General features: G+C 47.8%; 1 protein-coding gene across 1 annotated transcript; it reads right to left on the reverse strand.

Moving 5' to 3' along the window:
- Positions 1-4,139: 4,139 nt before the first annotated feature.
- On the reverse strand, positions 4,140-46,116 carry LOC119436828 (proline-rich protein 36-like). The gene is made up of 3 exons (XM_049659928.1): positions 46,004-46,116; positions 20,297-22,658; positions 4,140-8,561 (listed from the first exon to the last, which is right to left on the reverse strand). The coding sequence occupies exons 1-3, from the start codon at positions 46,004-46,006 to the stop codon at positions 4,666-4,668; spliced, it is 6,261 nt and encodes a 2,086-aa protein (XP_049515885.1). The 5' UTR covers positions 46,007-46,116; the 3' UTR covers positions 4,140-4,665.
- Between the last annotated feature and the right edge of the window lie 25,973 nt (positions 46,117-72,089).

The following is a 72,089-nucleotide window of genomic DNA, read 5'->3' on the forward strand; positions in this document are numbered from 1 at the left end:
CCTAATGCTGTCACTTATAGAACTGAAACTAGAAAAAAAATACAGACAGTAATTGGAGAGCGCCGTGCTACGCGAGACGCAGTTAGAGCGCGAGAAAACGCGCGAAAATGAAGTTATTTTAGCCGGAGCGTAGCAGACGACAAAGGCGGGTCCCCCGACTGTCGTCACCGGAGCGCCGTTCGCAGCGCCGCCATGGGTCGCGCACGAGGCTAATAGGTCGTGCGCACTAGCGGCTCTGAGTGTTCATGCAAGTGCTGCGAAATGTATGCATGCAGGTGCACAGAATTTGGAATGGGAATAATAATTTTGTTTGCCAAGGATGATTTCAAACTTCTTTATTGCTTTGGAAAATAATGCTCATTTCGAAACTCCGTGCTTTGAATTTATTCGAAAATAAATGGAAAATATCACTTTCCGAGGACTATGGCTGGCACCGTGGCAAATCCACTTGGGCGACAATCGGAGGAGCCATCCGACTATGCGAACAGCTGTGGGGAAAACAGCTGGGTCGGTATTCTTGGGTGATCACTTTCGGCAATATTTTCACTTTAGTGCGACTTTGCGTGACTCGGCACCAGACGCGTCCACGTTTAGGCCGACACTGTTTCCGGCGCTGTGCCGTGCCAAGTTCGCTATCTTCACACAGCACCAAGCGCGCCGTCGGCCGGATGTACTTCGACGCGTCCAGTATTGTGTCTCGAGGAATTTCCGAAGCCCCTGAGAGTGATCACTCGAGAATACCGCCCCGTAGGACGACGCATCCAGCTTGTGTGGGTTGAGCCTGTGATGTGATTAGCGCTGGGTTGTATTGCTCTCAACCACAATCGTGCCATAATCCAGCGTGGCAGGAAGCAGTGAGGCATTCCAGAAGCGACACATGCAGCTTGCGTGTTCCGGGCGAACGGCAGCAACTAGTCTCTAATACTTATGGTGGCATCACCATCGGGAATAGTCGCGCAGCGTACGTCCTCAGACACTCTAGCCATTGCGCAGCGACTTGCTGCAAAGAAATGAAGTGGCACAAAAACGCGGCAGTTCTTTATAAAGGGTCACGGAGAACAGGACCATATCAAAAGTTGAGATCATTATAATTGCGCCAGTGTGTCTTTTAGTGTTTGCCATTAACCCACTGACGTTGCGAAGGGTTGGTGTGCTCTAGCGGTTCTGTATTCTAGGCAATGCACATGTAGCTGCGTGTTTTATCACCTTTGCATCAAGAAGAATGCAGCCACATACAGGACCTGGCTTTTAGGCTTGATTTACATGACGGGACGGAGTGGTGATTTAGTCCCGAGGATGGCCGTGAAGCGGTTGGGCTGCAACAACTGACGCCGGTAGCACCTCGTCTCCTGTGTTTTTGAGTGGGGCGTGATTCGGTGGCGCTGAGCTATATACGTCATGCTCATCCGTTGGCTCAATCGGCAAACCATCCTGTCGTGTGAATATCACTTTAGTAACAAAACTTCGTTGCCCTTGACAACATTACAATGCGAACATCGAAGCAGTGTGAACTGTAGCAGACGATGTGTGCCGGGAGCTCCGCCTATCGTTTTGATTGCGCCTGCGCAGTAGCATTTCACGAGGCGTTGGGTGGCGCACCGCAGAGCACTGCCGCTAAAGCTTACGCGACCACGAGCTCCCGAGTTCCCGCTAGCAGTGCCCGCACCTTTACATGAAAATTCCCCCGTATCTGGGTCATTCAGTCGTAAATTTCGGTCTCCTCTTGATGAAACTTGCGCATGAGCCGTGCTGACAAGTCGATAGTACTATGCAGCATATCGCCATGGGGCAGGATAAAATGGGCTGCGTAGAACCGGTTTGTAGACCGGTTAAGTGTTGCGAGTAGGTTCGCCGAACCGCTATAAAGTTTTATTTCTCCGAACGAGAACGAAATCGCAGCGCTTTGAGCACGATCCGAATCGGTATTTTGTTTTTTCGAAATCCTGCGAGAAAGGTAAAAATTTTTTTTTCCGCAATTGATATCAAAACGCCCCACTTCAAGCATCCCGTCAAACTCGGAAGTGCCTTCACCAAAGCGGTCGACTGTAGCGATACATGTCACTCAAAAGTAAAATGGAGGTATTTTAGTAAGCAGAATGTTCGATTTACCCTAAACCTAATGTTCGTGGTGTATAGTCCTTGCCACCACTGCTCATATATGGCGAAAATAGGTCGCGTATACAAATGTGTACGGTCAGACTGAAGGGGTTAACGTGCACCCAAATCTAAGTAACGTTTTTGCATTTCGTCCCAATCGAAATGTGGCCGCCACGGCCAGGATTGAACCCGTGGCCTCGAGATCTCTGCCCTTATTCGCAAAAACTTTCTCAAGTAAGCGACGCTTGTGATTGGACATCGCCTCAGCACTCGTCTCATTATCACTCCTGTTTCTACACAGCAGGCTAATGAACACCGACAAATAGGAGACATCCCTATGTATGAGAACTTTAAGAATATGGCGCCGCTTCCTTTTTGTTCTTTCTTTTTTTGCGCGTGACTGATGTAAGATGAGCCATAAAGGCCACTGGGAAAGTATAATTGGCTGGTGCTTCTTGATGTTGCTGACGATGATGTTCCTGAAAATAGAATTCCCAAGCGCAGTCCTGCCATAGTCATATCACACGAGATGCACTACATCAACAAGGTTCCTGCAAGGAGGAATAAAGTAATAACGAGGGGGGTGTTGGGCGCTGTGGTGCTTAACTCTTTCTGTACCGCGCCCATTGGGCATGGTTAGCCCTCTATCGATGGTTTGAAACGCCGCTTTCGAGACCTTCCGCGCCGCTCACGGACATACTGTGCTATCGGACGTGAAGGAGGAGAACTATATTTTAGTTTTCTAAGCAGTTCGCTTTTTTTCCCGCGAGGCGTTGATTTTTAAACGCGCTCCGAAATTTCGCGATCGTCAAAGCAGAACGCAAAAATGACCGGCTCCGGAAACGGCGCGCGCGCTTCGGGAGATCGCAGATATCGCGATTCTGCTGCCTCTGCGGCTAATCTTATCGATAGATCGAATAGCAGCGAGTCAGAGGACGCTGACTTTTCGTGGGACTTTGAGTCTGAAAGCTACGACGACGCAAACCAGCCTGGAACACCGGCGGCCGCAGCCCGGCATGCCCAACTGTAGTGCTTGCAGTTAAAGTTTTGTAGCGAAATACCTGTTCAATGAAAAATTTAGATTTTTTCAGGAGATAGTGCCTAATAGACGGTAATACATTTTTTATATCTCATAATTTTTTTAACATGTTTTCCTTAGTAGATACAAACGTGTCTTTACAAACTTTGTTCAGTTTTATCACACAATCTTGATTTTAACAAGTTATATATTTGTTATGACATACATCTCGTTAATAAAACATTTATGCTTGAAAAGTGCATTCATTTTGCTTTCTGTTTATGTATTACATTAAATATTGAGTGCCGTAGTTCCTTCAGAAAAACACATCTGCCGTAACATAAAAAAAGGCGAAAGCTTGCACTAGGCCGCTTTCACATAACAGCCTTCACATAGAACCTAAGCAGACGACGCGTGCACCTGGGGGTTAACGGATATGACGTAATTCCTGCACGTCGCCTCTGGGATTCATCAGAGCGCCGCGGGTAGCCGCGGACGCCGCCTAATCTCAGAGGTCATGCGGAGGCGCTGCGCGTTCTGGGTCGTGGGTCACTTCCGGCGAGCAGTAATAGAGGCATTTTTCTTTAATTTTGATATAAAAAACAGCTATTTTTAGAGCTTTTTGAGACGCATCCACTTGTATTTCAAATCTAAAATTTAGCATGCATACCTGCTCTATATCTACACTATCTGCAACTAGGCTTTTTACGCGGTCCAAAATTTTGTTGAAGTTGGCCTTTAAGGTCCCGAAACTGCAGAGTGGGTTATGAGGGACGCCACCGTAGAGGACTCCGGATTAATTATGACCTCCTGGGGTTCTTTAACGGGCACTCAAAGCAAAGTACACTCCCATAGAAATGCGACTATTGTGGCCTGGAATCGAACCCGCGATCTCGTGCTCAGCAGCGCAACGCCACGCTACTAAGCCCCCGCGGAGGATTGATTCCAGTAAGAGTGATTCTTGAAGGTTTCTTGAAAAAAAAAAGGGGTAGTGGGGCACATGGTGTGGGTGAATACTCATAGACATGTGAGTGATATTACTGAAGCGTAATTTGGGAGCTATTGTTCAGAATAACTAGACTTAGCAACATAAAAACGTTGCCATCGTGTCCATTTCTTTACAATAAATGCAGAACAGAAACCGCCTGCTGTTGTATGGCTTTATTAAAGAAACTTAAATATAGCAACAAGGAAAAAAAATACAACCGCAAATATGTCTCACTCACAAACAATGACAGAGTTATTAACAAAAATATACAATGGCATGTAAACATCAGGCTCCTCCAGCAGCAGGAATGATACAGGCTATTTCCTTCAGTGCTCTTACATGTTTCATTTGGTCTCGCCGATGGCGCGGCATTCTTTCCATAAGTGATAGATGTGATTTTCCATCATGCTCTTGTTTTATAATGCAGAGCTACGTACAGCAACCGTTGGTAGCTCTAATTTTCTTTGCCTGTAAATCCGTTCTCCAAAAATCGTGGAGGCACTATGCATACATAGTGCAGTCAGGACCAGTGCCGACAAGGAGTGTTGAACTCTGTGTCATCTCAGCCTATGTTATTTCGAATTCTGATGGGGGCGTTGTGGAATTCGTGAAACGCTTTATGAGAAGGGAAGCGTATAGGTTGCTTTCCCTCTCCTGTGTCGCCAGGCCGGCCTCCAGGGACCGAAGGCCTCGCAGTAGTCTGGGTGTCAGGAAAAAGAACACCTCCTCCAGGTCGTTGGCCTGGACCAGACGGCGTAGTTCCAGGCCTAGGGCGTTTCGAACCATAGCCTGGCTGGTCTGGGAAAGGTTCTGGTGCAGGGGGCTGTGGACCAGGACCGGGCCCTGGTCTCGGTCTTGGTGGCCTAGGTGATGGCTCTCCAGGTTCACCGAATAAGGCTGTCCCAGTTGGCCTCCTTGGTGGTACTTGTGGCCTGACTTCTGTTGGTCCCTGTGGTCTAACAGGTGGTGCCGGACCAGGAACTTGAGGTCGAGGTTGAGGCCTGGGCGGCGGCCTTGGTCTGCCCTGTCCATATCCTGGTGCTTCAGGGAATGGTTGGGGTACAGGTTGTGGTATTTCTGGCCTTGTTGGTTCAGGGACATTCGGAAGGGGAGGTGGAACAGGAGGAAGTGGTCCAGGTGGTAGTGGCCTTCCTCCTGTTGCTGGTGGCCTGGGTCTCGTAGGGCGCTTGCTACCATATCCTGGACTGTCGGGGAATCCCGATGGTGGAGCCGGAGGTGATGGACCTGGAATGCTCGGCGTTACTGGCGGTCGAGGTGGCGGTGATGGTTGCGGAGGTCTTGGACTGGGTCGCGGTATGGCAGGTGGTGGTGCAGGAAAACTCGGTGTGACACCTGTGCCTCCGGGACCTTGTGGTATTTGCGGTGACACTGGACGGGATGGCCTGTATGGGGGCGGTGTAACAAATCCTGGAGATGGTGGAACTGAGGGAACTTGAGGCCTTGGAGGTGATGGCGCAGGAGGAGGACCTGGAAATCGAGGAGGTCCGGGAGGTGGCCTTGGAGATGGCGGCTGTGGCCTTGGGCTGGTTGGTCCAGGTGGTACATAAGCTGGTGGCCTAGGTGTTGGCACTGGTCGTGGTGGTGGAGGTGGCCGTGGTGCAGGGGGAAAAGGTGATGGAGGTCTTGGTGCTGGCGTTGGTCGAGGTGGCTGAGGTGGACGTGGTGTAGGGGGCACAGGTGATGGGGGTCTCGGTGCTGGCACTGGTCGAGGAGGTGGAGGTGGCCGTGGTGCAGGAGGTAGCGGTGATGGAGGTCTCGGTGATGGTACTGGTCGAGGCGGTGGAGGTGGCCGTGGTGCAGGGGACACTGGTGATGGAGGTTGTTGAGGTGGTAAATAGGCTGGTGGCCTGGGTGAAGGAGGCCTCGTTGGTGGAGATGGGCGTGGTAGTGGTGGTGGTCTCGGTACTGGACCAGGGGGTGTGGGAACAGGGCCAGGAGGTCGTGGGAACTGCGGAGGACGTGGTTGAGCTGGAGGTACATATGCTGGTGGTCTGGGTGTAGGTCTTGGTTGTGGTGATGGTCCTGGAGGTCTTGGAGATGGGAAGGGTTGTGCAGGCGTTGGTGGCGATGGGATTCGCGGTGGTCCTGTTGGCCTTGCTGGACCAGGTTCAGGATATAAAGCAACACCTGGAGTTGGGCGGGGCCTGCCTCCTACTTGTGGTCTCACAGGTTGCTGGTGAAATTCATGAAATTTTGAATGGGGTATATCAGATACAGAAGGCCTCTGCCCTGCTGGTCTCCCTGGTTGAGCTGGACGCGATGGACCTGGTGGTGAGGGTGGTCTGGGTTGCGGGAATTGCCCTGGAGTTGGTGGTGGGAAAGCTGGTGGAGCTGGCGTACCGGGTCTCGGAGGTGGTGGAGGAGCTGGAGGTCGTGGAGGAGCAGGAGGTGCTGGTGGTCTTGGAGGAGGCCCTGGTATCGGATACGGTGTTGGACCCGTGGGCCCTGGTGGTCGAGGCTGTGGGCCAAGTGATGGAGGTGCTGGGCGGCGACCTGGACCTGGAGGTGGTCGAGAGGGAGTTACACCTTCAGGATACAAAACTCTCCCTGGAGGTGGCCTTGGACGTGGGCGTCTTGCTCCATAACCAGGCGCTTCAGGGAAGTCTCCGGTACCCGGCCCAGGAGGTGGTGGTGCCACCGGTGGAGGAACTCGTCCGGGTCCAGTCGGAACTTGAGGCCTTGGGAAAGTCGGAGTGGGAGGTGGCCTTGGTGATGGCAGAGGAGTTGGTGCCGGAATAGGCCTTGGACCTGGCGGTGGCCTTGGCGCGAAGGGTGGTCCTGGAGTTGGTCCTACTGGGGGCGGTGGTCCTGGAAACGGTTGCACAGGAGAAGGACCAGGATAAGGCCTGGGTGGTTGTGGTGTAGGGGTTGGTCGTATAGGAGGAGGACCAGGATACGGTCTCGGTCCTGGTGGAGCGGGGCCAGGTCGTGGACCAGGAGTGGGTCGAGGTTGCGGAGGGGGTCGCGGTGCAGGAGGCGGCGGTGGTGGTACCAGAGGTCTTGATGGAGGAGGAGGCCTTGGGCTTGGAAAAGGTTGCGGCTGCTGGCCAGGAGGGAATCTTGGTGGTTGTTGTGGTCCAGGTATCTGTGGCCTTGGAACTGGTGGCGGTGCTGGAGAAACCGGTGGAGGAGGCCGTGGTGGTGCTGGAGGTCTTGGTGCTGGTCCACCTGCGGGGGGCGATGGCCTAGGTCTTGGCCTTGCAGGTCTACCACCGTATGACGGTGCTTCAGGAAACAGGGCTACTCCAGGTGGTGGTCTTTGTGGGGCTGGCGGTGCAGGAAACGCAGGTTGCGGTCTTTGGGGAGGCGGCGGTAGTGGTGTTGGTGGCCTCGAAGGTGGGAATGGTGCTCCAGGTCCAGGAGGTCGGCCTTGTGGACCAGGAGGGAACTGTGGCTGTGAAGGTCTTTGTGGGGGAGGTGATGGTCGCGGAGGAGGGGGTCCTGGAAACCTCGGAGGCGATGGAGCTTGTGGCGGCGGAGGGCCTGGAGGCCGAAACGGTGGCGAGGGTGGTGGTGAAGGCAAAGGTCTAGGTGGCGGCCCTTGTGGAAACACAGCGGCTCCTGCCGATGGAGGTGGGGGTCGAGGCCTCGGTGGTCGTGAAGGGTAACCACCAATACCAGGAACCTGTCCTGCTCCTGTACCAGGTTTCACAGGCTGAGCCAAAAATTCATGAAATTTGTGATGTGGAATGTCATGAACAGATGGCTTTGGCCTTCCACCAGGCTGTCCAGGTCCTGGTGGGCGTGACACTGGTGGTCTAGGTACCTGCGGCGGTGAAGGCGGCCTCGGTATCTGGGGAGGAATTCCAGGAATACCAGGTGCGCCTGGCGGTGGTTGTGGTCGCGGTGGGAAAGGTCCTGGCGCTGGTCGTGGCGTTGGCTGTGGTAGCGCTGGACCTAGAGGCGTTGGTCTTGGTGTTATTGGTCCCAGTGGAGGTGAGGGTGGCCTCGGAGAAGGCGGAGGTGGTGGTCTCCGTGGGGGAGTTGGTACACCAGGCTCGCCAAATATGGCTGTCCCCCTTGACGGTGGAGGAGGTGGTCGTTTCCTGGATGGTTTTGAGGGATATCCAGGAGTTTCTGGAAACTGATCCTCGTCTCCTGGTGGTCCTGGAAACGGGCCCGGTTGGAATGTCGGGGGTCGTGGTGGCCGAGGGGGTTGCGTTGGTGGTACTGCGGGCCTTGTAGGTGGTCTTGGAGGGCCACTTGGAATAGCTGGAAATGGTCCTGGGCCTGGTTGTGGGAAGGAAGGAGGCCTTGGGGGAGCTGGTGATGGCCCTGGCCTTGGTGTAGGCCTCGGCACGCCTCCAGGAATAGGAGATACACCGGGCGGTGGTGGTGGTGGTAGCGCTGGCACGCGAGGTGGTGTGGGAAATGTTCCTGGTCCCGCTGGCGATGGCCTCCTACCAGGTGGTGGTGGAGAAGGAAACCTTCCGGGACCTGAAACAGCACAGTTGTTAAATAATATGTAATAACTATGTACATATGTAATGCCTCCTGTACTCCTGTAAGAGCATAGGAGGCATACGTCAATATCTTGGCAAATATCTACGAAAATTCCACAGCTACCTTGATTCTCCACAAGAAAAGTAGAAACTTATCAGGAAAGGGGTCAGGCAAGAAGACACAATCTCTCCAATGTTATTCACTGACTGCTTAGAAGAAGCATTCAAGCCGTTAGACTGCGAAGGCTTAGGAGTGAGGATCAGAGGTCTATCTCAGATATTATCTCAGTAACCTTCGGTTTGCAGATGACATTGTCTTGTTCAGCAACACTATAGGTGAATTACAACAAATGATTGAGGACCTTAAGCGAGAAAGTGTAAGAGTGGGGCTGAAGATTATAATGCAGAATACAAAGATAATGTTCAACACCCTGGCAAGAGAACAAGAATTCAGGATCGCCAGTCAGCCTCTAGAGTCTGTAAATGGGTTCGTTTATTTAGGTCCATTAATCACAGGGGACCCTGATCATGAGGAGGGAATTTACAGAAGAATTAAATTGGGTTGGAGTGCATATAGCAGGCATTGCCAGATCCTGACTGGGAGCTTACCACTGTCGTTGAAAAAAAAGTGTACAATCATTGCATTCTACCGGTGCTAACATATGGGGCAGAAACTTGGAGGTTAACAAAGCTCGAGAACAAGTTAAGGACCGCACAAAGAGCGATGGAACGAAAAATGTTAGGCCTAACTTTAAGAGACAGGAAGATAGCGGTGTGGATTAGCGAGCAAACGGGGACAGCCGATATTCTAATGGACATTAACAGAAAAAAGTTGGAGCTGGGCAGGCCATGTTGTGCATAGGATAGATAAACGATGGACCGTTACAGTTACAGAATGGGTGCCAAGAGAAGGGAAGCGCAATCGAGGACGGCAGAAAACCTTGTGGGGTGCTAAAATTAGGGAATTTACAGGCCCAATATCGGGGTAATTGGAGGCCGCAGTGGACAGAAAAATAGGCGGATGATGCTGGTGATGATGTAATAATTTTATTACTATTAGCATTCTTAGGGTACTTAACGCACTTTACGCGGTCTGTCTGTATGTGTCGCTAACCGTTTACCGCTAACTTGGGTCACTGGATAGTCTATGGTCGAATGCTAAGGGCGTCGGCCTGCTGTGATGAGGGAACCGTGTTCGAAACAAATCATCGGACACACTTGGGACATGGGTATGTCAAATGGCGTATGTACAGCTCATCAGTTAGTCCGTTCGTGCCAACTTATGTTACAGATATGTGCCACTGCCGTTTGTGACGCAGTTCGATGAACCTCTTTCACCCCAATTTGAATCAGTGGCTATGTCAAACTAGTTGCACCACACTTCACTGAACCTCTTTGATATCAATTTTGGCCCCTGGCTATGCGCAACTGGGTATGTGCCGCTCTTCAATGACAAAAAAAAAAATCATTAAAATTTCTCCGGTGCTAGGCGGAGTCGACCCCGCGTCATTTATATTCTGGCAATCTTGTCTGAATAATATTCACACATGCGCCACGCGCGGTCTTCGCTGCGGCGGCATTAGATGGTGCAGCGTGTTCAGCGGGAACCGCAAGAGAGCAGCTTGGCTGTGTTGCGCGCCTCAAACATGACGCGTGTCGGCGGTTGCAATAAGTGTGCCGCTACACTGCCTCAATGCTAATAGTATTAACGTCGACGTTCGTTGTGAAATGGGTTCTGCTGGATTTCTCACTTTGTTCAAGCATTGACCTCTTGGTTTGACGCCTATAAAAAGCTAAAAGGGAATGGAACCTGTTGTAGCCAATCATCTATGCGACTTTAAGGCAACGGATCCACTGATAGTTTGATTTTTATTATTACCAATAATAAATTACGAATACCTGTCAAAACAGAGGAAAAATGAAAAGGAAGATGGAACTCAAATGAATTTTTGTTACTTGCTTTGAGCAGAGGGAAGAGAAAGCAGATATCCAGGAAATCCAGGATGCTACACCTGAAGTCGGAATTTGTCGCGCTTGCTAGCACGCCTAACTTAAAGGCGAACGGACACAAAATTTTTGTTTTGCCTTTTTTGTTCCCCTAAATGGCCGCCGATTCTGCAATCACAGTATGATGCCTCAATCCTCCGAACGTGCAATAAATCATGAATTATAACACATTTTAATGTGGCGAATTCAAAAAGCACTCCATATTTTTTGGCGTAGGATTTGTTTACAAGGGCAACCTCTGTACTACACAAAAATTGGGTAGTGAGGGGTCACGTGGTATCACTTATGCGTTGGCCGGTGCAGTAGTCCAAGCTACGTCGCGATCACCTTGTGGAAAGCTTTAAATCACGGAATACTAGGGGAGATAAGGTAATGACAGAGGGCGCGGTGTGCTAATTGAAGCTAGGGTGCCTATTAGAGCCTGCAGGTACCCTTGTAGGAGCGACAGCAGAGGACCAAGCTTGTCGTCCAGTGTGGAATGGGGAGCAGCGCAGAGGGGAAAGGGAAAGAATGGCTTATGTGACGTGCGGCAAGAGATATCCATTGTGTGAGCAAGAGATATCCACGCGACCAGGATCACCGGCGCCTGCGTCAGCGGTTCGTGACCACAACCTCCAATTTTCGTGAGGTGCAGAGATAACTTGTAAACGAATTCTACCCTATACTACAAGAAGCCGGGCTCTATTTGGCAAGAATTTCGAAATGGTTGCCTTAAAAGAGGATATAAATGGTGATTTTTTGCTCCTTCAAGGGATTCGGACACTACACTGTATAGTTATGTGGCCAACAGCTATCTGATAAAGCAAAAAGAAAAAAAAAAGGGGGCGATACAAAATTTTTGTGTCAGTACCATTCCGGCGTACCGCAAGGTACAGTTCTCGGACCCCTACTCTAATTTACATGAATGACCTTCGTACTGACATCTATTCTACTATTCGATTATTCACAGATGACTGCGTAATTTATCTTCTCATAACAAACACTTCCGACATTGACATGCTTCAAAATGACCTCAAACGTATTGAATCATGCTGTAACGAATGGCTAATGTCTTTGTATACCAAAAAACATCACTGGTTTTCTTCCATCGTAGACAACATCACCAATGAGAGAAATACACCATATACGGCCATATATGCCAGTGTGATGCTAACGATGTAAACGTGACATGCACGGTTGAAAGTGTTCTAAGTCGAGGCAATAATCCTATCGTCTTTTGTTTTCTTACTATCATGGAGCGGTGTAACTTATGTCGACGTGTGCTGAGTGATGATGATCTTGCAGTGACCTGTACAGAGTGTGAATGTTTATTTCACGTAGGAACATGCTCTGACGTCACTGAGCAACAGTTTAAGGCATAAAAAGTTTGCAAAGAAGCACTGGAAGTGTGAAAAGTGTAGGGCAGGAAACGGCATGACCACAGTTACAAGAACATCTGATAGTGAAGTGGTCACTAGGCTTGTAGATATGGACCGCAAGTTAAACATGCTGCTCGAATTGCCGACTAAATTAAACGGCATTGAAGAATCTATCCTGCTACTCTCAGATCGCTTTGATGTCATACAGCAGCGCCAGGACCGCCAAGAAAAAGAACTCAAAGATCTTAGGCGGAAAGTGAAGAATATTGAAAAATCCGGCGCCACAAAAGAGCCAGAACAGCTTCAGGCTGATATCGAGGCACTTGAGTGGCGTAGTAGAAGCCTCAACGTCGAAATCCGCGGTATTGCTGAAACGAAGCGGGAAGATCTTCTTGAGAAGGTGAATGATTTGGCGAAAGAGCTAGAGCTGAAAGTGGTAACTGGAGAAGACGTAGTGGCACTTCACAGACTGCCATCAAAGCCTGGAAAGACACCAGGGATTATCATGCGCTGTGCTCGCCATGAACTTAAGAAGGCCTTCACGACTAAAAGAAAGGCTCTAAACGGCCCCAACGACAAGCGGTACATCTGTGAAAATATGACGTCTCGGTCTAGGAAACTGCTTACATTCACCAAAGAATGGGCGAAGGGATCAGGCTACCAGTTCGTATGGCACACAGGCGGCAAGATTCTCGTGCGTAGGGCACCAGGTGAAACCGCTGCAGTGATTAAATGTGAAGATGACTTGAAGGCTCTACATTTGTAGTCGTGCTGTTCGTTTGGTTGCTTTCGGAAACTGCTTTTCCTCATGGACAGTTTGCAATATATACCAAAAGAAAAATGGTTCACTCCTCGAGGCCTCGGTGAAAAACGACTGAGCTGTATAGATATGAATGCCCAATCGCTGAATAATAAAATTCTGGAATTCAGAAGCATACTTTGCTGATATAAACAGACACTGCGACGTTGTTATGTTTAGTGAAACATGGTATAATGAAGATTCTGAGGTATTTAAATTGCCTAACAAAAACACATTTTACTTGAACAGGACATCAAGACGTGGCGCAGGTGTCTCTTTTTTTGATAGATGGCTCTATGAAAACTGACTTGTTAACTGATTTCTGTTGTATAACCAATGACTACGAAATGCTTTGTGTTGAAAGCAAGTGTTTGCTTCTTGCCACGTGTTATCGTCCCCCTGATCCTGATGGAGACTATTACGTTTTTCACTTTTCTTGAGACATTTTTTATTTTTGCAAGTGAGAATAGGCAGAGAGTTATTATTGGCGGTGATTTTAACATTGACATGAAAGGTGCTACTCGAAAAACAATAGATTTTGAAAGACTACTTATATCTTATGGGTACGCGAATGTTATAAAGTCCGAAACAAGATTAACCTCCACATCAGCAACACTGCTCGACCTCTTCATCACCAACTATGACCCAACCAATGTCTCAAGTGCCGTTCTAAGCTGCTGCATAGGTGACCATATGCCAATATGTATGTCTGCTAAAGCTCCCGAAAGCACCAAGAAAATGATGAAAACGTGTATAACCTTGCAAGGCATTACGGAAAACTCTCTGGAAGCATTTCAGATCGAGATACGAGGGACCTGCTGGGATAAAGTTTTTCTAGAAAACACAGCAGAAAAGGCTTACGATATCTTCATTAGTACCTTTGTGGCAGTATACAGGAAACACTTTGTCACGAAAGAGCGAAAAATCGGTACAAAGATTCGAAAGCCTTGGGTAACCAAAGAGCTTTTAACGAGAATGAGAAAACGAGATAGGTTGTATGCGAAGTTTCTAAAAACTCGGGAACCTTTACATCTTAAATTGTTTAAGACCTTTAGAAAGAAGTTAACAAAAGAATTAAGAACGGCAAGAGACGCGTATTATATTCGGGAGTTTGAATCTTGCACAGGACAAACTGATAAACTATGGAACAAGATTAACGCTCTTACGGGACGGAAGCAGAAGGGAGAGTCACCACAAGAAATTTCATTAAACGGACGCCTAGTGAAAGACCAGGAAATTGCTGATGTATTTAACCAGTACTTCGTAGCCAAGAATTCTGACCCGAATTCTCGCCCCACTAATGATATCGCAACACCTAGAAACAAAAATTCCGTTTTTCTCGTACCATCTGACTCTGCTGAGGTGTGTTCCGTTTATTTGAACCTTAAAAATTCACGTAGCTGTGACGTAGACGACCTGCAGATACGGCCTATTAAATATGTCATTTATGAAACCGCCCCTATTTTGGTGTACATTTACAACTTGTGTATTTCTTGTGGTACCTTTCCTGACAGAATCAAAACTGCCAGAGTAACCCCCATTTTTAAAAAAGGTGACAAACAAAATGTAAAAAACTATCGCCCAATATCGATCCTCCCAATTTGCTCAAAGGGCTTGGAGAAAATTATCCAAAATCGGTTGTCATCATTTTGTAGCAGATACCACCTTATAACTGAATCTCAGTATGGATTTCAGAAGCACAAATCCACAGAACTGGCACTGTTAGATCAGAAAGAGTACATATTAAGAAACTTCGAAAACAGGTTAATAACAATCGGTATATTTGTTGATTACACGCAAGCCTTTGACCACATCAATCATAATATTCTCCACAGTACGCTAGAATGGTATAGAGTAAGGGGCACGTCACTCGCATTATTATCCTCCTATATCAATAACAGGCATCAATTTGTCTCAATAAATGAATTCAAATCACAACCCAAACGAATAATTTCAGGTGTACCACAAGGAAGTATTCTGGGGCCGCTACTTTTCAACATTTATGTCAATGATCTAATATCTATTTACAAACAAGCAAAATTTGTAATGTATGCCGATGACACAAGTATTTTTATATCGTCTCATAACTACACAGAATTACTGAGAATGGCAAATGAACTTCTTGATAGGCTTTCCACTTGGTCAAACAAGAATTGTCTACAGGTTAATTGCAATAAGACTAAAGCAGTAATTTTTCGAACTCCAGGTAAAGAAATCCCACAGCATCACAATTTAATGTTTGAGTCTACGAATATGGAGGTTGTGAACACAATTAAAATTCTTGGTGTAACCTTCTCCAACACCTTACAATGGGACGACCACATAGACTCAGTCCTCAAGAAGCTCAGTAGCACAGTTGGTATGCTAAGTCGCAATAGACACACTTTCCCCACTTCTGTTAAACTACTGCTTTATAATGCTTTGTTTGCCTCGCATATCAATTACGGTCATTTAGTATGGGGTACTACCACACAAACAAATCTTAACAATATACTTGTCATGCAGAAAAGGGCGCTACGTATTATTGCCAATGTATCTTACACGGACCACACCGCACCACTCTTCGATAGGTACCACATAAGAAAAATTCATGACCTGTACACTTATAGACTCCTACGGGAGTATTACTTAAGTATAAAGAAACATAACGTTACGCTTGTGAAAATCGCCAACCTACATCACAATGTATCTGCCTACACCACCCGCCGCACTGAAATATGGAATGTTGCAAGACATAGGACAAATTATAGCAAACAGATGCTTGAAAATAATTTACCGAGGTTATTAAATTCTTTCAAAGAAATAGACATTGATATTGGAAAAATGAACCCTCCAGAATTTAAGGCTTTTCTACGCTCCTATACTTAGGTATTCCAATATTAAATGTAACACATTCTTCCCTCAATAATTTTCAATTAATCTTCGATATCACTTATCTCTTAAAACTGACTTGAAAACCTTACATTGCCTTGTTTACGAGTTTCTTTTGATCATATTGTGCCTTGTAACCACTGCTCTGCCAAGTGTATAGGATGCAGGGCCAGTCAAGCCTCAAGAACGGCTTTTTACCTGTCATCCTCAACATTGCATTTGCCTTGTAATGTTGGAATAAATATTTTTATTTTTTTAATTTTTTGATTCGCTGTTTCGTAATGATTTTATTGATATATGGCTACTGAAACTTTGCATATCAATTACTGGAATTTCTTAGGGACGCAATAACACGACAAATTCTAGTGACATGCAACAGGTCTGGTATGGGAAGTTGGGTGGCATAGATGCCGCGTAGCGGCATGTCATCCGCGAATGACACGATGTGCTGATGGAAACATACATCCCACCGCAACGGCGAGCAGAATGTTATACTGTAATGTGCGAAAAAACTGGTCAATTAGTTCAAGTAGAACTGGGCAAAAACGGGACATAAAGCGCAGTTCCCTGGTAGGACACCATAGATTAGTGTGCTTTGACCTTCCTGGTCTACGAAAAGTTAGAATACTTGTCATAATAATAAAACCACGCGCATGCCTTCCGCGTGTCGCCAAGACGACTGCGTAAAGAAGCTTCACTGGACACAAACATCTTGATATTGCGCACGGGTACTTGCATATAACGTATAGCGTCGATGGCTTCCGTGCATGTCGGTCAGAGGAAGGCGCGCATCTCAGAACTCGGCCGACAATTCTACCATTTCCGGACCTCAACAACCCTACGTCTCTATCTGTCGCGAGCTGCGAACAATCGTGGTTACTACGAGAGTGTCTCATTTTTCTAACCCCTCAGACAACGAACCGTAACAGCCCGATGGAACTTATTCTTGACGCCCGGCCCCCACTATACGCACGAGCGGTACCGTTTCTTGCAGCGAACTCTTCTAAACCTAAACTGTGTGCGTTGTTTGAAGTTTGGAAGTAAATGGAAATCGTTAAATTTAAAGGCATTCTTTCGGATGGAATGAAAACTGTTTGTGAAGAGTTTACTGCATAAAAGAGAGGCGCTTGTTACGCATGAAAATGAAGTTTTTATAATTTCGCCGTTTTCAGAAGTCGCGAAGTCAAGCGCTGCGTTATGATTACGGTTAAACGATCTAGTTTTTTTTTTCTCTCTGCTTTTTTTTGCTTTTTCTAAACCTCTGCCTAATTTCTGTTTTTTTTTTCAGAATATATCTTTCCAAATCAGCTTTCGCCGGGTTATTTCGGTCGATAATATTATTGCGTAAAGCTTACCCGTTTGTTTTTTTGGTGAATATCTGGCTCACTAATTTTGATGACGCTGTGACATGCCGCATAGCTGCAGACTCTGTTGTTCATCATAAGTGGATTCAATATGCAGAATACCAGTTTTATAAAGAGAGTCTAGCGAGGTCACAACGGCGATGTGATTCTACAAGACGTAAGAGTGAGTGCATTTGAGATTAGAACACAAATAAATATTTTATTGGTAACATTATGCGTGTGGATCTACGACGAAAAAAAAAGAATGACTAGGTAGCTACGACTAGCTCTTACTAGCCATCGTAGAACAAGGAACTTCGAATATTCAAGGACGTAAATAAGAACGTACGGAAATAAGATGAAAATATGACATGTGCCTTACTTCGGAGCGCACAATATGCTCCCAGCTGCGCGCCCATTCACCGTCTTATAGCTCTCGGGTAAGCTTGCGTCTACTGAACCTTAGCGGTTAAAACCGAATAGCGTAAAAAATTCAGCATACTTTTTCGTTCTTGAGTTTAAATAGAAAACCCCGACCGTAGTTATGATATAAACCTGCTCACGACGCTAAAGTGTTCTTTGGAGCTGAGACGGAAGTGTTTGCTCGATCAAAGATTGTATCCTCTGGCAGGGTGAACGTGAGATTCTGGTTCGGTTCCGGTGTCAGGGGAATTTATTTTAACGCCGTTAATGGCCCCGTGTCGCAGAAAATCCGGTGTCGGCGTCCGTGGCGGGCAAAATCATCCTGAACCGCCCCGACCACGCAGGCCCTCCGCATGGCGCATAGGCGTTAGTGAAATAATTGGATTTCTCAAAGCGAAATACGCCAGAAAATTCGTGAACTACGACGAAACCACAATCTATAGATGTGATAGCGTCCTCGGATTGTAATTTGAATACACGAGAAACCATAATGCTGTTATGCGGAAACTCAAACACAAGCCCCTTTTCCAGCATTTCTACCACTCATACAGCGGCGCGCCGCGGTTTTCTGCTTGCAAAAATAGCACCCAGATGTCGCTCGCTTCCTCGGCAGCCGCATCCGTAGGTGAAGTTGGAGAAAAACGAAAGCTGCAGTTGCCGGGAAGCCTGACAAGCATTCATGGATCTTTGAATGCTATCGCGTTCCACTCTTAAAGACGAAGCTTAAGTGTCCCCTAAGTTTTTTTCACCGTGTTCACCTACTTGTGATGCCCGGTAATAGTGCTTGCGTCAATGCAGGAATATGGAGTTCTGAACGTCGCGATGCGCCGCTCGGAAGCAGATCATCATTGGCGGATCCGCGTATATTATCATTCATGAATCCTAGTGGGTGATTTGAAGCATTGGATTCAATAACAAAAGTAAAATAATTGACAAAAAATGAATTATTGCAAAGTATGGCTCCATATATCGTTAATCGTCCCCTGAAGCTGCAGTGCTGAGCCACTAGTAAGGGCTGTATGGCGGAAAAAGGTCATTAACATCCCGGTTCACAGAATAGCGGTGACAAACAGCTCACGATCCTGTTAGGCAAGGTTGGCAACTATATATATATATATATATATATATATATATATATATATACAGGGTGTCCAAACTGTCGTGCACCAAGATGAAAAAAAGAGCTATTGCGTTACTCGAAATCATGCACACATATGCACACAAGTGCATGTTCTTTCCAGTATGGTGGAGTAGCCGCCAGTCATTTTTTTGTCATTGAGATATAATTAGGCAACTGTAATTAATTAATGTCCTAATTATCAAAGTGTCAAAGAGAAAATTGTAGAGCAACATGAAAAACACACGATATAGCTTTGTGTTGTCGATACGTGCTACATAATTGTTTTTCCGAGCATGAAAGAAGCCCGCGAATACACGCAAGATTGCTGCGCGACAAGCCGCTCGAACCACTTTGAGTGTATTCGCGGGCTTCTTTCTGCCATTCCGGAACTCTCTACGTCTATTTTGAAGATAAAGAAAAAGTTGGCCCTTAAACGCGACGACAGTGACAAAATATTGGTGTCCGCACTTCAAGTTATTTTAGCACACTTGAGAAAGAACAATAACGCTAATGAAGATAAAAATCGAGCGTCAGAAAGCTCGTTACGTTGCGATAACACTTGTTCAGGGTACCATGGGTGAAAGAAAAGAAAAAAAAAAAGGTAAGGACTATGACCGGCAACCAGACATTGCTGTCGACCTCCAACAATCTACGTTGTCTACTTCTCAGGTCAAAATAACATTACCGCAGAAATATCACCTGCGAGAAGAAAGCCGTGGAACTGTATACATTACACACGGAAACTGTGACATGTAAGGCAATGCTGCTTTTCTGTGATTATAGTAAATGGGGCAAGCCTCGAAATGAACTTTAATGAATGACTATGAGAATCTGTTTAGCACTTTCGTGCGAACACAAGAAACCACTTGGCACAAGTGGCAAATTGATATACTAATGAACGAAGGAAAATATGAATGTATTTTATATCGCGGTGAAATCGGATGTCTGTGTAAGAGCACGATCCATATTCACGTATATTTAATGCACTCATTAATTACACAATGCCTCCATAACTGGCGGCACCTCTACTGAATGGAAGGCTTTCTCGTAGTCTGTGCAAGCCATATACATATAAAGGTTGGTTGTTCTCCGCAAATTTTTCAATCACTTGCTTGATGACATGGGTTTGATCAGTTGTTGTATATTCCTTTTTAAAGCCAGCAGGGTTGATTGAAGTAGAGCGTTGTCCTGATTCCCATAAAAGTTACCGTGGTGAACATTTTGTACATTACCGAAAGCAAGCTAATCGGCCTATAATTCTTCTTTTTTTTTAACGTTGCCCTTTTAGAAATCTATTGAGAAATAAGAATTTCTATTCTATTATTACTGGAGCACATTTCGTTTTGTTGTTCTCGTGGGGCAAGAATGACTCACGCATGAAAATTTGCCTTTCGTAATGGCGGCTGTGCTTTTATTGCTATCTTTTGTCTTGCACTTTTCTCTTTAACAATACAGTTTGACGGAGAAATGCTCGGCTGGAGTTGCAACACATTTGTACTCTGAATCGGAGGCTGGAGTAATTCGAGCAGTTCCGATCTTTAAAAAAATAATTCACTAAACCTAGCAGTGCTCATGTTTGAATAATCCTTCAATTAATTTACAAGGCAGCATTACATTTTCGATCATTACTGTGAATCAAAGCAATATCATATGTGCACGGCTTCATGTGGCTATTCATGGCTAACGGTTTATGACTGCCCAGAGCAGAGTGGTCTCACTTAAAGTTGGAACAGTCAGTTTTTTCCCCCATCTTTTTCAGCTTTGGCTTGCATTATCGTAGCGCTACAGAAGCACCAAAGAATGCTTTACCTGGTGGCGGCCTGTCAGGCAGCCTTCCCTCTGGATAAAGTGCGACTCCCGGCGGTGGCCTAGGACGCGGTCTCGCTGGTCTTGAGGGGTAACCGGGGGTTTCCGGAAATTCAGGAGGGGAGGGTGGCGGCCCACCAGGAGGAGGTTGTCGAGGTGGTGGCGGGGGTCCCCTCGGCGGTGGTGAAGGAAATCCCGGTGGTGCCGGTGGCCTTGGTGGGCGGCCAGGCCCTGGCGGTGGAGCTCCTGGTCTGGGTGGAGCTGGTATTGGGAAACTTGGTGGTGATGGAGGCCTCAGGGGACGACCGGGCCCTGGTGGCGGGGGACTTGGTGGTGGTGGCCCGAAAGGAGGACCACCTGGTCTTGGGGGTGCTGGTATCGGATAGCTAGGAGGTGGCCGTGGTGGGCGGCCAGGTCCCGATGGTGGACCGCCTGGTCTTGGTGGTGTGGGCGAGGGGTATCCGGGTGGGGACGGCGGCCTCAGAGGACGGCCGGGTCCTGGAGGAGGAGGACCCAGAGGAGGCGGTCCTGGTGGCGGCGGTCCCGCTGGAGGACCGCCCGGTCTTGGTGGCGCTGGTATGGGGTAGCTAGGAGGAGGCGGTGGCCGTGATGGGCGACCAGGCCCTGGTGGAGGAGCACCTGGTCTTGGAGGAGCTGGTGTGGGGAAGCCTGGTGGAGATGGTGGCCTCAGTGGACGACCAGGCCCTGGAGGAGGAGGTCTTGGTGGAGGAGGCCCTGCTGGAGGAGCGCCCGGTCTTGGTGGAGCTGGTATGGGAAAGGTTGGTGGTGACGGGGGGATGAACGGTCCTCCCGGTGTTGGTGAAGGTGGTCTTGGCTGTGGTCCTGGCGGCCTTTGTCCTGGCACCCCAGCCCCAGGGAATAGCGCACCTCCTGGTCTTGGCGCTTTGGGTCCTGTGACAAGGAATTCGTGGAACTTATGATGTGGTATGTCAGAAGGCTTTCGTCCACCAGTGACTGGTCCGCGTGGGGGAGATGGAGGTCTGGCTGTTCCAGGAGGAGCAGGAATACCAGGTGTCGTTGGCCTGAGAGGCCCCGGCGCGGCGGGACCTACGCCTGGCTGAAAGAAGCCTGGTGGTGGTGATGGCGCCGGTAATCGAGGAGGCGCTGGTGGCCGCGGCGCCCCCGGCCTAGGAGGCTGAGGAGGTGAAGGCTGGGGTCTTCCTTCTGGAAATAGAGCAACTCCGCGAGGAGGAGAGGGCGCAGGACCAGGAGGTCTGGGAAAAGGGTATGGGGACGGGCCCTGAGGGCGGGGCAAGGATGGAGGCCTTGGAGGTGCAGGGCCGGGTGGAGGGCCTGCCGGGAACCTTGGCGGCTGGGGCAAGGGTCCGATGCCAGCTCCTGGACCTGGAGGAGATGGAGGAGGACGCCTTGGTGGCCCATATCCAAAACCTTCCCCTGGAGGGCCAGGAGTTACAGGTGGTGGCCCCGGACGAGGCTTCGCGACTCCGGTTTGCACATCGAATGAAATACCACCCGCGCCTGACGGTGGCCTAGCAAACGGTGGAGGGGGCGCTGGAGGAACACGGCTAATGCTGGGAGCTGGTGGCCTGGGAGCTGGTGGTCTTGGAGCCGGTGGCCTTGGAGCTGGAGGCCTTGAAATAGGTGGCCTGGGCGCGGGTGGTCCTGGTGGGGGAAAAGGTGGTCGTGGCAACTGGGGTGTCTTATCCGCGGGAATGAGAACACCAACAAATTTTGGCGGTGGGGGAGCTACTGGCTGTGGTGGAGGCCTTGGTCTTGGTGGCTGCCGTGGAGGAGCTGGTGGCAAGTCAATAGTGTTGATAGGATAGCCGCTGAATACTGGTGGCCTTTGAGGTAGGTCAGGTGGTTCATACTCTAGAACGGGACCAACAATTTCTGGCTCGAGTACGTTACTAGGCGGTAGAAGCGGTCCCTCAGGCCTTCCATACCCGCCTGTTCCTCGGGATGGCGAAGGAGGCTTCTGCGGCCCCTTAGGTGGCTCGAACGGTTCCCCGAACAAAGCAGTTCCCGGTGGTCTCCGCGGAGGGCTGGTTGGTCCAGGAGGAGCCACAGGCTGACCGGGTGGTCCTGGTGTGGGCCTCGACGGCGGAGGTGACACGGCCCCGCCGCCCCCCGGTGGCCTTCCCTGCTGGAATGGTCGAACTGGCTGAGAATGAAACTCGTGAAAAGCCTCGTGTGATGGGAAAGGCCTGGCGACATTTGTTTGGGCTGCTTCCTCTAGGTCTTCGTATAGGCTTTCGACGAAGCGCGCCAGCCGTACCGTCACGTCCTCTTCTCTTCTTGCTTCGCCGTCATTATGCTGTGGCTCTGCCCCGACGGCGACCAAGAGGCAGACGAACAAAGCCACAGCAGAGGCATGTGGTATCTGGAACAGTGGTGAAGACAATAAATATTACCTGTTTGCTATGCTATTGTGTGCAAACGAATGACATTTTCGGTGGCAGCTGAGGAACTTGCTATTATTGGCAATGAACGCGCTTGTAACTGAAGGTTCTGGGCAATGCGATCCCACGCTTGTTAGCTGCTAGTAATACAACAGAAAGGCGTCCAGGCGTTTGTCGCACCTACTCAGGGTATGTGTTCCATGCATGCCTGCATCCTGTGCCTTCGTAGTTTCGTTATATGAAATGCTGAACTTGAGCTATTTCAAGATATTTTTCATTAGGAAAGACCATCATAATTTTTTAATGATTTGCTTTACATCAAGGGGAAAGACAAAACCTTACCATTACATAAGATTTTTCTTGCAGTGAAAAGCGCAAGAGTGAATATATTCAGACAGCACGACATTGTCCGGTCTTCATATAACACACAAAATTCAAATGGGCAGAGACACTGCATCTCACGCTGTATCAGTGCCAACATGCATGACAAATGACTGTGTCCAGGAAGTACAGGAACACCTGTTATGCGTGCCCCAATAACCTAAATTGACCGAAATCATGACACATCTCACCTCCGGAGTTACTCAGCTATGAGACGAAACAAGATCTCCTGCAATTTAGCGTAACCATTAACAGCAGAATTGTCTTAAAAGTTCGTTCGCGGAAAGGATCCATCAGTTAACACGCGCAACTTTATTCCTATACTAGGCAGAAGGATTGTGTTGCACGTTTGTATACGCCGATGAAGGATTGGTAGTCGGCGAAAAAAAGATACCTTTCCCGGCCTTGATGCGAAGCCTCAATATTAATGGTGCACTGCGATCTTCTCGCTCCCAAACGAAGGTTGTTATGCATATCACTTCCTGCTTGCCCTCGAGTGACGAAACTGAGTCGTTTTCGACGGCGCGCTCGATGAACTTTTGATCCCGGGTGTATTTTAACATATATACTTAAGAGTTCTGCTCGTCTTTGCTAGCCGGTGGTTACTGCTCGAATCAGCCGGGTTGTTGTAAGCGGCATGAGTACTCTGAAATTCCTCCTGTCCTTGCTACATTACAAGCAAAAGCTTTATTCCCATGGTTATATAATAGTACATAATGTCCCACCAGTCAATTGTGCTATACGTGAGCTCGGCACTATAGTATTATAGGTGTAGTCTGCCGACCTCTTACAGACTAGAAGCAGATCCATTAGTCGTGGTCAGCACAACACACGGCTTCGTATTCTCATTCAGAAAAGTTCGTACCCTACTTCGTCGCATGACATTAACGGATGAGAGACCGCGTCCGTTATTTTACTGTCCTGCAAGATGGATACCTATTTTCGTCTGCGCCGATGTCCCCGACGCACCGTCGGTTTTAGCGGTCGTCCGGATGCGCCGCAGTGCAGAACCGATTGCCACTCGATTTCGTGCACAGGTTCAAAGAGATCGAGACTGTCTGTTGCGCGCCCACGTAACTGCCCGGCGCAGCCGCCATATTCGTAATCGCACCGGCGAATCGTGTGGCCGCGCATCAATTCCCCTGCGACCTTCGCGGTCGTCCGTGCGTGCTGCCGCGTGCTTCGTGCTTTTCTTCCTTGCCCCTTTCGCTCTCCCACAAGCACGCGCACACCGCATCATCTACAGCGCACCGCGCTTTGGCAAAAGGATCGCGGCCAGGCCAGGGATAATTACCGGGCCATGCGCGCGAGCCGGTCGCTGCGGGCGGCGCTGGGCGCCATAGGTCGCGCCGGCCCGCGCAGCAGGTTCGCCACCGTCTCAACCTTGAAGCTCGCGCATCGAGCGCGTTCCCAATAATCTTGGCCGAATCTCGGCCAGTCCGTCGTTCACTGTACCGGACCAGACGGCAGCGGTATCCCACGCGCGGCTGCCAGCGCTTCGCGACGCCGGCTGCAGCATTGCCTGTGAATGGACAGGGCCGGATGCGGCGGCGCGGTCGGGTCCTTCGCGCAGCGGGTGTCACCGCGGACCGAGATGCGCGCTGAGAGGGCGAGGACGCGCCGTGCCACCGGCGCTCGGTCGCAGCGGCGTCGCGAGAGCGCCCTTGCGTCTTCGAGGCAAAGGAAGAGACAGCCTGCATTTTCCCAAGGTCCTTGGACTGCCTCCTTTCTATCTACCTTCCCGGCCAAGAAAAATGACGTTCCTTCTTCGCGCCTGCTTGGACAGCGGCACGAGAAGATGTTTCGCGTTGCAGCGCGCTGCGCATGCGCAGTCACGGATGCTTTATGACACTATCATGACTTCCCCGCGGCCGTTGCCGAGTGCGCAATCCCGTGAATTATAGCTGCTTATTAAGGTGCGTCTATCGCTGTCCCCCCTCGCGCTCCGTAGGTAGTGCTGTGCGCGAATTGAATTGGCAGTAAGCATACGCGTTGGATATCTGAGGACGTAACGATGAAACAACTTACGCCCGCAGGTCTTGGCCGAAATGCGCGAATTCGATATTTGAATAGTTTTCCCATACGTCGACCGTAAACCTTTTAATGGCGTTCATTACTGCTTCTCGATATATTTTCTCCTCCTCTCTCTTTATTTTGCGTTCCATAAGATTAGGTAACGAGGACAAGGATGTATCTACGCAGTCACGCTATTCTGAACTGAAGAAACGCCAAAAAGTTATTCCACTTGAGATATGCACGAGCGCCGATACGCGTGATAAATCCCCCCTCGATATCTCGCGGCAGCAGAAGCGCGTATTAATTTAAAGGTGGGAAAAGAAGTATGAAGCGATCAAGCAGGCTTACGCGATGACAGAACAAGTTTCGGTAGACCAGAAAAGAAAGCCATTACAGCCCGATGAACAGCTCCTTTTACTTCGGTATGCGCTATGCGGCGCTTTTGTTTCTTAAATATGGGACGAAATTTTTTTCTTCATTTTGCTCATTCAAGCGCTCAGTATTTAAATGACCTATTTAGTTTTCTTGTTTCTTCATGCATACAAAAATTCTTCCTAGTACTGGACACATGCTCACCACACATTCTCTTTAGCTGCGTTCTCCGTACAAAGGGGGAAAAAAATGAAGGGGTCTTTAGAAGCCGGTTATCAAAAGGAGCGTACGTAAAGCAAGGACGGAAGACTGCGGTTATTTTTACGGAATTTGCCAATTACTGTGTCACTTATGCATACAAACATCACGAAACCCCAATGAAAGGCAATGTTGGCTGAAGACTATACTTGACCACCAGCTTTGTCGCGTGAATGAAGGAATTTATATACCTGTTTTGTGAGATGTGTGCACATCTTTCTTGCTCTCTATGAGAAAGAAATGCATATGACATAATGTCTGCTGTTTAGCTACTACGCGACGATGTTAAAGGGTCACTAAAAAGAAAAATGATTTCTTCCGATATTATACCCTTGTACAATATTAAACACACCACTCTTATCGCGACAAGACGCTTAGTAAGCCAGAAAAGGCGCAAAAACAAACTACGCCACCCTGAAGTTCCCGCACCAGCTCGCCATGACGTTAAGGGTATTGACGGCATCTGCTAGGGTCTAGTTAATTCTAATGGAGCCAAATGTTCTAAAGAAGCCAAAGACCGAATATGGTAAGTTTCGGGAACATTTACTGAGCCAATGCCGGCCCAAATACGAAAAAAAAGAAAAATAGCCTGGAATCAGTGACGTCATGTTGACCTACCAGCGTTGCCGTTTCGGCGCGAAAATGAAAAACAAAAATGAACTTTGACCTTCATTTGATCTTTTAATAATCAACCTATTATTGCAAAGTTAACGACAACAGAGTTTTCGAATAATGCTTTATCAGTCTAAACCGGTTTGGTGTTTCACTTTAGTGTACTGTTAAAGGCACGATAACGAACTCGTTCATTTTGTAGATCTCAACAACAGAGTTCGTTTAGCGGTCTTAAAACGAAAACAGAAGAAACCCAGAAGAAAAAAAAAAAGAAACGAAAAGTTGTCCTAATCAATGCCTGCTATCCGCATAATAAGGCCAGCGTATAAATGATGATGTGGCTTCAGACGTAGGGAAGATCTAGCGATTTCAGCTGACCATTTCGTATTTTAATTTCCGAATAGCTTCACAACCTGCTGGGCGGGCCAGGAGGCCATACCATGGCTTGCTGGCTTCGCCCATATATTTTCGCGCTTTTCTTTCCTTCTCTCTTCCTGATGCCATGGCTTATCGACAAGTGTGTCAATACACCGGCGTTTTAAGGAGCGTCCCGTCCGGCATCCGAGGAGCGTGACTCATTTCGCTCTGCCAGCTGCCGCTGATGTCGTGTCTCCGTCCATCGGTACCGCTGGCACCGTGGCGCAAGCGGCGCCGCGCCACGTATCGTTTTCTCCCGCGTGTAATAACGCGCTACGACCTTTCGCCTTCCGGATGAGCACGCGAAGGCAACGGCGTTTCTTCGCTTTGCTTAAGGCTCCGCTGTCAAGCCGTGGCAGGTCAGAAAACTGGTTTACCCATTTACCCACTTACGTCCAGGGACCTGCCCGCGGACTCACGCCTCCCCGCCGTTCCACCTTCTGCGCTTTCTCTGGCTTGCTCGCATCAACGGTAACTCATCAAAGCGTTGCCTGTTCTGTTTTACCTTGTCCTACGCTCAATCCGCCTCCTGCTCTGCCCTCACCACATTTGACGGGAGATTCGCTCGTACGCTAACTCAAAAAAAGCAAAGCAACGCTTTGCAACGTTCTTGTTCGCACACACGTTTGCTGTCACACTTTCCGTTGCAACGCCAAACCAAAATAGCGCCCGGTTCCACTGCGCCGCTCTCTTCTCTGTGCACATATTCTTCGGCCTTATTCTCGGATCGCGCCGTGTCCACACGAGAGAGTAAGATCCGCTATTTTTTTTTCCATTCTCATCGTCCTGGTCGAGTCGGGTCTTCTCATTCTTTTTAGAGAATGAGAATGAGCCTTTAGCAGCGGCACGATATTAGTAGTGCAGCCTGTGCATCTTCCCTCACCATTGACGGAAGATCGCCATATAGCTCTCTCTTTCTCTCTCCCGCTTTTTTTTTCGCCCTGCTATATCTGTATCTCTATCGAAACCTAGTGTGGCTTTAATGATGCAGATCAGTTCGTTTACAGATTTAGGCTTGTTTCTAAGCGCGAGCAAAGCTGTAAACTGCACGTAAGAAGAAATAACGTGCTTTAGTGCTCTTAAAGGAACTTTAAAGAAAAAAAACATGTTTGAGCTGCATTAGCGAATTACGTTCTACAAAAGCGAAAGAAAAGAAAAGAAAAGCAAATCTTGTCGTGAAGAGGCTTGACAAGCCAGAAAAGACGCAAAAACGAAAGACGTGTGGCGACGCCGCCTTGAAATTCTCGCACCAGCTAGCCGCGATGTCATAGCTTTTACGGTGTCTGCTCAGGCCTAGTTAATATTTTGTCTGTACAGATATACTATATCGCATTCCCAAATAACCAAAGAATGAACTTAGCAAGTTTCAAGAACTTTTACTGAGCCACAGTCACTCATATGCAAAAAAAAAAGACAACATTGAAAGCCGTGACGTCACACTGACTGACGTACCGGCGCTCGGGTTTCGGCGCGAAATACGAACAAAAATTGAACCTTCGCATTCATTTTCTCTTCGAGTAATCAACCTATTACCGCAATATTCATGAGCATAGAGTACTAAAGGAATACTTAATCAGTCCAAAGTGATTTACTGTTCCACTTCAGTGTCCCTTAAACTACAGCTGTTCTACGCTTTAGAGCTACCGACGTTCCTGAGAAGCACAGGAATATGGTCATTTTGGTGGGAAAAACTAAATAAAATCGCAACAAACAGACAAGAAACGACTATATCTAGTAGTCAGCTACTGGTCCGGTGAGGCAACCTGTAAATTTCAACGTATATGACAGAAAATGTTCATGAATTCTTACGGAAAAGAGTGATAGGAAAATGTTTTCAAAAAGATCCTACCTGGCGTATGCTAAGAAAAATGCTTCCTTTCTGCGAAGACTCTCCGCTTCTTGCTTCGCGGTCGAACAGGAAAGTGTAGTGTGGTTTCGTTCTTCAACTGTATAGTAGAACGTGTTTTGCATTCTTCTATGCAAGCATGTTAAAACTACGACGAGCGCTATAACGAGGAAACAGACGACCATGTTCAATCCTAAAATGCATGGCAGTGTTGCTCTTCGTTGGATCAACCAGCCTATGAAAATTGCTATGACGCTGTTAAATAGACTCCTCACACCCGCAACTGTCGCACGAAGGTGCGCCGCCCATCCCAATGAGGAACGAATAGGGTCTTTGTGAATGCCAGACTCAACCCCAAGCGATATGCAATAGCGTCGCATCGCAGCGAAACATCTGCTGTACACCTGTCCCCGCTATGACGACCTGTACTCTGCACTATCTCAGTTCATCTGGATACAATACAATTCTCAGTGACAAAAGTACTTGGACCACGACCACATGGGTCGCAAGCCCAGTAAGCGATACGTGCATTATTGCAGTTCCTTAATTTACATGCCTCACGCGAGCGACTGTAGTTTCGATGTGCACCTCAAAATGAAGCGACACCCTCGATGTTTTCTATCCTATCTTTCCTCGTTTTCATCTCTTAACTCCATTTCCCATGCGTAGGGTAGCAGACCAGACGTGCGTCTTTTTTGACCACCCTGTGTTTCTTTTTCTCTCTCTCTCCTACGACACTGGTCTTACTCAACATGAAGAAACCTTACTTTGGGGCATGCGAGTAGGTGTTTTCAGGAACACTTCTTTCTTATTGGAATAGCGAATAGCGGTACCTACAATATTGGTTATTATGAAAAAGAAAAAAAAAGAAAAAAAAAGAACTTGTTGCATCACTGGACTTTTTCCTACGAGCAAAGGCTTTCATTCCCTTCGCACCACTTTGAGGCAGTTAGACGGCTGAACTGCCACGGAGAAATAGAATGTATAGATTGATACATGCAGTAGCATGCCAGGCGATCAGCTAGGCTAACATCTGCAGCTTCGCACTATTAAATTTAAGAAACTGTAACACTCCAGCGCTGCAAATTTAACTATAATAACGACTGCAGTACATACAGATGCCAACTTGTGCCGGTGGTTGTGATGTGTGTAGGTGCGTGGTGCTTCTCTATTTCCTTCTTCCCTTTCTACCTCTCATCCCCCATTGTAGGGTAGCAAACCGGATGTTGTGTTCTCGTTGACCTCCCTGTCTCTCTCTCTCTCTCTTTCTTTCTTCTTTACAGCTTCTCATTAAACTAAACATATCTCATCTCTCTTAACTTTCACGGAGAAGATCCTGGGATCGTGGCCTCCATCATCTGCCATGCGAACGGCCACAAAAGCGCTGCTGCGTTTTTAAAATCAACCGGCCTATGTAACCGATTGTTATTGAACGGCGAAGGCTTGAGAATGTGTGTGCTTGTCATGAATGCTTTCCTCCGGAGTTTTTCTCACATTTCTTGTCCCTTTTTCCCCATTCCCTAGTGCAGGGTGGCCAACCGGGTTCAGCCTGGTTGTCTTTCTTGCCTTCAGTTATTGCTGTTTTATTTAACCCTCCCTCTTTCCCTTAACTTTCTATCCGTTTTTGCTGAGCCGTGCTCCCTCAAGGGCTGCAGAAGATAGCGCCAACATTTCCCTTCATAAATAATCACTTCTCTCTCTCTCTCTCTTCGGCCACCAACCTAAAGTAGCAAACCAGATATTATAATCTGGACAACATACCTGTCATCTCTCTGTACGCCCCTCCGTTAGCTCTCAATAGTCTCGAATGTGCTTATGCTTTGGTCATAGTGGATGTTGGAGTTTCTTGAAAGTGTTTGATGGGGCGTTTGGCTTCTTCTTGGATTTTTGTAAGCCACTCTCTTTGTTTGCTTGTATGTTTGGTTTAGTTTCCCTCAAGTGTGCTAAGAGAGAGATAGAAAATGATAAAGGAAAGGCAGGGAGGTTAAACAGAAAAGAGCTCGGTTGGCTATCCCGTACTAGAGGAAGGAGAAAGGGAAGGAAAAAAGAAATTAAGAGAAGCCAAGAAACTCAAACGATGCTTTTGTTTCTTTGCCCTTTTTTTTTCACTGCAGTCGCCGAAGTAATGGAATTCTCAGCGTGTTATAAGACCCAAAGTAGGGTGCTAGGTTGGTGTCTCCTCTTCAATTAATTAAGAAACGTTCATATGACATCAGTTTAACCACAGAGTTATAAGTCCCTATTAAGGCAGGCGATGCCGATATGTAGAAGCAAGCGGCCCTATATAGCTAACGTCGTTTGTACTATATTGCGTGGTGTCAGCGGGGGTGATGCGACGTCCAGCCCTGGCGAGCAGGCATGAGGTCACGCCTCACCTTCGCATGACCATCATTCGCAGAAGGGCACTCACTTTCACCTGTAAGAAACGCAGCAATTTAGACAGCGCGCAAATTACCGCTGCTGCTTGCCAGCAGTGAGCGACACGCACGGGCTATGCTACGCCACATGGAGGAGAGGGGGTTCTTGATCGAAGTGAGAATTCGCGTCATGGCGACACATCATCGCTGTCCTACTTATAGATCCAAACTCTTTTCTTTTCTTTTTCTTTTGATCTTTTGATTTGTTCTCTCTTACTCGCAACAGGTAAGAAGCACGAAAAATACGCGGGAAGTTCCTATATCATAGGCCACCTAAAGCGGTCACCAATGTTTCGCTTGATGTCTCCTACACCAGCATGCAATCTTCGCGCCCATATCGTATATTGCGTTCGCGTGAACATTTTCCAAGTGGGAGCGATCACTTCTTCGCCGAACGCTGAAACGTTCTCGCAAACGGGTTTTGTGATTCACTGCTTCGTTGATCATAGCGACGATCAACACTGCGATATGCTCTGCACCGGTTGTCAGGTACGTGCTGCATCGGGCCGCAGTGGTTTAATAAAACGGTATAGTATAGGCAATATCGGACGCCAAGCGTCCTTGCTGTTAACGTCGCAAGGCTGCGGTATATAGCTAAGCACCGCATCACCCCGTTTTTTTTTTTCGTGGTGTCATAGCGCTACCAAAGTGGGCGTCCTTCGCGTTAAGCTTTTTCCGATTTCTTGGCGTGACCGGAGCACCAAGGAGGAGGACAGACGCAGAGAGGCGCGTGAATGTGCTACCTTCTTTTCTTTTTGCACGCGTCCCGTTACACAAACTTGGAGCCAGCGCTTACTCGCTCGGCCAGTTATATATAGGCACGCTGCATGAAGCCAGCGGCGCGTCCGTTCGATGGTCCTTCTAATCTTGGCCTCCTGTTTCCGGGGTGTTACGCGCTATATAAGAGCCGGTGTCTGCAACCGTGTTTCGCTGCGCATTTGTAAACACTTCTGGTTCTGCGCCGCGCGCTCTGTCGCTAACATCTGTGTACATAATGTACACGTGCACAATTAATTAATAATGAACACAATTATTAATTACTAACGTGTGCACACGTGTACATAGTGTACACGTGTGCAATTATGTGTATACGTGCCGGACGTGCGGCATGTGTACATAATGAAAGCGCCTTGTAAGGAGACCCCGCAGTTCTCAAAAAAAAAAAAAAAGAAAAAAAAAAAGCAAGATAAAGGAAGTCCAGCGTCGTTCCCTAAGCGCGCTCTTCCAACCGTTACCTGTACGATGCTGGTCGAACGGCGCCCGATCGAGGCTTCGTCACCGGCCTCGTACCGTCGTTTTCCCCTCCTTCGAAGTTATTGCTGTCGACAGAATGCGCACTAGCTGCTTTGTTTCGTTTGTTCTTTATCGTGTGTCGATATTAAGAAGCACTGCGTAATTTCTGAGATACGCAGAGTGGTGCGGAGGGCGCACCTTGCCAATTTCGAAGACGGGGCAGCATTACAGAATTTGTTCGGCAATTTCTTCGCCACCAGCGTGCGAAGTTTATCAACGGCTATATATTAAGACATCTGACGAGAAAAAGTTCCTCTGGAATTTGTGTGAGGCGTACTTGCAATCATTTAGCATCATACATCATTAACTAAATTTTGTCAATAAATTAAAGGCCGAGAAATCAGCCTAACGCGTCTCTACTAATTGTCAGTCTGCTAGGGGAATGTCTGTCTCCCTTACCGAAAACTATTGATTGTTTCGCCAGGGTACAAAGAGTGAGGACGCTAATAATTATGTCTGTCGCGTATATAAAGGGCCGCATTTTGTAACAATCGTTTTCATTTCGCACTCTTTTAGCCGTTCGTGATTGGTCCAGACGTCTCCACGCGTATGCGCTATCACCATGATCGGCCACTCGGCATGATGGATGACACGAACAGAATAATGGCGAGTGAAATGTATTCCTACATAAAATCAGCGCTACAGGACGGCGCAGTGAAAGAGACTCAGCGTACTTTCAGTGTGTTGTCCTTTCCCGCTGGTTATATTTAAGTATCGATTGAATCTCGTCGACTTTTACAGCACGTTGAAATAGGTTCCTACCCAAACTGCGCATCTCTGAGCAAGCGCTAGTCACTGCAATCTCAGCGTTTATTGGCGATAAAGCAAACAATAAACCCCGCTGAGCAGCGAAAGTTCGCCGTGAGGCATTGAATTGTGCTAAGTCGCACAATCACTACGGTCGCTTCCGCGTACGCACGCAGACTCGTAAGAAGTCGGAGCGCGAGTTTCAAGTTCAAGGATTTCGCGGCGATAAAAGTTCTCCGCAACTTGTGTTGTCGGAGGCGAGCGCACTGTGTCCGTTAGCGCGCCCTATTTCTTCCTTTCTTTTTTTTTTTTTTTAGATTATACGGCTCGTGCTTCGCGGCCGCGGAAACGACAAAACACGCCGCGGTGCGCTACGCGGCCGGCCTATTTTCGGTTGTCTCGTGAGAAGCCGTCCATTTCATCATGCTTGCCTTCCCACAAGAGAACGGCCCGAAAACGTGGCAGAGCGCGCGAACGGAAAGAAAGCGAGCGCGACGAAGAAGCTCCGCCGCCTCCGACGACGGAAGCTTCCTATTTCCGCGCACGCTCAGCTTGACACGTGCGGTGGCCGGGGCCCCGAAAGAGCTTCCTTCCGGGGAAAAAAGCGCTGTTTTCGCCGGGACAAGTCGCCGGCGCTTCTCGCTGCGAGATGATGCCGGCAGCAGCAACAGCAGCAGCCGAGAAGCAGGGACGACGCCGTCGGGAAAAAACGAGTCTTCCGGCTGTGCGGCGGGCGCGGGCCAGTCAGCTAGCGGTGCGGGGTCACCGTGTCACCCGGGCCAAGCATTGTGCCGCCGCTGCTCGGCACGTCGCTGCCGTTCGAGATGCCGCGGCGGCCCCGCTATGACTGCCGGATTCCGGAGGCGCGCGCTTCGGCGAAGGAGACGACGTGCACTTAGCAGGCTTGGCTGGCGGGGAGCTTGTTGGACAACGTCCCCGGACGAGTCGCGAGGTTCTCTTTTTTCCCCAGTGAAAGGAACCGTCACGAGGGCCAACGTCGTGCGCTATGGCGACACCGCTGTTCCGACTGACTGCGACGCCGCGGCACCTCCTCCCCCCGGATCGCTTCTGTTGGCGGTTCATTCGCAACGACATCGCAGCGAGGGGCATCACGTGTCACGGGGGCGCAGGCAGCCGCTACGCGTTCCTTTGGGCTGCGGTGACCTACACGCGGTTGCTTGCGGAGCCTCGACGGTGCGACTGCGCAAACTAATTGGCCCCTTTCATGCCGACCTAAGCGAAATGATATCTCTGGCAGGCGCTGTCCGTCACGAGTACACAATACGCTTTCTCGGTGCTCTGTTCTTTTTTTCCGCATTTGGCTTGTCAGTGTTTTGTCATTTCATTCCATCTGGTTGTGCTTCTTAGTTAGGAGTCCATATCTATAAAGGTAAGATTTCGAGACAGCCAGCTCACACAGTGTATGAACTTCCGAGAGTTTCGGCAGCTAATAGACGTCAGCTGCAACAAAAAGTAGTCTGGGACAAGATATGCTTAATTCAGGCCTCAGGCCCTGTACTTGGTCAAGGCGTGATGTTGCGCGTATTTAGGAGGACCAATCTTTGTAATGCTATTTATCTCATGAACTTAGCGAGCTGTAAGCGTTATAGCGAAGGTGAGCATGGATGATTAAAATAGCATATCTGTTGCGGTAAACGAGATCTTGAAGAAGATGCCACGTTTGTACACTGCAAGTCGGAAATTGCGGCATTTCTATCACGGTCAATACTGCCAAAACACCGAAAGCATTTTGCTTTTCATTTCTGTATATGCCAGCCATTCGAGTATACATATGAACCCACTTGTTACTAACGTTAAGCAATTTGTGTGATTTCAATTAAAACATATTTTTTACGAAGTGAGCTAGTAATACGATGACGAGTTGTTATCACAGAACTGGCGGCAGTTACCGGCATATAGTCACAACATGAAAACTAATAAAACATAACTTCTGGCAGTCGAGAATTCAGGCTAATAGCTTTCTCAGTACCAACTCTAAAATGTGGAAGTTCAAGAAACGAAACACAACCGAGCGTCTCAAAGTCATTTCATGCGCGTGACTGCTTACGGGGTTAAACAAAAAATTAAATACGCGATTTTACGTGCCAAGACCACGATCTGATTCTGAGGCACGCCGTAGTTAACGGACTCCGGAATAATTTGGACCACCTGGGGTTATTGAACGCGCGCCTAAGTCTAATTACACAGGTGTTTTCGCATTTCGCCCCCATCGAAATGCGGCGGCCGTGGCCGGGATTTGGTCCCGCGACCTCGTGCTTAGCAGCCCAACACCATAACCACTAAGCAACCACGGCGGGTCTGCTTACGGGACGAATCACAGAGCTTAGCAGCCATCATGGGATTGAAGTCAACTCTCAAGATTGTACTCAAGATTCTCACTGAGCTAACTTTTATTATCATTTTTTTTCAGAGCGACTAGTAGCTGCTGTATTGCGTCATAATATATTTCGAATCGCGCAGTAAGGAGCATCTCGCTTCTCAACACTACATGCACATATGCGAGCACCAGCCGCGGTAGCCCACTGGTTGTGGCGTTGCGCTGCTGAGCTCGAGATTCGCAGGTTCGATCTCGGCCACATATCGACGGGAGTGAAATGCAAAGAAAAACTTGTGTTCTTTATATTTATATGCACGTACGGAACTCCGGTCCTCCACTGCGGCATGCCTCATACTCAGATCGTGGTTCTTGCAAGTAAGAACCCCGGAATTACTATTATTTAAACATATGCCATCAATGATGCAACGAAAATCAGCAGTGCAACGTGTTTTGAAGTCGCAGAACGAACTATTCTCTAGTGTAACCCGTCAAGTCTATATAGCTAGACCTGTCAGACTCGTTTCAGAATATTCAGCGAGAACTCCAATGAAAGCTGCATGATCTTGTAAGACAATACTCTCGCAATTGACGTGGGGCCGATAATGGCTGCTCGTATTAAATCTCGCCCAGCAACCGGCGCGACATGCTTACGCCGGGTTGCAGCGTGCCTGACAAATGAGCGCGCTCACACACAATACTCTGCGGGAAGGTATGAAAACTCCGTGTACCGTACGCTGGGCCATTCAACAAGAGAAAACACGTACCTTCTAAGGCCTAAAAAGGTTATGCTTTAGACTGACGGGTGCTATTTTCTCCGCGTACATGCCTCAGTCTTGTTGAAACAGCAGCGGGACACGACCTGCCTGGCTTCAGGAAGGCGGTATTCGCTCCAGAGCTTCTTAAGCCGTTCGTGGGGATGCTTCTACAAACTGGTCCACGCCGCTACTGCTGCTGGTCTTGATTTGGGGCACACGGTTTTGTTGCATCAAACGAGCGGGTGAGCAGCACTATGCGTTAAGCTAGTACAAAGGGTGGAGCGCATTTCAGTTTAAGGCGAAAAGAACAAAATGAAAAAAAGAAATCTCATTAAAGCTGTGTCATTCAAAGTAGGAACAAGAAGCTCGAGACAATCAGAACGACGAACAATAGCGGCAGCATTGTGGAAAGAAGAAGCGGCAGTGGAAAGAAGAAATTCTACTCTCTATGGTGGAAGATAGCTAATCCATTTAACAAGCTTCCGGCCCTTATCAATAAGAAGAAAAAGAATAACTTGCATTTTGGAGGTGCCGAACAATTAATTTTCTTTTATAAAAAACGAGCCATAAACTAGAGGATTAGTGTTCAGCAGGTCTGAAACATTTCTTAGTGAACCATTGCGCAGAAACGCTTGGATCGTGACATCGATCGCTGCAACGTACACCATCGTGTGTTACGATCCGTACTGACCCGTTTGTTGTTATACGTATATCTACACATTCAGCTGCAACCGACACACAATAGGGTATAGCGCTCGGTAGCGACGCGAGAAGGATTGCAATACAATAAGTACATCATGAATTGCAGCGGTCTTCAGAGCCACCACAGCCATCGTCCGCCAAGGCATCGTGGACATCGTTTTTTCCTTGCGGTGTCACGGAAGAAATGCCGCTGCCTAAAGGCTAACTCGTAAATGAAAGTCAGCTCAATGCCTATAATCCGCCCGTATAACGTGCACTTAATCCTGAGAGAAACGTGTCGCTGCTAGCACTTTTATAGGAGGAACGTGAGGCGGTAACCAGGGAGCCCACGGCGATAATCCCGCCTTTCCTGCGCGGCCGAGCGCGTCCCAACTTCCGCCCGCAGATTTCTTTTAGGCTGTCGCGGGTACCGAGGGGACCCGTGCGCCGACGCGCTACACTGCGGGTCATAAGCACTGCATCGTGCGTCCGCCGTCGGGAAAAGTGAGGAAGATGGCGGTCGACCACCGCAAGAGTGGAACGCACGTCGGGCCTGCCTGCAGCCCTCGGCCGGCGAGAGGTCGACGCGGCTGCTCTCTTCGCATAGAAGAGCCACACTATTTCCGGCCGAGGTGGGAAAGAAGACTCTTGACCCCATTATTTCGTCGTCGTGAGTACATAAAAGACGACAGCCGCCGGGCGCACGACCCCCCTCCGGGGCGCTGCTGTTCGCCACGGCCGATCCTGTGACCGCACGGTAGACCACTGCGATAAGTGTCGACGACCGCGGTGCAGCTCCCAAGAGGAGGCTGCCGGGCCGCAGAAACCATTCTCTCGCGCGCTCCCCGCTTCCGTCATGGATCGATCGCTGGATATACCGGGCGACGGGTGCGGCCTTATAGCGCGCAGTTACTTTTCGTTTCGTACTCTCTCAACGGGCCCGCGTTGTGGCACAGACGCTAGTGAGGGGGGACATGCGGCGCTGCTCCTATTCTTCTGTCGGGCGTTAAATGGAAGCCGTCTGTGTGCGCCGTCGATGCTGTATAGACACGCGTAAGTACGGCGCTATGGCGGGAGAGCTGTCACTCCGCGAGGCTTGTTTTCTCGAGAGGCGCGCGTTCGCGAGGTTGTTGCCTGCGCATATGTGAGCAAAGGAAGCGGAGACCTTCCACTGAGAGCCTCGTTGAGGGAACGTTCACACTGGCATACGAGGACGCGGAACTGCGTCGCGTGGCCGCATAGACTGCGGCATTGCCACGACGTATCAATGTCGGGCAATGTTTGACCACCGCCCGCTGTTGGGATTGGCTGAAGCAATCTCGTAGTCCAACAATTGGGAGTCGTGCTGAAAGCGGCCGCGAAGCCTGCCACGTGAGTGCGAGTAAAAGCGAATTATGTTTTGTTCTTAGTCATGCGGCTGTGTGTTCCGAGTATCGCGGTTGCTGTTACGGTTGTAAATGTGGAAATGCGAATCGGATTCGCATAGGGCGAGAAAGACAGAGAGAGAGAGAGATAAGCAACTGCGCCTTGTTGCTTTGTGAGCAAGCCCACCCCATTTTATGACGCCTATTCGACGTGTGCACGTACATGCAGAAAAAGAAATGCTGGTTTATAATTTTTCCAATAAAAAGTCCATGCTCTCAAGAAACTAGGTTCGTGCGACACAACGCCTCGCACGTAAATTGGAACTCCGGAATCCGCTTCAAAAACCGTAACTAGGAAAACGAAAATCTCCGGCATTTATTGCACCTTCATTTCTATCAAGTTCTGAGATATGGATGGATCTGTCCTAGGCAAACACATCCTGCGTTTGTCTCGCTAGATCCTCGTGTCAGCCGAATATGAAGCCGGCGCCCCTTTAGGCACAGCGCGACGGAACTCATTGCGAACACGAGAAGACCGCGTCGCGACCGTACACCCAGCGGACTTCAACCCACATGTGTGCTTCAGATTTTTTTGTGCCGTCTGGCACCGACGCTGAGGCAGCGACCGTTCCTGGGAGAAATTCGCGCGCGGCGCAAATTCGACGCCGCGCAGGAGGGCGCGAGCTGTCACCAAAAAAATTCATAAACATTATCATGTTCAAAAAAGTGTCCCTCACGTAGAAAGCGGTAGCAGGCAGCTTGGCGATTTTATTTCGTCTGTTACCAGCGAAATGCATCCCAACGCGCAGCTGTGCTACACCCTCTCTCTCTGTGCCGCTCAGTGAAAGCTCCGAGTCGTGTCAGCCAATGAGGAAGGACAGCCGGTTTCCCCGTTTCGTACAAAGGAGTAGCGTCTGACCATTGGGCACCGCTAATTCTTGTGTGATCCTTTCATTCAGCCGGCGTCGCTCGAGGGGATTAGCGGCGGACATGGGACAAGTCCTCGTTGTTGGCTGATGGTACTTGGAGCGTTCTCTGCATTGCACGGAGTCTGTGAGGCGAAGTATAAACGCGCCTCTTCTTGTGGAAGCTTTGTGGGTATTCGAAATGTCTAAGCGCTATAAAAGTCAGTTAGTCGTGGAACCGGAACCGGGTTTAAATGTTGGTTTAGCAGCAAATCCCATGGCGACCGCTCGTGCGACTCGAAGCACTGTGTATTCACCCTCGTTTAGTGGAGCTACGCGGCGCTTCCGTGACGTATAATCCCTGGACAAGCGAAATTATGTTTCTACGATATCAGACACTGTGTGTGACATCAGTTGATCATCATGAAAAATGGCTAAGGCGGGAAAAGCATGGTGACTGCAGACTTGGGACACCGGGAGTAGTGGCGAGGCAAGGCTTTTACTGTAACTTCAGAAAACTCCTACGAAAGAGAAGGGATTGTTGCCAAATTAAGAATACCGTGAGAACTAAACAAAATGATGTACTGAAGGCGACGAACGCCTGAGGATAAGTAACGGCACTGCGTTCATCAGACGATGAAGCTTGGAGCTTAGTGTTCGTGTGACAAAAAAAGTACTACAAACTTCCGCCATTCGAGCACAAACAACTTCGAAAATTAAGCACGCCATACAATGTAACCATGACGGGACAAGCGCAGTCCTGCCCGTGTTTCATTGTGCGGTGTGTTTTTTTCTGTGAAGCTGTTCTCAATAATGAAAGGACGCACCAGGCTAGCTCAACAAGATGTCATAGACATGCCGAACAAGTTTTGCGATATCTGAATCAAAAATGGCCTCCTGTTCATCAGGGTTTCGTGCTTTCAGCAATTTGATGAATGGGTGCAGTGTTAAAGAGCTTCACCAACGAGCGCACAATATAATTCAGTGGAAAACAAGTCTGCCGTATGTTATCGCACCCTATAGTGCGGCGATGCGTATACGCTAAACTTTTCCTTCGTGGATTTTGCGTGAGTGCAGCCAATCCGTTTACTTCCACTAACGATCGTAGTAGTTATCGCACTTTTTTTTGTTGTAGTACAGTACGGTCTAATGTAAGAATGAGCACCGAGTAAGCATATAACCGACGATTGCTCATTCGAGTTTGACGATAAACTTTTAAAGGTTTTCAGCTCGAATGGATGCATGACCTACGCATTTTCAAATGTTTACAGACTACTCTAAGCGTACCAGAGCTCAGTGCACGCCGGGTGATGGTTGCTATTGTTTAGTAACAGTATGGGAACTTTGGTAAATGAAGAGACGGCTGTCACGATATTGTAGCTAAAAAAAAAAAAAAAACAACAAAAAGCATTAAACGAGATAACAATATAAATAAAAAATTAAAATACTCAAAAGCGTTCACAATCGCTTAGAGTAAAAGAAGCACATCACACACACTCTATAAACATACTGAGAACTTGACATGAAATTGCAGTATACAAATCATGCGTAATGCAGGGTCAGCGCATGACACGTGACGAGCACGAGTATCGTCTGCTATTGCTGAAGTAGTTGACTTCGCAGTAAAGCGCATAAAATGTCACTAACGCGGTAAAGTAATCATGACGCTCAATTGAGATGGCGTTCGCATTCTATCCCGAGGGCACTAATGCCGCGTGGGGTGCAGATAAATCTCATCCTCACCCTTCAGAGAGTATTCAGAGTATCATGTGTGTCGCGGAATCGCTCGAACCTGCAGCAGCCATCTCATGATGACGCACGCACACAGAAGTCTGACAACGTTTGACAAAGGCTACACGAATGAGTTCATATTCAATGCAGGATTAAGAATGAATTTGAAGCTAGCACGCTAATTTGGTGTTCCTGTTTGCAGTGGAGCGTGCTGCATTTCGCCTCGCCAACGGCTCGTTTTATGATACCCGAGTGCACCCGAATCCACGCTGCGGTGTCTTGACGATAGTTTTCCGCCCGCCCATTGACGTAATTGTTCCGCCGCATTATACACGCCCCTAATGTGCTCGTATCAGCCACGAAGCACATCACGAATGGGCAGATGTTCTAACAACTAACCAAGCTACGTGCGGGGAAACAAAATTTAAAGCAACTGAGCCGCAGAAACTGGGGCGGGACTTTGTATCTCCGGGATCTTCTCAGTCATACTGCGGACAAACGAACAAAGAAACAATAAATAAATAAATAAATAAATAAATAAATAAATAAATAAATAAATAAATAAATAAATAAATAAATAAATAAATAAATAAAAGAATGTTTACAGAATATGGCGCCTGCATATGTAAGCAAAAGTACACGGTCTCCTTGAATCCGTCAGTCAAGTTGGCAGTGGTAATGAGTACCCTCCCTTCGAATTATTGCACGGGAATCGCGGAACTGTCGTCGCACGTAGGCAAGGTAAGTAGCTGCCACTACTGGAACCTCTGATCAGATGGAATATTCAGGTAGGAAACAAGATCCCCAAAAAATAAAAAAAAGAGACATTTCCTTGGTTATGCAAGAAGGCCGAGCGGAGGCGCGCTGTGCGCTTCTTTTAGTGCGTCGTCCTATAAAGACACTGTAACCGTTACGCTGACTTCGCCGTTAACCCGGGAGCAGCAGCGTTATGCATGCATGTACCCCGACCCCTATAAGCGAAGCGCGCGTCCTTTTTACGACGTCCACTGGAAGGAAACGTTGTTTGGGTATATATTTGACTTCGAAATGGGAGGTCACGTTGACCAATCGTGCTTTCGCGCGCAGCGCTGTAAAGCGCCTTGGGCGAGGGTAAACGCGGAATTTTAAGAAGCGTAGCCTGCGAGACATCGCCGACCTTGTTTCGCTCTTGTGGCGCGGGGTGAAATTATGCGCAGCTTTCGTTTCCTGCCGCTGGTGCGCGTGCCGCGGAATGCCGCGTGGGTGAGTCGCGGATGCGTTGGAGTCCCCCAGCGGCCCAGCAATCGCGGTTTGTAGGCACAAAATGGGAGGAGAACACGGCGTTGGAGTTGCTTATGGAGCGCACTGCAGAAGCGCGAGCTGTGTCTTGCTGCGGCCGCGCAGTTTGGGATGCTGCGAATAACTCTGTACACGGCGCGTTTCGAGCCTTAGTTCTACTGGGGAACAAAAATGAAAGAAAAGGTTGATTGTGCATTAACTTCGCACAACTAATTTTGTTTTTATTTTTTCTCTCTCAATTGCATTTTCCCGTTCTCTCACGCAGCGTAGAAAACCGGCTCATTACTTTCCAACCTTGCTCTATCTCTTTCTCTAGATACGCCTGAGGTTCTGTGTTATATATCTGTCAGTTAAAAAAAAGAAAAGAAAAAGAACACTCACGTCGTTTGGTATGTGTCAAGCCACTGAGTACAGGTGCAGAATGTACACAGATACCATCGCTCATCACTAACACACAGTATAATATACGCACGTTTACAGACCTGCAATTTTGTGCTATGAAATTATATACTTGTATGCGTTTGATTCAAATAATAATAATAATAATAATAATAATAATAATAATAATAATAATAATAATAATAATAATAATAATAATAATAATAATAATAATAATAATAATAATAATAATAATAATAATAAAATCAAGAGGACATTCGCCTCACAAGAATGGAAGAATTATTACAATTCCCTCTGGAATTTGGCAGAGCTTTGCGTGTCCGCCATTCGTTTGTTCGTGCGTAAATTCTGAGCTCCTCTATTACTGCTGGCGCCGTCATTGACACTTTGCAGATGTGGTAAGCACTCTCCGGCTGGGGCATAGCGGTGTTTCCGTGGTTTCTTGCTAAGCTGTAATGATGTCCTCCAAGGTGTCGCCGAGGAGTCAACGGACGAAATGGGCCACGTGTTGTACTAACCCCATTTGCGCAAATTGCCGTGTGCCACTTGCGCACACATTTTCTTTTTCTCGAGTCTATACAGGCAGCGTACAAAACGCGTGATCAGAACAATTGTCACTGTTTTTTTTTTTTCATGTATAGTTTTTTTTTTTGGCACAGTTAGGTTTTCTGTCTCTGACGTCGGCATTTCTTCTGTCATTGGTACTTCGTAGCCACCCCTCTTTTGCTACTAAATAGATGCCAATTTTGGCGCAGAAGTACTCTACTGAATGGCTCACGCACCAGAATGAAGTTTGTGTGTGTGCGCACGCGTTCGTGTGTGTGTGCGTGTGTGTGTGAGTGCGTGCGTGCGTGTGTTTGCGTGTGCGCATTCCGTTGTTGCCACACTGCCCCACATAACAATATAGGGATAATACATGAAACTTTCTTCTTTTATATAAAGGATGAGGAACTGTAGCGTTGACATCGCGTATTGTTTGTGAACCCTCAGGGAAACCGAAGACGACCATTTCATCTTCAGGAGTGGGTCATTTGTTGATGTGTAGTCCACAGCGTCATTGTGACACTTGAGCTGAAACCACGATACAGTAGAGTGTCCCTGCATTTTCTGTATATTATTCGCGCGCCAGGATACCTTGCACCTGTTACCTTTTCTGTCTTTCAAGCTAGCGTGCACGGTAGGTCATTGAAAACAGCTGCGGATTCAAGTAACTGCGAATGATAGTGAACGTTTCTTTTAGTAATTTGTCATAGCGTTGGAAACGTAATCACAGAAGCTGTTACGATATTGTGTCATGATACGAGCTGAAGCTCTCGGAGCGCAAGCGACACGAAAATATCGCTCCTTGGGAATTTCCTCTGCTAGCCACAAAGGAGCGGAATACATTAAAATTGCTGTGACACACGCCGTAAAGATGCAGTGCAGACAGCGCTCTTCAGTGTGTTAATAGTCTGGTTGACAAGGTAGCATTTTGATTTTACGCGATATTGAAGAAGTGATGCAGAAAGGCGTGGCAGTGCAAGGAACACGTGCGCCGGCCAGTGCTATTGTTCAAATGTTTTTTTTTTTTTTTTTGTAATTCAAAACTGGTAATCCAACCGCTCCATCAGCCGCTTTAAATAACGAACAGACGATTTCGCGAAGTAAACTGCGACATGATTCACGCACATACCACCACAAGAAGCTTGTATTGGGTGTTTGAACGCCGCTCACCTGTGGGACGTTGCAGTAGTGAGAAAAACCTGCCGCACTCGAGTGTCCGTGCGTTATGTATTTCTGCCTGGAGGCCTTTAGTGTCAGCAGATTAGCATAACGCATGGTCACTGTAAGCATACGCAGTGATGGGCACTTTCGTCTATGCTTAGTCTTCGCTGTACAGAAAGGTAATTAAAATGTGAATGACGATGTCAAAAAAACTTAATTCTTTGCTTTTTTTTCTTTGTTCAGCGACTAAATAGTCAGAAGCACCGTACTGAAAAAGGTTACAAATTAAGGAAAAGAAAAAGAACTGCTCTTGACAAGTGCCAAATTGGCTACCTTATCAAAAGCACTCGGCTGGCCTGACGAATTTTATCTCAAGAACGAAATGTATACAAATCGACTTAAGACATCCATAACGCACAAACCATTATAAAATTCAGACTCCGGCTCGAACGCTAGTACGAAACAGAAAAGAGCTGCTGTGCAGTACCCTGAATATGAGAAAGCTCAAGTCACTTACGTTCCGCACGCGTTTCTAGTACGGAAATAACTTGGTGTTTTGATAGGACGAGCTACATGTAATCTAATCCTGTTGTGCTTGATATCTGATCCAGTATAGATAACATATCTATGCACTATGCCCAACCCAACAAATTAATCGCAGTCTGTGCGTAGCGCTATCGGCATCGAAGACGCCCTGTCGGCGCCGTGGCTCTACGCGCAGACGAACTGCTCCGGGAGGTGCAGGGTAGCCGCCCAGTTTTCCGCACTGCTTAGTGGCGAAACCTGCTAACAGGATTCAGCGCTTCTTTTCACAACAAAACAGCTTCCAAGTCGCTTTGTGAATCAAGCATAACAGGTTCGTCGTCCTTCACATTTATAATCTGTATCAGGTAAAGTGCTTTATATGCCTGGTTCAATGGTGTGCGGTGCACTGCGCAATAAGGTTTTAAGTCAACCTATAGCAGTAGTCGGGCAAGCGATAGGTGTTCGGAAATTTGGCATTAACAGTAGGAATGCAGAGATTCCGGCGTCAAGCACGTCAACGCCGAAATCTTGTAGAACAGTGAAGTATGTGTTCAGGAAGCTTCATAGTTTTTTAGCATGGCGAGCATTGTTGTCCGGACCACAGGAGATCTGCTTCTGTTACATCGTTGCGCCACCATACTATTCAGAGGAGAAGTTTCTTGCCCGATACAACACGGCCTGATCTTCAACACTGCCTGATCTTGTAAGTTCTATAGCCCTTTAGTGCACTTATTATTGATCTATTTACTGAATAGCTATCAGGATTTCAACTTTGCTGAACACTCATCGCAGCGCTTCTGCAAAAGACTGAGTATCAAAGTTTCGCAAAACGCTATCGAAAGCAAAGTACCACTGAGCAGCGCGCATCGATGTCGAAATAAAGCTCGATGCTTCCCTCTGCGTGTAGCAGATATGCCTCCTCCGAACAATCGCTATCTGGCACATCCACTATGTATATGGAATCGAACGACCGCGGGTGAAAAGTGCAGTCAGGCAAGTACACTTCTGCCTCATTCTCATGTCCATCCGGCACACCGTTCGCGTCGCCAAGGGCACAACCCGATGCGAACGACAATGCCGGGTGGGCAGCACTTGGCCGAAACGTCCCGAGCGATAGGCCCCGGTGGCGGCGCGCAGCAGTCCGTCAGCGGTTAAACAACGCGCACGGGGGGAGCGCCGACGGCACAGGCGGGCTCGAGGTCAGGCCGACGAGCCCGAGCCCAGGCAACGTCGGCGTCGGCGGAGGAAGCACAAGTCCACGGCAGTCGACCGTCGTCGGATGCTCACCATGTTTGCGCGCCGAGCGTGCTCGTCCCAAGCGCAGGTTGGGGGGGGCGTCGTCGGTCCGGACTAGTCTAGGCGCATCCCGGCTGCACAGTGACCCAGAAAATATCGCAACTTTTACCGCCGGGGCGGCTTATATACGGGGACCCATTTCTTCTCGCCCCGTGCTCCTCGTCATTGGCTCCCGAGCACAACTCGTTGCCCCCTCGGCAGAAGATGCTTTCTCCTCGCACGCTCTCGCTCACCGTGCCGCGCGCTTTTTTACTGCGCGCGCGCCTTTGTCTCTGCCGCCGCATTAGTCACGCGCAGGGCCGGCCAGGCGCCGGCACGGTCCCGGCCCAGCAGCCAAGATCGTGGGTCCCGCTCCTGTTGTGCGCCCATTACTATCTTCCGGCCGCCGGGCACCTTCCTCCGGCCGAGCCACTTTCCCCTCCTCGGTCGTCCTCGTATCTTGACGGAGTGCCGCACGCCGACTTGACGCTTCTGATGGTTCGCTCCAGTTTTCCGGCGCGGCTAGAATGGTCAGCGTCCCACGCGGACGGCCGCGCCTGCTTCGGCGACCGACCTTTCGCCTCGGACTGCCGCTCGCCTTCCTGACGCCGCGCATAGAGCCCGGGCTTCTCACTGCGCTTGTGTTGTCGATATGCTTGAGGCATCCGGACTGTTTCCGCGTGTGAATAGCTAAGGCTGCGTTCCTAAGTTGGAGCTTTGGTCAGCCTCTGGCTGTTAGCTTCTTTCACATTGTTGTACCGAATGTCGACTTTACGCATTTAGGTATACATAACACTGGCCTGGAACTGAACTGGACTTCCGAATTTCTTCTTTGAAGTGGGAAGCCCCGACAAAAGTATAGCCCTCCTGTCTTACGGTGCAACGGTATCGACTACAGGCCGCTTGTGGGAACATTCCTATCAAGAGAGGTTGCGCAAACTTCCATGTGATGGTAGTTCTGTGCATGCTGAAAAATACCAGTGATCTGAATTAATATGACGTCCTCCGACCACGGCCGTTACCTTACGGAAACCTTGCTGATTATTAAAGGCATGGTAAATGTAATTTTGTATACCTAGTTCTAAAGAAAGGACAGTCATTCAAGGGCAACATGAGCCGGGCAAATCTCCCCTAAGATTCAGTGACATTCAGGGGTTATGTTTTCTTTCAATGACATGACACCAGCAACAATGCCTTCATGGTGGTGCAGGCTTTTCAAATGAATAAAAAAAAAAGGGAAGCACAGAGAAATAAAGACAAAATAAACACAGGTCGCAGAAGTTTTATTAGTTCTGACACTGTATATATGTAGCAGTTGAAACATGAAGTTCAATTCATGCTGCAGGCGTCACCGACAAAACATTGTGCATGTATCCTGAAGGGGTTTGGTTTGCGCTTTCCTGTTACTTCGTATGGTTGGTGGTGTTATTTGAAAACTAAGCAAGCCTATACGGTTAGCACTGTAGAATGAAGTTTGGCTAAAGCCACAGTTATGATGGATATGCAGGGTATCCCAGCTATCACGCAGCACTATTTAAAAAAAGAGGAACGGCGTTACGCGAAGCAAACGTAGTGCACATTGTTTCCAGTACAGTGGAGTGGCCGCCAGTAATTTTTTCGTTAAGAAGGTCTAATTAGGTAATTGTAATTAATTATCTAACTCGAGAAGTACTGTCCTAATTATCAAGGTGTCAATGAGAATGTTGTAGAGCAACATGAGAAACACTCGATACAGCTTTCTGTTGCTCAATACTGCTACATAAATGTGTTTTTCCGTGTGTGAAAGAAGCCCGCGAATACACGCATGAATTGCCGCGCGACTGGCCGCTCGAGGCTCTTTGCGTGTATTCGCTGGCTTCTTTCACGCTCGGAAAAACACTTTTATGTAGCACGTATTGAGCAACGCAAAGCTGTATCGGGAGTTTTTCATGTTGCTCTACAACTTTCTCATTGACACTTTGATAATTAGGAGAGTGCTTCTCGAGTTAGATAAATTAATTACAATTACCTAATTAAATCTCATTAACGAAAAAAATTACTGGCCGCTACAGCACTGTAGTGGAAACAATACGCACTAGGTTTGCTTCGCGCAACGCCGTTCCTCGTTTTTTTTTAATCGTGCTGCGTGATAGCTGGGACACCCTGTATATGTTTAGCACACTGATCGTCATAATTTCTTCTCTATTTCGGTAGCACATTGCTCACGCATTTGCTTAATTTACTGACCGCTGAATGGGGATATTGGAGTGTGGCCAATTGCAATTGCCAATTGTAATTGAAGCCCCGCTTCTCAGACTACATGGCAGGTACCCTTGCCATAAGCTTCAATACAATATTTTCGATGAGCTACTTGGCATCAATGTGTAGACGTGTTCCCCGTGTATCGAATGGTCTCAGCCGCGAGTCGCAGCAAAACGTATAAACGAGTCCCTGAATATAGCAATGGCCGTCGACAAATAAACCTGACCAAACGCGTCAGCACAAGTAAGCAGGAGGTGCTGTATTATACATGTATGGAGTCGGCACACTAGTGAACTTGTTCGTAAAAGAAAAGCCGAAGTGAACACCGGAAAAGGTTCTTATTGTAATGTTTATTATAGTTGTGATGACAGTAGGAGTAACTAGTAGACATCGAATGGATCAATCCGCGAGCTCATCAATAATTCAGGCGCACCTGTTGCCGCTTGAAATGCATTAAGTGTAAATTGACATCCGTGCGCTTCATTTATAGCGATGACGCTTTCGGACAGTGAGCTGAGCGAAAATGCTTTTATTTTAAATCAAAGCGTATGGGAAAATTACTGTTTACACGAATGAAAAAAAATTCAACTTTGTCATTCGTCTTCTTCCCTATTCCACAATGGAAGCAGCATTCGTAGTGACATAAGATGAATTTCGTTACTTTTGCTTTCGCAGCAAGGCGAGACTGTTCCGTTCCAGATACGTGCCATGTAGTTTTTTTTTATATGTGAGAGTGTTCTCTGTAACCCATGTTTTCATTCATACAACAGCAAAAATAAAGCCGTCTCAACATCCTGATGCAGTCTCACTTGTCTTCAAAAACAAGAACAAATAAGTTTTGTTGCGCCCCAAGCGAAACAGAAAAAACATGGGCATCGTAAGTTTCACTATGCTGACACTGACAGCTCCTGGCGGCAGCGACCGCATTCCGATGGAGGTGGAGAATGCAAATATGCTCGTTTACCTACATATGCCCACGTTAGTTATCTCCTATTCCTCTGTTACGGCGCCTCTCGTCAAAAAACTACAGCATCAAACCGTAAAACCCGGTCGATTATTACACTGACGACTCGAGTTTATAATACTATTTCGTGCCAGAAAAACATGACCTCCCGGAAGAGATGCGCTGTGACGAACTACGCAGTCGACGTGATGTCAAGCAAAGCCACTGTGAAAAATGCCACTGACATTGCGTCTGTTAATAAAAACGCTGTGCTGGATAGTTTCGTACCTGACTTCCTTTTCCCACGGTAGCATTTTCTCGGAAGCAAACGCATCTTTTCGCAGCCCCTCTCCCCATATTTGTGCCGTTTTTGCAAGCGCAATCTGTGTTATTCAAACAAGCATTGCGTTACCGCCGTTCACTTAAGCCCGCACGTAAGGAAAAGTGCTCGCCACGCACCTTACCTTTCGGCGCTCACGCTTCTCGCGTTCGCCTTTTACCGCGTTTCGGTCGACGACAGGCCTCCGCTGCCAGCCCTTTCCCAACCAGGCGTGGAGGCGATTCAAACAAGAAGGACGAAAAGGGGCATGGCGAAACTGTCGGGACGCTGGTATCAGCGAGCACTTTGTACGGTCGTGTCTCCTTTGCATAATGGCAGGAACGTGGACACCCACGAAAGACAAGAACTGCAACGGAAGCGAATGACAAAGAAGGAAAACCAGGAGGAAGTGGCTCATCCAACAGGCGCGTCTACTAGGTTGGACTGCGCTTCGTAATTCGAGACGATTGCCCATGCCCTATGGGGACTGCGGAATCGATATAGGGATTGCCTCGACACTTGCACTGCAACAGTCATATCTGCCAGTAGTGATGCTTTGAGTCGACTCGGGAGATCTAACAGCGACTACGATAAACTTCATTTTCTTTTTTTTTTTGGTGGCTTTCAATAAGGCATTCTGTCCTATCGATGTCGCTCCTGCTACCGGGTGCGCTCTAATATGTCAGGCCTAATTTTAATACCAGGTGCCGTTAATGGGAGCGTCAGGCTTAAGAGGAAGCTTTAGCGCTGGGGCTCCTATCTAAATACATGTAAAAGAAGAATTCCCTTTTCTCGGCAACCACTGCACCAAATTTGACGAGGTTTGTTGCATTTAAAAGAAAGCTTAAGATCTAGTGACTATTGGCTTCGAATTTTTGATTTAGGTCGTCAATTGTTTATTAAAAATTGGCAAAAATCGCGAATTTTTAGAAAACGAAACTATCAAGCTTACGACTCTGTAACACAGCAATGAAATACAATATCACATTTCTGTGAATTGTGTCAAATAGTACATCTAAAGCTGACAAAATTGATATATTACACACGAATCTAAAGAAAAATGTAACATGGAAATACACTTTTTGCAGAACCCTTATACACAAGGTAAAAAATTCACGTAAGATATAAATAGACTTATCACATTTGTCCGCTTTGAATGATCTAATGAATGCCGTTTACAGAACCGCGATATCTGTTTTCGATGCAGAGCTATTAATTTGTGAACTTCGTGCTTCTTTTTTCGAACTTTCAAATTTTTGAAAACTTAAAAACAAATTCAGGCCACAAATCGAAATTCCGCTTCCAACAGTCACTAGAATTTATCTTTCTCTCTCAAATGCAACAAATTTTATTAAAATTGGTCCAGGGATTATCTAGGCCGCGTCGCAGTTGGGCCCGAGCTAAAGCTTCCTCTTAGATGCGTTTTCAATGATGGCTCTTCTTGGAATGAGGAGGTGCAAAAAAATAAACGCCGCACGAAATAAAAGAGAGAGAGCAAGCGAGAGAGGAAAGGTAGGGAGGTTAACCAGAAGTTAGTTTCCGGTTTGCTACCCTACACTGGGGTGGGGGATAAAGAGGTTGGAGAGAGTGCAAAGAGAGAGAGAGAGAGAGCGAAAAAAAAACAGAAAAAAAAACACAGGCATTGGTAACAAAGGAGGCGTTCCAGTCACAGACGTTCACACAGGCCAGTGGACTTCAAGAACCGCAGGAGCGCTTGCACGGCCTTCTGATGCGATGTTGAGTCGCGTCGATGTTGCAGAATTGTTTCTTCCGATAACGGCTGGTCATCCAACTGGTTCAGCACGACGGAGAGCGATTGTTTCTGCACACTGTATTGTGGGCACTGACAAAGAACATGACGAATCGTTTCCGCGTCTCCACAATTGTCACATGCTGCACTGTCGGCCATCCCTATGCGGAACGCGTAGGCATTGGTGAATGCGACGCCCAACCATAGCCTACACAGAAGGGTCGCCTCTCTTCGGGGAAGTCTTGTTGGAAGTCGAAGGCTTAAGGTTGGATCCAAGGTGTATAATCGGGCGTGCATAAAATGTGGTTTATTCCAGTCTGATGAAGTGCATTGGCGTGCAAGCAGGCGGAGCATCCTTGCAGCATCTGTCCTAGACAGCGGGATCGATAGGCGGTTGTCTTGTTCATGAGCTGAACGAGCAGCTTGATCGGCACGTTCATTGCCAATAATTCCACAGTGACTTGGCAGCCACTGAAAGATTATTTCGTGTCCTTTTTCAGTCAGGTGGTGTATGGCCTCTGTGATTTCGAAAACCAGTTGTTCCTGTGGACCGCGCCGTAAGGCTGACAGTAAACTCTGCAGTGCCGTCTTCGAGTCGCAGAAAACGGACCATTTGTGTGCTGGTTCATCATTAATAAAATGTAGTGCGACTCGAAGCACACTGCCAGTTCTGCTGCCGTCGACGTTGTCAAGTGAGATGTTTTCATCTTGATAGTGGTGGCTTTTTCTGGAATAACGACAGCGGCGGTAGAGCTGTTCTGCAAGACGGAACCGTCGGTGTATATGTGGGTGTAATTCCGGTACTTTTCATATAATAGGAGTAAGGTAAGCTGTTTAAGAGCCGGCGATGACATATCTGCTTTTTTCCGGACGCCAGGTACTGTCAGGATGATCGTTGGCTGAATGAGGCACCAAGGAGGAGTGGAAGGTCTCGCGGCAGGTGGGAAGCAAGATGGTATAGCCTCACGATGTGCGGATACCATTCGGCAGAACGAGGCGTGTGGTCTCTCCGCAGGTAGAGAGGCTAGATGGTGGCAAGGAGTCCGTTCAAAGGTGCCTTACGTGCATTCTCATTGCTTCAACTGCGATGTGGGTCTTTATGAGGTGCTCTCTGGCGATTGCAATAGTTGCCGCCGTTGACGCACTTCGAGGAAGACCTAGACAAATCCGGAGCCCCTGGGCCTGCACACCTTGTATAGTACGTAGGCTTGTTGTACTTGCGTTAGTCAATGCTGGCAAGCTGTACCGCAAGAAGCCGAGAAAAAGTACTCTGGGGAATGTCGACAAGCGCTATGCTTCGATTATATAGAGTACGAAATCAAAAATTCTGCAGTGTGTAATGGGCAGCATTGTGGTAACCTAAAAGTCTTGTTCATCGTTGTAGATTGAAACAATTCATTTCAAGGTCTTGTGAAATGATTGGGCAAATGAAAGATGACGGCGGTGGTGCGTGCGACTTTGAAGTCGTATTGCTTGCGCCTGTAGAACTGTACGTACTTTAGAGTCATTGCAGAAAGCGACCAACGAAATTGAAGTTGACCACAGATGCGGGTACAATCATCGTTGGCGAGTCAAAATATACCGCCGAACTACAGCTTCTGAAAAAGAAAATACATACTGCATCGCAGCGCAGCAAATGAGCGCTAACAGAGACGAGATGAAGGGGGGCAAAAAGGACAAGACGAAAAAGTGTGTGTGTGTGTACCGGGGGGAGGGGGGGAGGACAACGGCACAAAATCAAATGTGGCCAAGCATTGCCAAAATGAAGAAGCGAGAAGGACAAGCGTAGGATCGAGCATAGGATGATGGGACTAACGGGTACGCCAACCATGCTAAACGAAGAGCTGGGGCCCTATAACGTAAAACTATTCCAATCTCCTGACGTCAAATTTGCTTAACTGCCGACGCAAGCATCGGGCGGTAAGCCACATCGTTGTTTGCAAAGCCTAGTCAAACGCGCTTCTCGTTTATAGGATGCCACTTTTTCTTGCTTTCGAAGGGAATGTCATTGCCTACATTGAGCTGTCTCTCTTATCTAATTGGCTGACAATAGGACGACGAGCACGCTCAAGTGGAGAGAGTTTCGGTGTGGCCGAACCAGCACAGTGAAAGTAGATAACCGGATGAGGAGCCGGCGTCTGCGATTGGTTGCGGTGGCTGGTTGCGGCGCCTGCGACCCTTAGCTTGCGGTGGCTAGTCGAAGATCGTGGCGGCGTGCAACGGCAGGTTAAAAATGTGGCTATAACGGATCCTCAGCAAATAAGAGTTGGCAGAGCGATGTCGAATACGTGCCGAAAGGTCTCGATAGCGTTATACTGCCACGAAATTATTTGTTTTTTATTACACGTAAATTAATCCACGCTCCCCGGTGGCTCCGAGTTGCCAGTGTCGCAGCGATCGGTGGGCAGCCGTCCTTTATTCTTTTCGGAACGGGGCAGTCTGCGGTTATTCAGAGAAAAAAAAAATTCAGTTTTGTTCGGCATATTAATGCGTCTTTAACGCGTACGCGTCACTTTGACGCGGTGAGTTTTCGTGGTTATGTGACGTCGCGTGACAGACAGGCCAAGTGGGCGCATCCCGAAAACGTTTGACCAATAGCAGTAGGTCAAACGACGCCGTTTTCACTAATGGCGAACAAGGCGTCGAATCAGAAATTATTTTCTTCATTCGTGTGTTTTAATCATGCATAATCAGCGTGCACATATCATACCGGTTTTCGCAGTTTTCTTGACGTCGCGTGAAAGGCGCAGTGGGGCCGGGGGGGGGGGGGGGGGGGGTGGCCCGAAAATTTTTTGACCAATCGTGGAGGGCTGACTGCAGAATTGGAATAGATCTAAACAGTTTGGAATAGCTTTACGTTATAGCGTCCCTGCACAATCCTGCATATTAATGCAGTATTCGTGCTTTTCCACTCCGATGGCAGGTATACATATCACCCGGGTGGGGCTCATGCCTCTACTGCAGTAGAAATGGCTCAAGTCTTTGCACTCGACAGCAAGCGCAGACTATAGAAGGAAGTGCTTTTAGTGTCACATGCAGCCCGGTGGTCGATATCCACATTGAAGTGAAACAGGCTCGGGATTATACGCCAATTGCCAGCGAAAGCCCACAGGGTTCATATGTTCATTCTTCACGTGTTCCATTTAATACTAGCGTTTAGCGGCCGTGCGGGGCGTTAATAGTTAACGCAAGTTCTTAACACTGACCACAACTGTAAGAAAAGGGACCTTGTCCATATGTGTCTGAATAATAATTCACTGCTGCCGTTCTTAAATCCGTTCTTTCTTTTCTTTTTTCTAAACAGAATTTCTTCGTCGAATGGGCCTCTGTCAAAAGTATCGAGTGCGTTGAATAATTGAGTCATGGGCTTTGCGACGACAGGTCGCTGTTGAAGCTTGCACACCGACTGTCCCTGACATTTTGGCGTGCCTTCCTCGAGTCAAGAAACGTGCATTACGCTATTCCGTACCATTTCCCGAGTGACATAAATAAGAGTACCATAGCATGCGCTGTCGTCATCTTCAGGCGACATTGAAAATGGCCTGTCGCATAATTAATACAACGCATTAACACCAATAATTACTTGCCACGGATAGACAAATTTGATTGCAGATTTTGGTAACCAGTACTTTGAAGCGAAGCTTTCCTTGCATACCCTGCCGAGTTGAGCGCGTGGCTGCTGCTGTGTCGGTCGATATCTCGGCCGATATACATATAAAATTCCTGCATGAATCCTGAATATATAATGTGGGTTCAAAGGTATATCTAAAGCACAATGATCTTTATATGGAATAGCGCATTACATTCCATGGATTAACTGACTTACTTCATTTTCTTTTATGTAGCCACTCGGTGTGTTCCACTGAGTATGTGCCTACTCTATGTGCCACTGTGGCGCAGGAGGTACACAATCCGTGAACGTAGTAAATGTAGCAAGAAGATGTGCCGTACTTCTCTGTGCATGCATGCACGTGCACCTGTAATCGCCATCCTTCCCTCGGCAAGCATCACGCAGCGCTTTCTTCCTCGCCACATCGCTGCGCGAGAAGTCTCACACTGAGAATCCGCCTGATTTGGCATTTGCATTTTGGAACAGCTTATGAGCGGTGTAGTGCATAAACACGAAAAAAAAAAAAGTCGCGTGGGAATAAAGTTGTGACCTACGTGGTGCATAAGCATAAATATTGCATGAACGTCGCATATTGTGAAATTTTGCACAATTGTACGCATTGCATGCCGGTAGTTGTGCAGCATTTGATTCACCGCTTCGCTAAAGCTTCGCTTCACATAAATTTTCGCATGTGCGCTGGATTTGCACAAGATTTTGTTCGTAATTACATGCACTGCACCTTAAATAAACATATGGCACTGTTTGTTTTTTGTTTTTGGATTTTTTCGGTGAGAAGCATAATTCCCTAAAATTATTGCTGTTACTTGCTTTATAGGTGATCTTGCTGCCAAGAACGTGACTGGCTATGGTTTGCGTGTCTCAAGCCAGAAATGAGATTGCTTCCGGCGCAGCTATACGAAAGTGCTGTCGTATGACGAAAGAAAAAAAAAAAGGGGGGGGGGGGTACGTTATTTGCCGTATGATCACTTCTCGCACTTGGTTATATGCCTTTTATTTCCACACTCGTTTATTTAGTTGTTTACATACGATTATCGGGACTCTACTCATAAGATACAGGCCTACGAGGAGATAAGCGAAGGGAAAGGAACACTCGAGATATTGGCCACCGGAATTGCCGAACACCTATTGCGGGACGCAAAGGAGGTCTAATAAGAACTCAACGAAAACGGCAGAAGGAGGGGAAGAAAAGAAAGTATAACCCGTGCACCGTGAAGATTGCAGAAAAGCGAATACAAGAAAGAAGTCGCCATGCGGAACATTAACGCGAAGAAGGAGAAAAACAGCACGAGAAAAAGAAAATGGACGAAACATATCTGATAGTGACAGTGAACGGCGCTCACGAATCCGCAAAAGGCCTAAGTCCAAAGACATTTGAAGAAAAAGCTGGTGAAGAGTATTCAAGTTAAGGATACGTTGACCGGCTAATCCATTCACGACGACCTACTTTCACGTCTGTGTTGCTCCCGCTATTACTGGGCTTATCTAAAAGACAAAGGAACAACCGGGCAGGTTGCAAGGTTGTTAAGAAAGACGGCGCCGCTTGGGAGGTCGATGGAAGCATTTGACAAGACATTTCACGGCGCTTCGATGCTGGGACACTTCAGCGATGCCCGCGTCACTCAGTTGGCATTTGTTCCCGTCTGCCTGAAAGGGGCCGCAAACAGCCGTGACGGCGTCTGCCGCAGTTAAGGAAGCGTTCGCCGGCGGCCGCTGCTTCGTCTCCATTCACGACGGGCAGCGAAAATAAAGAAGCCGAACACCAGCTGACGTGCCCGAACGCGTTCTCGTGAGAACCCTTTGACGGAAGAGAAGCGAACGTCGCTATGCAAATTCGTTTTTCTTGATGCTTCCTACTCCTAAAACAGCGACTTCTTTTTTTCTCGCTTGAAATAAACTGGCCGTTGGAGGCAGCGGCTGCTAAAGTTGTGACCTTTGGAAGGGGGGGGGGGGGGGTACATGAGATTTCAGGGTGCATAGCATGAAAGTAAACAAAATTGTACGCATAGCCGTTAGTAATAAAGCATTTAATTAACCGTTCCACTAAAGCTTCGCTTCACAGATAGGACAGCATGTGCGTTGGATCTGCATATTTATATATATTTTTTTTCAGCAAACATTGTCTGCGGTCACATTTTCAGTTTGTGTACAGATTATGTTCATTGTTGTCTTGTAGGGTTGCACTGCTTTCTGGGTCATATTTTACGATTTAAAGCCGACTTTAATTTATGCGCAGTTAGTCCCCCGACATGTGCGCCACACGTCCTGTTGAAATGCGAAATGATGAAACTTGCCCCCTACATGAAAAAAAAAGACCAATAAATGACTTTCTAATGGTATAGTTGGATTACGTAGCCGTTGCAGCATCCCTAACAATACGCTGACAAGGCTCCTCGATCATCACTAGAAGAGTACCACTGGGTTCCAATTCCACTTTCAAGAACGGACGCTGCGAGGCATTTTCGCCTCCTGGCACAAACACTTTCATTAACCGAGTAGGATATCTCAAATGCGGAGCGCACCAGACTGCGCACGCTGTAGCTGTTGCTGCAACTCTCCGACCTCCACCTGAACTGCTCCGAAGTGAGGCATCTCTTCTGTGTTGGCTGTGGCTCGTGGTTCCCGTCATTAAAGCATACGCTACAAGAGTCACTGGAATGAACGACAGTGTTAGCGCGGCGATGCCTGCGACTACGACATTAACCACCCATTGAGTCACTGTTTTAGATCTGACCAACAGACACTATTCGTCTCTCCAGTGCAATGGGAACAGTGCGCGACCGATCACTATCCATTAGACGATACCTGAACGCCGGCATCATCGCTCGTAGGCCCACAGATCAACTTTTCCCCTTGAAAGCGACTGGTCTGTGCCAACTGGTCTGGCGTGTTTTAAGTATGCCTACCTGGTAGACATATTTCCAAAGATGTCAATGTTGACATGAAAAGAAAGTCTACTAGATATTCTCGGATCATTCTTTCAGGAGGAGCACATATGCACATAAGTAGCTGAAAAATGTTTCCCCTCAAAACTACAACTCCCCGAGCCGTCGACCTCAATGAAACTCAAACTTGCGCATGAGGTTGAGGTCAGAATTCCTGACCTCACTCACAGAAGTTCTAGCAGTTGCGAACAAATGAAATATAGATTGAGGTCGACCCTATGAATTTAGAACCTCGTGAGGGTGCCTTCCTTTAATTGTATTGCTTGGATAACACACGTATTCTGTGTACCCGCCGCTTCGCATGAACTGTATTTTGTAATTTCTTTCCGTTGTGCATCAGTATTTATGCTTACCGCATTGCAAAATTTTCTAACGTATCTTGGTATACTGAAATGCTGTTATTATCATAATGAAAAGTCCGAAACAAAGGTTTGTAGCCTACAGCGAGGACGCTGAATTTTGCCAGGGCATTTGCATGCAACTACCAGCTAAAAAGGACCAACTAAATTTCCTCATTAAAACGGATAGGCGGGCTAGTTGGTTTGGCATCATAATGAAACTTTTGCGCACACAACACGAAACCACAACGAAGAAGTACACAAGGACTGCGCTAGTCCTTGTGTACTTCTTCGTTGTGGTTTCGTGTTGTGTGCGCAAAAGTTTCATTATAAATTTCCTCACTCCAGCACCGTAGTGCATCACTCAGTTCCTGGTTGTGCACGCTGAGTTCGACGAAATTAATTTTTTTTCGGTGGGTGGCAGTCCACAAGTTTTTGCCCCTGACTCTTCATCCGACCGTAAAAGTTTAGGAGCACGGAATTCCTCGCGCGATTTCATCGCACAATGTAGAATTTGGGTAAGTAGTATAAATAGCCGTACGGGGACGTATCCAATGAGCGTTTCGACTCAAGAAAATAAAACATCATTAACCGAAATAAAAAATAAAATGAAATTTCGCTTTCTTCTATAGGATTCCGTGCCCCGAAAGGTCTTGCGGTTAAGGGTACGTGATAATTATTTAGCAGGTACGCTAAATAATCTACCATAGAGAAAGGTTAAACATAGGGGCAGATCTTAAAGGATGAGATGATTGTACCAACAAATAAACAAAGATGAGACCTAGAGAAACAAAGCAGAGACAATATTTACAAAGCGAACTTAGTGGACAGTTCGCCGTTTTCGTAAGGTTGGGGGCTTTTTTATAACGAAGATTTCTTCTTCCCGCCACTTTGCGGGTGCTGGCGGCTGTCTTGCCGAGTATATAGGGCCCCTGGTTATCATGTGTCACTGGGCATGCGATCATTCTAGGCCCATCCCCCAGAATGGGTAGGTAGGTTCCGCTATAGTAGATGCCCGTACAAACACGTTGAACAAGAAGCCAGAAGTGAAGAAGTCGGCAGTAGAAACAGCTCAGTAGGGTTTTTCAGACAGACAGGGCGAAAGAAGTGAACAAAATGGGACCAGAGCGTGCATTGAGCGAGGAGCGCTGAGCTACACAGAAGTGAAGAAGGATATGTGAAGCGAAGACACTTCAGTAAACATAAAAGAAAGCTTCGCTCATCACCGATTAACACATATGCGTGGGCACCGTTGAATATTTTTTTTTGCGTGGTTTGATTTATCTTTAAAAGGGCCTACAATGCCTGTAGCTAAGTATTGAGTCATTGGTTAACCGGCTTTATCGATATAGCAGCACGTACGTATAGGGGTTGTATGAGAGATGCCGTAACGGAGCGCAATGGTTTAATTTTGACCATCTGCGGTTCCTTGAACGCGCACGTACCACAGCTTGAGTAAACGAACGTTTTTCGCATCCCGTCTCCATCGCAATGTGGCTGACTCGGCATGGAATCGATCCCGTGACTTCGCGCTAAGCAGTATATATAGAACTATATATGTATAGTCACTGAGCCATATAGCGGTGAGTGAGCTATCGGACGGTATAATGTAACGATTCTATTTCAACGCATTTCTTTTAAGTCTTCGTAAGTGGTGCGAGCGGCGCTCCGCCCACATGATCACAGGGATCGGCCGGCAATGATCGACGGGTGATAAGAGATGAATATAATCTAAGGAAAGGAATCCTTATATTATACCGGCCTTAAATCATACACGCTCCATCTCTTCAAAAAACAGCGCAACGCCCAGGGCCGGTATTTTGTAGCGATGCGTTATGCTTTATTCTACACTACTCTTATCACCTACCGCTCACGGCAGGCTGATCCCGTTGATAGCGTGAGCGGACCGTCGCTCTGACCACTGACGAAGCGCGAAAAGCGCAAAAAGGCATTAGCATCGGAAAGGCATCGCTACAAAATACCGGCCCAGGGGACGTATTCTCGGACGATCGCTTTCGGCAATATGACTTTCAGTGCGCGCTTACTCGCTGGTTGAGCAAATCCGAATGAGCTGATTGGCTGGTTGAGCGCTGCGTCACGCGAAGGTGATAGTATCGCCCAAAGTGATCGTCCGAGAATACGTCCCCTGGAAGCGAGAACAGGCGCCAACCGATAAGCCGCTGTATCGGCGCAGCGATGCTCGCGACTGGCCGGTGCCATCGAAATCCTGCCGTAATCTGATTATCGATTTTTTGTACTACATTTCGAAGCCGGCGGCTGAAATTTCGCATTTTATGATTGGATGAGGGGAGTATATGAAAGAGACGCACTAAAGTCCCCATATAAGAAAAGTACCGCCATCCTTTGATAAACGCCGCTTCTCTCTCTCCCGTATCTCCGATTGGACGACGATAGCGCGCGCTTTCCACTTCTTTATATTTTCTTTTTTTCCGCTTCAGAGCCATGTTGAAAGTCCTCTGCGCAGCCGCAGTCGCCGGCGGCGGCGGCGGCGGCGGCGGCGCGCGCCCGGCCTGAAAGCTTCAACGTGGACTTTCTAGGTGCGCCACCGTCGACTTGGCTTTCGCAAGCAAAAAGTAAAGAAAAAAGCACGCGCTTTAGGAGAGGAGGGGGCGGAGGAAAGAGTAGATAGCCGTACTTATATAGGGATGTTAAGACGCACATGAGCACCGCGACGCAGTAGCCCTTTGTTTCGTGACGGTAGATGGCCAAGCCGACGACACAAGTAGTATAGTAATAGGGAGTGCCAGCGCTGCCGGTTGCTTTCCGCGCCGCTGAATCCCACAAGAACATAGAAAACATGCAATCGAAAAAGTGGTGCATTAAGAAATAATCCCCTAGAGGGCACTTGTCAATGCATTGCAATAGGATCGATAGTTGGGCGAGTTGGTATACTGTAACGTAGCTTTGTTGCAGCGCAAAAGGGCGAAGGCGTGGACGAGATACAGCGCTCGCCCTGTGTATCTCGTCTACGTCTTCGTTCTTTTGCGCTGCCGCAAAATTATGCTGCTTGCCAAGTTCAACAGCGTCGCTGCTTACCTGTGGTGCCTTGATCGATGGCGGGACACACGGTATATTACACAGATGGTTCGGTTGCGCCAATTTCGGCTTCGTGTTCGATGCCAGTACCTCTGCTTGCTCGCGCGATGAATCGCGCTTGTCTCTAGCTGCGCGGCTTGAGTTCGTGGTCTTTGAGTAGCGCTGCATTCTTCATGGTAGGCGTTGATGTGAAGATGAGTTGCTGAAACCTCTTCCAGCCGGATAGCGCGCTTTCTTGTGCGCGGTATTCCCGTACGATGTGCTTTCGTGGATGGACGATTTTCTCTTCCCCGATGACGGCGGCAGTGACTCTTCGAGAGACAAGGCTCATCGCGCCCTTTGTCTTTGCTGACGGAAACTGAATGAGGCTCCCAATTGTGGCCATTGTGTCTATAAGCGTGCCTGCCGTAACTCACGTGCTGTGCTGTCTTTAAAATGATTATTATTTCCTGCTATAGTACGTACGGTCTACTGCGCTCTTCATGAGCCTTACTTTATGGCGATTTTCTTTTTTTTTTTACTTTTCCTGCATGTACGGACTTCCGTGTCGATGCCGTTCGACTCCACCGTTTACCACCATTTACGAAGTATTCATTTTTATTCTGTTCTTTTACTTCCCTACAGCCTTGCCCCTCTCTCAAGAGTGATTGCGGGGACTAGATGTACCACTTTTGCTATTAATTGCCAGCGTGTTAATTCCTTCTGAATTCCTTCAGGGCTGGCATATAACTCACTGACAGTTCCGGGCCTGTTAATTTTCTGCACATTTCCTTCCCGGGGCTGGCCTTGTTTTTCCCAGAAGGTAAAACTTTCACTTCAACACAAAGCAATGAGTGGCGTAGCCAGAAGTCTCTTTCGACTCACCCACTTGACCGGGGACGGGGAGGAAGAGGGAAGGGGGAGACATGTCCTGTGTGCCACCCCCGGGCTACGCCATTGCTTCGAGGCCCACGGAACCCTTGTGGAATTCTCAGCCCTACTGTCTACTCTCATTCCCGGTAATGCTCCTCCAACGTTTGTGTGATTCGATGTGTCTTCCTTCCTTCCCTGTCTTTCTGTTCTCTTTTTGTTCTCTTCTTCAAGCGGGTGGGCATGGTGTACATGACTTTCAGGAGACAATTGCTAGAATACTTTTATTTCTCTCTTAAGTGGTGTTTATGTTTTCAACAGCAACAAAAACGATGACGGACCCAATCACCGATCATTTCGCACACCGAATGTAGCGTGGCTCACTGGCGCGATTCGCGCCTCGAGTATCTATACTCCGCTCCTCCTGCGTTCGCGCCTTGATTCAGTGGCTGAGCCACGTCACGTTCTGTCCGTCGTTATGAGTCAGTATCACATGCCTACTTGGGTGTTCAGCTTACCTTACGTTCGATCCCGAAGCCTAGCAGCAAGCCAGATTTTGGGGAACCCGTCGCCTCAGAGCATTTATTATGTTCATTAACTTTCTACTAAAGCTCTACGCTCTTGATAGCGGCAGTAAGAATAATACATAATGACAATGACAATTATGTTTATTTGTATCAGTACATGACGCATCAGTACATGACGCGAGGGGCATGCAGAAAAAGCTGCCACATGGACAGCTTGACGAAGCCGCAGGCTCCTGCATTGGCATTTGCGCGACGTTAGCACACACAGAAGCAGTACATCATTGTTTGCAAATGCCATTTGCACAAAATTAAGCATCGCGAACCATGTAAAGCAACTGAAGAAAAAAAAATTGTGTCCTAACAATGAATGTTACTACACTCACGTTCCCAGAGAGGCCTCACGGAAGCGATAATGCATGTAAGTAACCCACGTCACGTGAGCTCACGGGTACCTTATATGTATACCTGTGTTTAATAAACATGCAATAGCGAGTCTACGCCATGTTTGCTCTTTGCGTCCCCCTTTTGTGCTGCCGTGAGGTCGCACTGTTTTTAGGCGAAGCTTTCTGTATAGGCTCACAAGTGTCGGTGGCGGTGGTGGTGGTGTCACGCTGAAAAGAGGGCCTATCCTGGCGATGTGCAGAAAGGGTCCAGCTCAATGGCATATACCAGGGACAAAAAAGAAAGAAAGAGAGAGAGAAAGAGAGAAATGAAGAAAGAGAGAAAGAAAAACAAAGAAAGAGCTAGAGAAAGAGAGAGAGAGAGAAAGAAAGAGAGAGAAAATCACCACGAAGGTCAGATACACACACGACAAGCTTCGCTTACCCCGATTTTCTCGACAGGGGAAGGGCTGGTAATTTTTTTCCAGGTCATGGATCACGTCAATTGCAGGCGATCCGAAAGTGTTGTATACAATCCTGAGATATTTTTTTCAACATCGAGGTGCTACGGCGTCATGTCCACTACCTCGGACACCTCTACGAGGTTGATAGGGTCCGTCGATCACGACCTCTGTACTGGTCTGGGATGTTAAACCGCATCAATTAATTATTAGGAAGTTGGACACATGGTGGCTTTAAAATTGCTGCGAGAACTATTCACAGTCCTTCTTTCTCACGCGAAGTCACGATGTGATTCTTTAACAAAAATTGCTGCAGTGACTCAGCCTTTATGTCAGTCTCCTACTGGAACGCAACGTTGCCAAATAAGTTTCCCGCTATGCGGGCTGCGTTCTCATATGGGGGCTAAACAAAAGAGCGATCAATGACTTGGATTTGAGCACGTGTTACAAAATCATAGGTTGTCATAATTGAACCACAGAGCCCTCACTATGGCGTTTCTCATTGCTAATAAACAGCCGAGGTGATGCTTTGATACCTTGCACTTTTCTAGGTCCAATGATTACTCTATAAATACGAAAACTCTGGAATAAATTTTCGTCACAGAAGACAAAAGCTAGAATGACTAGTTCGATAAACCAAATACAAATTACTGTAATTTCTAAATTCTGTAGGCTCCGTGTCTCAAACGTTTGGTCCGCCACCAAAGCTTAACACATTGAGTCACGCGGAGGTTAGGTCTTTTTGCTGCTTCTTATAGAAGTCTGTCACCTAAGCATATGATTGGTCTTGACTCTTAAGTGACATGTAAATAGGCTTCGAATATTTCTTTTCATACGAATGTAGAAGTTTCAAGCATCATAAAGTTCCCCACTATCCACTTGGTTCTTGGCGGAAGGAGTTGATAAGCTGAGCAAAACTGCGCAGGACGTTTTTAGATGCACGAATGGCACTGAATACAAATTCGCTACATAAAACACAAAATTTGTACCAGAAAAGACTAAACCACACGAATTATGCTTATTTCTTACGGTGCTTTGTAGCTGCACCCTGCGATTTTAGCAGTCGCCACAGAGAAACGAGGAGAGAAAGAAAAAAGCACCGCCCATTAACGCATTCCACGGCGAAGAAAAGAACGGAGCGTAGCGAAAACGTCTTCCATAACTGCTGGAGAGACGAAAAAAATAAATAAGAAAGAATACGCTCCGCTAGCTGCGCCTCTCGTTGTGTGAGCGCACGCGCGATGGTTGGAGACACACTGAGAACGCGCTTCGCTGGGCGTTATTCGCTGGCGCACTGTTTTCTCGACAGGAAACCTTCACTGCCTTCGCGGAGCGCGTGGTATTCGCAGGCCCGCCCGCGTCGCTTCCTGCACCCAGTGCCGTCTCTCGTGCTTGACGGGCAACCGTGTTTTCTAGAAAGGACACCAAGCACTCCGAGTCGGCGGTGAAATAAATGTGGTTGTAAGAGGGGGCGTTTGTTAAAGCCTGAGCCAGTACTGCGACTGAAGGGCCGCGCGAGCGATTGTTATTGGGGAGATTTATAGGGGAGTTCGAGAGCGGTTTTCGTGCCGCCGCGGCGGCTGACGTGTGGCGGCGTGGTCGTTACCGAGAAGCACACCCTACAGAGCGGAGCCGACGTAGTAGAGCCACGTAGCCGACGTAGTAAGTCCTCGAGTATATGGCGATTTTTACGAAACAGTCGCCGCACCGCGGCCTCTCCAAGATCTGTGTGAGCGAATTCCCAAACAACAGCGTCTGCTGCGTATATCGGTCGCTTGTCAAGCCCTCTTTTGACGTCGCCAGAGCAGTGGGGCAAAAATAAATCTCGAGAGCATTGTTGTGGGTTGCTCTGCGCACCCACAACATGGAAGCGTCTTGAGGTATACTTGCACCGTTTGCCTAATGTAAGCGAGGCGAAGACGACGCAGCTGTGAGCCCAAAAAACTGCAGATAGGTGAGCCCATAACGCCGACAAAGGTACGTTGTATGCTTGCGGGATTTTCGGCCTGATGAACTGCATTTTTGTCATGTATGAGAACTTACTAAATTCCATGTTCTTCATTGAGGGCGAAGCGCTTTAGCTTAATTAATGTGCAGCTAAGACTATAAATTATTTTGCTTTGCACCAGTCGCTTACATCGCTCCGGTTGTAAGTATAGAATCACTTTGCCTTTCAACGGGAACCATGTGCACACACAGTTGTCGCAAGCTTGGCATGCTTTCTTAATTATTAAGACAATTAACGACCTTTAATGAAAACAGCCGTGACAATCAGCTTTTAACTCGCTCCGCAAATAGCACGCGTTCGAGCGGCAGACCATGTTTCACCGACATCTTGGATTATACGAATAGGGTAGCATAAAAGTGTAACGTACTTCTTTAATACTTTCATTATGTTTTGACGTGAAAGGTCTCTCAGTTCGGTCAGCATCATAGGGGATGGCTTGCTGTCGCGCCCATGCATAGCACTTTTTGGAATGTAGGAAGGCATCCCTGAGGTGGGAAGCTTGCAAGATGACTGCAATGTGATGCAAATAAACCTGTGTGCGTTCCCGACAAAATCGGCCGTAATCAGTCATAATACTCAAACTACAACACGTTACACTTGCTACACTAGATCGTTTATATCTTGGCAACTCTACTGTCTACTGTCCGCGCGCCTTACTTTGGTATCGTTGTGTAGAGGAAAGAAATAATTACTCGATCATGCATGTGTCGCGTGCACAAATGGCGCAAGTTGTAGCGCAACGCATGATACAATCGGGCTTAAATTTAGCCTCGCGAGGCATCCACGGCGTATGCAGGCATGTCGATCATACGCACTTCGCTCACCATTACCATGCGTTCAACTTGCGCAGTGTGCAAAACGCCGCGGATCGTATGGCAGCAACAGACCCGCCAGCCTCGCAAGCCACCGAGCAAGCCACCGCCGCCCCCTGAGCCGCCTCACCCACCCGAGTGGCATCAGTCGCTGCCCGACTCGCTTTATACACAACGACACAGCGGTGTCACGCCACTTCGCTGCACACAGGGCAGCGTGCACACACAGTGTCCACTCTCTTCCTATTTCCCGCTTTCTATTTAGACTTTCCTTTAAAGCCACAGTGTAGGGTATACTGCAGGGTAGCAGTTAATATTTCTAATGCCACAACTAATTCCCTTGATCACGTAATTTCCTCGGCCCAAATAAGTATTCACACTTTCGAGTATGCGTGTCGATAAAACTGGACGAACGTTCGGTAACTAACACTCCCATTGGGTATTCTAAACTATTACGTTTGTTTGCGACGTTATCAATAATATATAGCGGTGAAAGTTAGAAGCTAAATGACACAGATTATTATTGCCATACAACAAACTTGAGAAGGAAAATTTACGAAGAGAAGCTTAATCTAAGAATTCAAGTTCGCTCGAAGCCCAGAAGCACGAAGTTCAGGCCAATCCGTGTGCAGTTACCCACGATCCCGATGCTAGCTGAACAGCAATACTGGCGGGTCATGCAGACGCTGGCGCCCGAGTTCCCTCTAGTAGTTTTAGTTAATTGAGCAGTTTTAGTGTGAAACTCTACTCTATCGAGGGCGCGGATCACGTAGAAATTAATCTGTAGAATTAATTTGTGGAAAAACTGCACAACTATCAGTCATGCCGTTTTGTGCCCATAAGCAACGTGCCCAAGAGAACCGTCGCAAATTTCGATCAGATCCATTAAAAAATTGAAAAAAGAGCAATCTTTTAAACGGACACTAAAATTTGAATGTTAAGATAAAGCTTGTCAGCAAATTACAGTTTTGAAACAGCAAAGCGGCAACTCTTGCCGCAAGAGGAGGCTTGATAAGTCGGATAGGATGCAAAAACAAGGGGGGAGAGTGACGTCATCTGTAGTTTTCCGCATCAGCTCGCCTTGACGTCGTAGATTTTGACGGCATCTGCTTGGGTCTAGTTAATTCTTAATCGGTAAAGTACGACATTGTTACTTTCGAAAGAAACCAATCGCTCAACCTAGCACTACGCCAAAAAAAAAAAAAAGAACGGCCCTAAATACCGGTGATCTTCATTCATAAAGTTGCGAAATTACTGATATGCTCCAAGCTTCATAACCCGGACATAGTCATTAACAGACAATGTTGAGGTCTGCTGACTGTCGCGTTACCCATAGACAACGATACTAACTATAAAACGTCACTTTTCGAGCGCAACAACAAACTGATATAACGGCATGCACTGTAACCAAAACCACATCAAAACACTTTCACTAAACTTTTTTTTTTTTGCGAATCGCATTAGCCATTTCAAGCATCTTTTTAGCACGCAATTGGTGACGGCGAGTCTCGCCTTGTCACTCAGTGGGGGCACATCAATCAATTAGCCCTCTATAGAAAGTGCGCACGTAGTTTGAAGCGAACTTTCGAAACTAGTATGACTGGAAATCTGCTATTCAATAGCTGCATTCTCACTGCGGAGCAGCATGCAATGCATACATGCTGACTGCACTGCTGGTTGAGCCCACAGCGACTGTTCGTGGCAACTCTGGATACCTTTTTCCAGGTGTGACAGATCAGCTCTTGGCGTTCTCTTTTGTCTGACGCTCCCAGCGTGCTATGTGGACAGACCTGGAGGAACAGTAGACACCTGCTTGCAGCTTACAAGTCAATGGGAGAGTCTTTGAATGCAGTGGGACCTTGGAAGGCGCGGTCGTGCATGTTTGCACCATATTCGTCTAAATGTCTCTTATATGTAATACTTCCTCTTTAAAGTTAAGCTGATGAGATCCCCACTGCCCCCTGCGTGCAGGGTACGGGAGTAAATAACCTACTTAATCTGCTCTTGCATCCTATCCACACTGGAAAGGACCGACCAAATGTTCGCACTGAATATAAATCAGAGAAGGCCACGCCTTGAGCTACGACACGTTCTTGGTCTATGGACTGAGCGCCCTCTACGCGTCCACTAAGACGCTTTTAATGGACAACTGCGGCGATTTTTCGAGGTAAACGATTCTCAACAAAGTTTATGCTGCGTATTCTCTTTGGCACACTGGTCACCTGTGTAAAACGATACGAACGAAGGTTCAGATTCAGTATAAATTAACTGTAAGAATTCCCATGCCTGCAAGTGTTTTTTTTTCTTGTTTTTTTTTTTTTTTGTACTGGCCCACACTGTGCTTGCTGAAGTCAGCACAAGAATACAACGTAGAGTGACCGAGGAGTGGTCCCGTGCTTTCAAGCAGTCGTATTGCACAAACACTCTTTGTTGCAAGGATAATTTTTTGGCCTGTACCTAGCACAGAGTATGTTAGCATAGCAGTTAATTACCTTACTAACCTTAGCTACTGCTGCCGACTGCTTGGAATTTTCTGCAACCGTTCAGCAAGTATACCAGAACGGTGCCTCTGCAATCACTGCCCTCGAATCAAAGCCGAATAGACGATTTGTATAGCACCGAATGTTGACCGACGCAGTAGTACCAGTAAGCGCACCACTATCTGCGTAATGAAACATTAAATCACGACTGAAAACCAGTAGATATAACGTCGGCTCATAGGTATCTCTAAAACACACAGTACATGGTAGTGGAATAGTGCATGATATTTAATGGTTTCGTTGATTATCTTAATTTTTTATAGTTCGGATTGATGGAGACTTTAGGGCTCGCAGAACCAAACTATGGTAGGCGCTTGAAGGAGGACGCTGTGCCGACGCTACGCTTCCGCGAGGCTCATAAAACACGTCATAAAAGATGCTATACAAAGCGGCTCTCTAGGAAACCAGTTCAGTTTCGGTTTCTATACTTCGATTTGTGATTATTTAAAACAATGTCCCAGCCATACGCGTTTTATGACGATCTATGCAATTTGAAACTCCATTTATCCTAATATGGCAAGAAAAATTGCCGGAGTTGCCTTTTAACCTTTCTAAAGACAGTGGTCTCAACGAGGTATTATAATTAGTTTGTATGTAGCGTAGTTTGGTATGTTTCGGCAAAAGAACTAAGAAAAATATAATCTAGAAAAATTAGAAAAAGAAACGGACCAGGTTGGCCTTCATTTTTTCTTGCAATTATTTACTCCTCTGCATCAAATAAATGAACACAGTTTTTTTTTTTGGAAGAATACCAGTTTAAAAAGATGTAGTGCATTTCTTAGGGTCATTTGACGGTATGAATGTGCTAAATATCATTCTAAAAATACTTTTTAAAAAAATGTATTAACAGTAGTGTGCAACGGGGCTTTCTGCATCTTTCGTTTTTGCAGGGAATCAATAATGTGGCGTTATCCTCACGCGCAGACCCACACGCTCAATTGTTGCAGTCGGTTATCCTGAAACGCTGCGTGCGCATTCCTGCGTTAATATATCCTTGCAAGACGAAGGTATCGCAACCTTTCTTTATTCCGTAAGGAATTAGAGTGGACTTAAATTTAACATTTGAGGAATTATTAAATTTTCATTCAAGGAATTACGGCGAATTTGCATGTCTAACGTCTTTTTTTTGTCTTTATGATGTCGTGAAATGGACTTCGTACACAGCGCACCGAGCAACAGGCGAGATAATCCAGTTGAGAGGAAGAAAAAAAAATTGCCGGAGAAAATGGGTGGTCTCTTGCAGGTGAAACGAGACTGCGGATGGCCGGAGGATATTTGCTCTGGCCGACATACCTCTGCCCTTCGGGAAGATGAATGGAGGGTGGGTGAAAATAATGATTACTAGATACGAAAAAATACATGCAACACGAAAAACTGAAATTTTCATCACGCGGCTATCTGCGCTTTAATCTGCGCGCATTTTAACAAACTGCCATTTTACTCTCGCTTCGCGCGCTCATCTTGAATCGACGAAGCAGTCTCCAGTGCGCAGGCGCCGGTCAAGGCGAATCGCGCTGCCGGTTGTTCTGCTTGTTACGTGCAGCCCGCATTGGTCGCTGATGGATGAGGTCATTACGCTCGCCTCGGTGATGGAAGAAACGGCGACCTCACCTTCCAGAGCGATAATTAATAGGAAGGCTGCGGTTTGGCTCTCACGCAGTTATTTTCGTTTGAGGCATCGCGTCAAGGAAGGCTCGCGGCCTTGCGCGTCTCGTGCGAACGCTCTTTTCTTGACGGTCGCTGCGCGCAGCAGCGTAATGTAATGAGCGCAGCGCCGATTGCCACTATTACCGTTGGACGGTAATGAGCAACAGCTTACACCGAGATGCGTAAAAAATTTTCTTAGAGGGCGTCCGAGGGAACGACTGTTTCTGAGGGCGTCTACCACAGATCCTCGCCCGCGTGCTGCGCTTATTTTCTCCCCTCTGCTTGGGCTTCGCGCACCACATTCGCGGATCGTACGTAACAACTGTATACGTCATCGCACGGCGCCTTCTCCATTGTCTTGCTCGGCATCGCAAACGTCTGGCGCCATTACTATTGCGAAGCGCGCATACGCCGCATAGTGGAATGCGGGCCCTGGCTTCTCCTTCGGGCCTCACAATAGGATGCGACTTCCTCCGCAGGTGTCGCCCTCTCGTGCTTTCGATGAAAACTATGAATCGAATTACTGAATTCCTCTTCCCGGCTCAGAGTTTACAACACAAGCAGCCTACTCTTGTGGGTGGTCTCTGGTGGCTTATGTGTTGGATGCCATGCAGTACAGTTCTACAGCCTTTAGTTTTATTGTTTCCTTGCAATCAAATCGTTTTTGCCCAAATGCAGATACACGGAGATAAAGTCAGCGCTCTTGCGTCCCTCTATTCCCTGTTCAGTGTCTCGTCTACTGCTTAGGGGCTGAAAGTTCTAATGTTTGCACAGATTCGTCCTAGCCTGTACTTTATCAAATGGTTGCTTCTGACCCCGTATACCGCGGCGGCATTGGCTTAACAGAGACATCAAGGCGACGGTTGTGAGCGGGCATTGGTGACGCAACCTCATCGCGCAGTGCGGCGGCTGAAATTCTAGTGCGCCCACCGGCCGATTACACTCCGCGTGCACTTGTGTAAACACGATGAACGCGAGCGCAGACACGCCGCCACGGTCACACGCGCGCGGGCATTGGGCACGCGCTTTCGGCGCTTCTGACGCATATATACTACGTGTCCGCCCAGCCTCGGCGCTTGCACATCCCGTAAACACGACCTGCGTCGGCAGCCTTGGCGTGTAGGGGGTCTTCTTCGCGCACGCTTCAGCCCGCGGTTTCGTGGCCTCGTTACCGCGTCCGGTGGTGGCGGCAGCGTTTAAGCGGGTGGTGGTGCAGCGTCACGTTGCTGCGCGTGGGGGAAAATTAGCGCGCGGGTCGCGGCTGCCAGCAGCATGCAGTCGTGGTGGCGGTGGTTAGGCGAGCCCCGGAGCTCTCGGCAGAGGCGCGGGGGAAGAAGAAGGCCCGGGGCCGCCGGCATCACGACGCCGATGGGCGCCCTGAGGCGGCGCATGCGGCCGCCCCATGCAGCGCCGCACTTGAGGCGCGCGCGGCGTCCGCTGGAAATCACGTCTCAAGCGGGGCAACTTGACCACCACCGATAGATCAAGGGGTGCAACACATTCAACCTACACAGACGCACACAAACGCTTGGCCGACCCCGCGCCAGAGGTGACCACGGAGGTGACCTCTTGCGTAAGGCCGTGCTCGTCGAGGAGACCAGGAGGAGTGACCTACTGCGGCGCGGCGTGCGCAGATCACCGGCGGAGGTGCGC

The sequence above is a fragment of the Dermacentor silvarum genome, chromosome 1, assembly GCF_013339745.2.
Source record: "Dermacentor silvarum isolate Dsil-2018 chromosome 1, BIME_Dsil_1.4, whole genome shotgun sequence".
Classification (NCBI taxonomy): domain Eukaryota; kingdom Metazoa; phylum Arthropoda; class Arachnida; order Ixodida; family Ixodidae; genus Dermacentor; species Dermacentor silvarum.

Bases quoted from the DNA above. Each gene is read 5' to 3' on its own strand.
- LOC119436828 (XM_049659928.1), bottom strand. The intron at 8,562-20,296 runs GTAAAGCATTCT...GTGCTGTTTCAG, and splicing joins GCCTGACAGGCCGCCACCAG to GTCCCGGAAGGTTTCCTTCT.